The 72,089-nt window shown below is 43.1% G+C and overlaps 2 protein-coding genes across 2 annotated transcripts in view; both read right to left on the minus strand.

The window, feature by feature from the left end:
• Positions 1-11,107: 11,107 nt before the first annotated feature.
• On the minus strand, positions 11,108-38,570 carry LOC125284871 (sodium/potassium-transporting ATPase subunit alpha-3). The gene is made up of 21 exons (XM_048229011.1): positions 38,190-38,570; positions 28,256-28,378; positions 27,629-27,688; positions 27,225-27,428; positions 26,825-26,938; positions 26,114-26,248; positions 25,183-25,300; positions 23,517-23,785; positions 21,258-21,456; positions 19,272-19,516; positions 18,650-18,842; positions 17,163-17,475; positions 16,272-16,422; positions 15,719-15,887; positions 15,051-15,205; positions 14,318-14,441; positions 13,907-14,052; positions 13,612-13,742; positions 13,338-13,439; positions 12,792-12,883; positions 11,108-12,526 (listed from the first exon to the last, which is right to left on the minus strand). Exons 1-21 carry the CDS (start codon positions 38,193-38,195, stop codon positions 12,498-12,500), a joined length of 3,078 nt encoding a protein of 1,025 aa, XP_048084968.1. The 5' UTR covers positions 38,196-38,570; the 3' UTR covers positions 11,108-12,497.
• Positions 38,571-67,898: 29,328 nt separating this feature from the next.
• Positions 67,899-72,089, minus strand: part of LOC125285688 — a 24,576-nt gene continuing 20,385 nt past the window's right edge. The window contains exons 3-7 of the mRNA XM_048230227.1: positions 71,760-71,767; positions 71,393-71,528; positions 70,976-71,033; positions 70,284-70,364; positions 67,899-68,295 (exon numbers count right to left, since the gene is read on the minus strand). Coding sequence (XP_048086184.1) covers positions 68,092-68,295; positions 70,284-70,364; positions 70,976-71,033; positions 71,393-71,528; positions 71,760-71,767 — 487 coding nt within the window. The 3' untranslated portion in view covers positions 67,899-68,091. The remainder of the gene's footprint in view (positions 68,296-70,283; positions 70,365-70,975; positions 71,034-71,392; positions 71,529-71,759; positions 71,768-72,089) is intronic.

Below are 72,089 nucleotides of genomic sequence, written 5' to 3' on the forward strand. Positions count from 1 at the left end.
ACACACTGCGGTCAGCACTTTCACATGAACTGGTCTAGAGGCTATTGGTGGCGGCCATTTTCCCACTGCGCTGTGTACCCCCATCATTAACCTGGGATGAAAACAGACAAAAGCTGACCATTGCTTATACAGTACGTAGACTTGAATCTGTCTGTGTGTGATCGGTTTAACTTTAATTCCTGGGGAAAAATCAATCTAGCAGGTTAATGTGGCACTGACCCAGGTCTTGATAGCTCATTGACAAATCAATGGTGTGTTAGAAATATTTAAATGTATTGATCAGGTCCAAGTTGAAGTCCACAGGGATTGAAGCTATCTGTTAATGCTGCACTTGGATGCTCATTTGCCCACTGGCAGAAGTTGATATCTTTTTTTGCATACAAAGAAGGAGAGAAACAAAACTCTACAGAAATCACTACTAAGTCATAATATAAAACATTAATGACAAAATTCAATATCGATTTGCTTTAGAATTCAGTTGAATATCGAATTCAATGTTCAAAATTCACCCATTTGTTTCAATTAGATCCATTGTTAATTTGTCTAAAGCATAAAACACCATAGGTTAGGCTACCTTTCTTTTATAGATTATATCAATTCTTTCAACCACTTTTGTAGGCATAAATTACTTTTACCCTTTACCATGTTTTCAAATGTAATCTTAAGGTTGAAAATACTCAAAACTCATTTGTAAAGCTTTTATATATTCTGGCGTTTTTTTTTTTTTACGAAATGCTGTGGTTAAAATATTGAACAATAACGAGCACATGCGACACGCAGTCGCGCTCTGTCAGTCACGAGACTGACCACCTGGCCTTTGACCCCCAGGTCACGCGCTAATGGGCTTTGGCCTCTTCTCTTCGCGTGGATGAAAGACGCTTTCTAACGTAGCAGACATGGAAAACACACAGACAAGACACACACTCAGCCACTCCAAAAAATGTGTAAAAGTGAAAAGGTGAAAACATCAGCGCACTTCTGGAATACATGAAGAGGCTTAAACTGTTTTCATCCACTGAATTACAAAGATTATATCATCAGAGACACCTTTCATTTAGCCTATACGAATTCAAATAAAATCATAAGGACTATTAATATGGTGCACGGGAAATAAAATTAACTAGACAGCTAAGCTTCAGTTTCGAATGGGCTTTGAAAATCTTTTCATCTCGTAGCTTGTGTGTGTCGTCTATTTCTATGGATCGGTTAAATGCACACTCCTTTCCATTCCTAAAATCTAAGAGAAAAGATTAACTCTATAACTAAATTATAGACTAACCTATATGACAAAATTCCCCTTGCAAGCAAATCAAACACACTCTAATGGCAATAGCCTGATATTCCTGAAGTTAAACTTTGTTTTTTGCTTTGACTTTGCTTTAGGTCCAACTAAAATTCCTATCACGACCTTCGTCAGCATTACATTAACCCAATAATTGTTTTTGCAATGATAAGGCTACCTGCCCGTCATGCTCGTATAGTTGTTGTAATGTAAGGACCCAGTAACTTTAAATTAGTACAGCTGTTTGAGTTTGAAGTATACACCTAAAATCAAACACTATGATGGTTATAATTATTGCTTTGTCTTGAAACCATATCCTTCCTCGATAAATCTGGCTCAGACTGTTATTTCACACTTAAACCGTATAGTCCAAAAGTTGTGTTTAAAGCATCGTTCCTTGCATTGCCTATGCACCTGTAAAAACCTGTAGCCTATTCAATTTGCACATTAATCTGTTTGTAATAAACTGGTTTGAATTTGGGCGTTTCTATAATGAACGTTAACTTTCAACGAATCTAAATAAAGCCCTTTACAAATAATAGATATGACACACTTATTTGCCGTTGGTAGGCTAAAGATCTGCATTTGCATACAGGCATGCTGCACACGGATTTGATCATTTTAAAGAATGGAACTTTGCCATGAAGAATAAAACTATGTTCATAGCCTACTTCGTATTGTAAATGAATACACCTGGGTACACCTATTTTCTTAGAATATAGCAGTGAAAGTGTAACCTGATTCTGCATAATTATGACTGCATAGTAAATATTTGTCTTAAATAGCATAAATCGAAATATTTCATATCGGATTGAAATGATGTGTGTGTTTCTTAAAACGTTGAAAAAATAACGTGGGCTATGAATATATTCAAATATTCAAATGTATGAATATGCAAAATTATCTATTTGCATTGTTTTAAATTGGCGATTCGATTATTGAAATGGACGACTGGAATGTGAAATAAATTGCTGATTAATTTGGTTTTAGGTTTTAGTAAATAGGAATATGAATAATTTGGAATTTCTTTAACATTTTTTTATAGGGGACAATATTACTAATATGTGTTATATTTGTATGTGTATGTACATTTTTATCATATTTGAATATTCAAAAGGCACAATAATAAGAATATTTGAGATCACTACTTGTTATTAACAATGGCTTTTATAAGTGGTAGAAGTCCAACATGTTGTAGGTTATGTGATGTTATTGATCATTCCTATCTAACAACAAGCAGAGAAAAACGTTGTCAACGTCAAATATAATGTTAAAACATTACTATTGCAAAGTATACGCTCTGTAAAATTATCTTAATGACTGAACTCTCAGTGTTCAGTTTCATTGCTGCAGGCAAATCAATGTCAGGCAAATCAATGCCAGGTGGACAAGATGGCACAGAGAAGGTGTGATCGCTCCTGAAGCACAAACAATCAATTGGAAAGTGAGAATAATTACTATTAGTTTAAGCCTTGAGAGTCGCTATTGCTATATCTTCAGTGAACTTCGCATAACTGCTTCCCTCTGTTCGCTAAGTATAAAGCTGTGACCGCGCATTTGTGGGATAATTGTTCTGGGGAAAACAAATATTGGTTCAACTAAAATAGTCTTTCCCTCTCCACCTCTTTCTCATTCTGTGTGTGTGCGTGCGTGCGTGCGTGCGTGTGTGAAAGAGAGAGAGAGGGGGGAGATACAATCATGCAGCAATGTTTGCATGTGTAAATATATTAAATAAGAACGTGACTGTATCCAAATATATAGGCGTATCGTGAGACATAGCCAAGGCCTTATCGTCCCTGACTTATTCCTTAGCCGTCCCACATAGGGCAAAGGGACGTCAGGAAAAGGAAGAAAGAAAGAGAGGGAGGGAGGGAGGGAGAGAGAAGCTCTCCTCTCTTCCTCTTACTCCTGTCAATTTCTCAGCGGTCGTGAGACTGCTCTTTTAAAACCACAATTCCCTCCTCTTAATTGATTTCTCATAATTAACTCAGTGTGTTCATCGATTTCCCCTCGACAGCGTATCGGCCTTGATATCCGCTAACATACCGGCCACTCGAGTAGAGCCTTATTATTTTCGTGTTAACGGAAGTCAGGCGGGGGCTGCCGAATAAATATTGATCACATTCAATAACAATTACGGTTCGGCTGTACTAAATAATCCTATTTCTGGTGACACCAACTGCGGGCCGCAGCCGCATTTTAAGGTCATCTGAATGTCCGTCGTCCATCGGGGTGGGGGGATTCCCTCCCCTATGAAGCAGTGTTTGCTGCCTAGACTTTTCAATGTAAACATGTATTTGTGTATGAACATTGCTTTTTTTTAATTGATAGTAACAATTAGCTGTTTAAAGAGCCTACATTCAGTTCAAATTGTCTGAGGGAAATTGTTCCTGTTTTGAGAGAACTAAAGGGAGAATAAGAAAAGTAAAGACCATTTATACAAGCTACAATATAAGTAATTGTGTCTTGTAAGTCTGCTAAATACAATAACAATTGTGTGGTTTATTTGAAATATATATCCATATATTTTTCTAGAATTTTCTAGAATGGGAACATTTGTTTTTTTTTGTGGTACCGAACATAAGTCAGCAAGTAATTCATCAAAGATTCTGATTTTACTGTCTGCACCCATGTTCCAAATTCTGTCTGATTAACTTTGTTGCGCCTGAAGTGAAATCACAATCTTACACTTCGTACTAGTCTTAAATCACCTTTGAATCAAAATGACTATATCTCAACCTGGACACAGGAGTTCTCTATACTGCCATTTCTTTCAGGGAAGTACCCTAAAACAGGGAAGGGAAAAAAGAAAGAAAGCAAGAAAGAAAGAGAGAAGAAAGAGGGGGTGGTATTGCTGGGGCCTCCCTGGTAGGAAAAAGTGTCTCATGAATTAAACGCCTCAAGGCTTTCAAAAGCAGGCACGTGTGAGGGGCCCCAGCAAATAAAGGGCCGGGTCCATCTGGCTCTCCCCCCAACAAGAGACAGACACACAGACAGAGGGTGCAGGAGAATAGAGTACTGTGCGGTTGACAGAGAGACGAGGGCCAGGGAGGCTGAGGGCGGTTCAGGAGCAGTTCATCTGCCTGCATGAGCAGATTCATACACAATGCCCAAAGTGTAGAGGGGCTGTGTTAGGTTAAGAGGGTCCAGAGGATGGGCACACACACAGCAGAGAAGAGAAAGAGAGAGATAAAGAGAGAGAGAGAGAGAGAGGCAGAGGAAGAGACCATTTTTTAAAACACACAGAGACACGTATCTTTAATCCATTAGCGACCTTCAACCACTTTTTCCCCATTCCTCATACTCGCCATCACCTTCTCTCTCACCCTCTCTCTCTCTCTCTCTCTCTCTCTCTCTCTCTCTCTCTCTCTCTCTCTCTCTAGCTGCTCAGCATCTTGGCTGTTCCCATGACAACTGAGTTGCTGCCGTGAGAGTGTCTGTGAGGAGGGGGGGGGGATTAAAGCAGGTGATGGACATTGGCTCCTGACCTGACTGTTGTGTGTGTGTCCAAGCATCAGGAGTGGGATTTATTCTCGATAGAATGCAACTGATTGTAAGCCCATCTGAAAAGTTTCTAGAAACATTACAATCACTGAATTTCATCTCAACATTTCACTATCACCTTGTGCTGTGGGCAAGTCTATTGTCTATTATCAATCTTTATTGTGGAGGCCATAGATGATTTCAGCAAAAAGGCTTCAGTGGTAGCCTACAACCAAGTAGATTACATGAATAGTGAAAATATTACTGATTTATTTGATTCACTTAACTGTCAGCTTCACTTGTGACTCTCACTCTTCTCTGTTGCCTGGGAATATGAAAGTACCACCATGTTGTGGTAAACTGGCCTTTTCTCCTTTAACTCTGTGTAACATGAAAGCAGCATGAGGTTGGTTAATGCGGGCCAAAAGTGAGTCAGACTCAACGAGTGAGTCAACATGCAAATAAAATCCTTTGAACTATCGTTTCAATCGTTGCTATGGAAAGCGTTTCCTCTAGGCAGTTTCAAAACCAAAGTAACTGAAAACTTTGTGAGAGACTATATTTTTGACGGACGGACAAGCCTATCTAAACCAGGAAATTACCGTAGCCTTTATAAAGAGGGTTAGACTTTTTATTACAGCTTCATGTTACTGTCGCCAGACCCCTACTTGGGGCATGTGCCCCAGTATTGAACTGCTGCACCCCAGTAAATAAGTTCAGGTTTTCAGCTCATGTAGCCTATTTGGCAGCAAATTATTATTATTACTGATTATGATATTAATAGGAATATAATTGGATCTCTTTCTATCAATGTCAAAGCAACGCAGATTAACTAAGGTGAGACGCTCTAACCTTGCAGTGCATATCTGTGGTTTTATTGATGTGCGCACGCAGCAATCGGCGCTCAAAATAAGGATCAGGATAATGGAATAATGGCCCTCTCATTGTTGAGGGGCGCATTGTACCCTTCTCCACCACTAATGTTTTCCCGAGTATCCCCGTTTTTCAACATTTATTAGATCAACATAACTCCACTAATTAGTAGGCTTTCTTTTTGCCACACTTTAGTAAAACAAAAGAAGAGGTTGTCTCGTTGGCAATGCAGGAATAATTCATACAAATTAGTATTGATATAGTTTCCTATGATGATTTCGAAACAACTAACCCCTATATTACATTAAATTACATTTGGATGACGCTTTTTAACCAAAGCGACTTCCAACAAGGGAAACAATCAAGGTAGAGTCAAGTGAGATAAGGAAAGTTAGTGCAGCAGTAAGTGCTAAGTGCTAGAATTAGCAAGTCTAGTTATAGGTAAGAGGAGATACTCTGGACAGATGGACAGCAGAAAATTATTTGCAGTAAAGACAGGGAAGCGATAGAAATAGATAAGACAAGTGAGAAACAAACTATCTAGCTAATCTGCTTGTGGTTCTGGTAAATGTATGCCTGAATCATTAGGCTAGGCTATATGAATTTGGAGAGGCTTAGGCCTAGCTGATTTATTGTCGACTTGAATTGGGTTTTGTTGGGCTTGGGCATTGTTATTTTAAATATGACTTTGCGCCTACAGACATGATGTGAATATTCTTAATGTGTGTTAAAATAAGTATTGTACTTTGTACCATTAGCAATGTGGTTTCAGATTCATCACCAGCATATGGCATAGTATGTGAAAAGGGGTAGGAAGTTTATACGGAATATTGTAGAGCCTGTTGTATAGCACATTCCATGTAGCAGCCATTCAATAACAAAAGTGTGATTTGAGTAACATCGTGTTTGAAGCCTAGCGAACCTGGTCCTGATTAATATGTTAGGGTATTAGATTAAGATGCTCTCGCTACAGAAAAAGAGATGGCTGCACACCAGGTTAATCTCGAATAGTGGTCTTGTTTCTGTAGTGATTTGATTCATTGTACTGTAATATCCTATGCGTAAAAGGTCATATAGGCATATCTATAGCCCCAAAACAACTATAGAAGGACGTCTGTGTAATGTACAGTATAGGATACACCAATGGTTAACTTACATTAACGACAGGAAAGCAATCGTAATATGTGCTGGTCTAAAACATCCGATTTAGGCCCATAACTACCTGAGGGTCATGCAAAAAACGTCCCGAAAGCCAACATCCAACTGAGCACATTTAACAAAATCTTGTTAGCTGGTTTTTGGCGATGCAATGTTGAGCAATGAAAGATTCCCTTACATTTTCGTGGGGTGTTCCTCGTGGAACATAGAACTAGGTGCATTGTGTTTTTCCTCGATAGCTCGTGGGAGTTATGTAGCCTGTCTGTCCTTCACATTATCATATCAATCAAAATGAAATTGAAGATTATATCAAAACGACATCTTTTTATATAAAACCCATACATAAACAGTGGGGAAATGTTGCATAGTGTTGTTTGATATAATAACCTTACATGGACTTTTCAGTGGCTCCATTTGGCTGATGAAGTTATCCGCCGTACCAAAAGAACATGCTCTCCATCTTGTGGCTAAGAAGTGCAATGACGCGCTCCGTCCACGGATGGCTTCTGCCGAAGCACGGCGTAGGGCAACGTCTCAGTCAACCAGCTCGCCGACCAGTGGTTTGAAACATGGTCTTCAGTTTGTCTTTCTTCTCACCACTATTAATATGCAAGGTCTTGTCTTTAACAAACATGTTTACCTGTTGTAGGTTACTCAGACACGGCATTCCTCAATGAAAGATGCACAGTCTCACGTTCAGCCTTTAATATGACAAGTTGTCTTTTTGCCAGAATCACTAACAGTCATACTTAATTCTCACACGTGGGTGGGTTAGCAGAAATGCAACATTTTTGCATGCCAATGTTGTCTTCTCATGATGGCTTCTTGTTTTGGCCATCTAAATATAGTGGCCAATAAATACCTTATATTTCTTAACCTCAACTGGCTTCCCCCCTCTCATATTATAATCAGCCTTGTTGAGTGCAAGGGAAAGAAAACTAGAATTTTGGCTTGCCATTTGCATTCTTCTCATCACTTTTATTATGTAAGGTTTTGTATTTAACAAACATGTTTACCCACAAAAGTAGGGTTACTCAGAAATGGTATTCATCACTGAAAGATGTACAGTCTCATGTTCAGCCTTTAACATTAACAAGTTGGCTATTTACTGGAATCACAAACAGAGTCATACTTAATTCTCACATGTGGGTGGGTTAGCAGAAATGCAACATATTTGCGTGTGTTGTCTTCTCTTGTTAACAATGTTGGGTTCTTGTTTTGTCCACCTAAGTCAACATATACCTCCTCTCCTCTCAATTTTTCTCTCATATTTGAGTGGCATTTTATTTGAGACAGATGTAAAAAAAATATATAGACAGCCTTGCAAGAGAAAGAAAACAAGAATTGTGGCTTGTCATTTGCTGTCCTTGTAGGAAACATACAGAATGCATTCACTGTATCAGTAATGGTTATGGCTTTTGCACCTCACTGCTCTGGGTTGGAGTTGAGTTGAGATGCAACACAAACGTCCTGTTTTGCAGTTTTGCCTTGTAGTCCTCCATAATTCCAGAATATTCGGCATGCCCCAAAACTTTGTCATGCCTTATCCCTTGCTAGTTTTCTATAAATACTCGGATTTTACTAAACTCTGAATTGTCAACATTTTTGTTGTCAATCAAACCTATTGTGTTGAATGTCACTTAAGGATGTGTCTTGAGTTAGTCTGGCAAAATGGAGTCTCCGGCACCTTGAGGAAAGTGACTGTTCACAGTCTGACATCACATAGGACAATAATATCATGCAGGAGTGAGGATTCATTTCAGTATCTTGATTGATCTTATTTTTTTATTATTATTTTGTTTTTGCATTATCATGTGACAAGAAAACACTTAAACACTTTTCAGAATGAAGGCTTTGAATCGTTTCCCTGAATGTGGAATTAGGCTTTTTGTATTAGGCCTGCTGGTTGCTTAGAGCTTGTTGTTTATGTTTTCTTGTGGTATATCTACATGATGAAATGCTACAAAAAATATATTGTCAATTAATACATTTGATGTCCTTCTACACATTAGCTTCACCGATAATGTGAAATTAATGTTTACCCTGTAATGTAAAAGATGCCGAAAGGGGCACAACAAAGATCAGTTCATATATGTTTTGTTTTTTATTTTAGCTTACTGTAATTTTATCTCTTTGTTTATGAGTTATTGTGAGTCTGTAACAAGAAGTATAATAGACAGAATCCTGAAGACAGTATTTGTAGCCTTGGATACATTTATTTGAAAGAAAAAACAGGGGAAAAAGCCATCTGGTATCTAGAGTCATAGGGTGAGCTATTAAAGCTACTGAAATATTTCTCACTTTCTCTTATAGCGCACATGCTTTTCTACTTTTTTTTCTATGGACATTAACCAAGTGCAATATTTTGAAATTAAATGAAAACCACATAAAGATTTATCAAATTGTGAATTTTTTTTAAATTTCATTTCTCTTTCATACTTTCAAAGAAATGTCCATTCTCCATCAGCGTTGACTATCCACTGACCTCCCATTCCCCAAAAAAACCCTCTATCCAGCACCCAAATATTATCACCAGCCTAGTCACTGACCCCTCCCCCAACACCTGACCCCAGCGACCTAGGTGCCATGGCAACCCTCTGACCCATCCTGCAGTTGCCAAGGAGACGACCTTGGAGCATGTCTGACCAGGCCCCCCTATTCCCCCCTGGTTGCAGAGAGGAGGCAGCCGATCGATATTCTATCACACAGAACAGTGGAGCGCAAGAGGGAGAGGGGGCTGTGAGCCCAGATTGCAGCGGGAGGAGGGGAGGGTGTCTGACAAAAGAGAAGGGGTGTGTGTGTGTGTACATGTGTGTGTGTGTGAGTATATGTGTGTGTGTGTGTGTGTGTATGTGTGTGTGTGTGCATCATAATGAGGGGACATATTTCTGTTGTTATGGAGAGGTGGCTTCAAGGCATGTTTGTAATTCTGTTAAGGAGACGGTGTGTGTGCACGTGCGCACTCACACACACACACTTGCATGTGTGTTTGTGTGTAAGTCATGCACATGTGGGCATGTATGAATGTGTGTGTGTGTGTGTGTGTGTGTGTGTGTGTGTGATGAGAGTGTGTCTGAGAGTGAGTGTGCGTACGTTATGTGCTGTAGTAGTTCTTTGTTGGTTTCAGAGCTCGAATGGAAACCAAACAGGGGAATTCATCAAAGCGATCTCTCTTTTTTCCCCCAGCTCTCCGGGAGCTCAGATTGGCTTCCTGATGACTCCCTGATTCTCCCCTCTCTGCCGCGGCTGGAGAAGGGAACAGATCAACACTCTCAGCAAGCCAGCTAGCCACCCTGCGCTAATCATGTGTAAACGGGTGACCTATATCCCTGGGGTATAGGTGTGCCCCTTTAGTAAATGGACAAGCCTCTCTCAAACACACACACACACCAGCATCGACACACAGAGGCAATGGATCCATTACTATTCATGAATCACAGATGCCCTCACTAATGTTTAAACCATAGACAGTGACCCTTCCTGCATCTGTTATTCATTTTTGTATTATACATATGCTTGCTGGTATGATAGTTTCAGAAACTGATGTCCTTTAGGACAAGCTGCTTTGTCAAAACTGAACTGCACACGTGTCTTGTTTAGTATTCTTTCTTCCCCCAAATCCTGATCATGGAAGCCTCTGTGAGTTGTGTAGATGACTACAGTATTTTTTTTATAATTAAAGGACAAACTCAAGTTCACAAATGAACTAAGACCAATATGCAAATAGTGTGTTAAAAAGTCTAACACACTCAGATAGTGATAAATCATTAAAATTACACACGCAAGAGACAGGAGACACTGTGTGTGTCTTGTTTCAACTAGATATAATTTATCTATCCAATCCTTTATCTATCCAATTATCTATCTATGTAAAGCTACCTTGGGTTTGAGAAAGGCGCTATATAAAATAAACTTATTATTATTATTATTATCTATGGTGATGGTTGAATTGTGGTTTGTTGAGGGTTTATGTCCTAAGAGCCTAAAGTAATGTTGTGGTAATAAGGAGTATCACTCAGCATAAGTGCTTACTCATGGCTGTCATGGGCTGGCCTGTGTGTCTGTTCTTGAGGGAGCACTGCTTTGATGTCTGTGTCAGGGTGCTGTGTGTGAAAAACTAAACACAGCAATAGTGTTTATCCACTGGCACTGAATCAGTGATGTGTTTTTTGTCCTTTAATTGTGAAAACATTTTCCAGCATTTTCTACTTAAATGTCCTTATGAGTTGATTTATGCAGGTACCGTGACAAGCTTGCAACTGTCACTCCATCATTGATCGTCTTTCACACAAATAGAAACAGAGACCAAACTGAAAAAGAGAGATCCTTCTTTTTATTTCATTTTTTTTGCTGTTGCTGCTGTTTCGCATGTAAGGTACAACACCTTATTCCACATCTTCGCTTCGTTAAATAATGAAATTGGAGAGAAATCTCTTTTTCCTAGGACACAGAGAGACTGTAATTTTTTTCTTTTCAACAGGGGTTGGGGAGGGGGAAGTGGGGGGACAGGAGAGGCAGGAGGGAGGGAGGGAGGGAGGGTTTTGCACGTTGTTCACAAACAGACAGACAGACAGGGCCAGATGGACGGAGAGAGAGAAGAAGAAGCAGGCTAGAAGGGGTAGTGCAGGAGAGAGAGCGAGGGAGGGGAGAGGGAGAGAAAGAGTGAGAGAGAAAAAGAGTGAGATGGGGTGCCGGGTGTGCTTTGTCATGGTCGAAGAAGGGGAGAAAAGAACAGGCAGCTCTCATGCTCACTCCTGACGGAAAAATACCAGGGAACATGTAAAAAAAACTGAAGAGAGCACCCAATGGCAGTATTAAAAAAACACTCAGTCGTCTATTAAAATACACCAACACGGCAGCCGACAAAACAGACAAGAGAGAAAGAGCAAGGGATACGAGGAGGAGGTAAGGAGAGGGAAGAGTAGCAGAAGAGGGGGATGCAGAAGGAGAGAAAGAGGGTTGTCATTTTTTCCAACTTGTGAAGAGAGTGTGAGCGTGCGACGGTTTTCATGGTGTCAGCAGTTTGATCTCTCTGTTTCTCGGATGGGTGTACAGTAGCAAGGGAAGGGGGTGGAACGAAGGACTGAGAGGAAAAAGAGAGAAGGGATGAAAAGAGAGAGATAGAGAGAGTGGGATAGGCTGGGAGGGGTGTGGTGAAATGTGTGTGGTGGGCATCGTCACCAAGACAGAAAGGGGCAGGTGGGAGGGGGTGCGGGGGGCAGTGGGTCTAGACAAAGCTGCCGCGGATAAGGGCGTAAGAAGTAACACCGGCTTGACCGGGCACAGAGGCAGTGTACGATAGCCACAGTTGTCAGTAATAAGAATAACAGTATCGGAGACGTAACAACAGTACTGGCAGATTACGCTGTAAGTCTTTGGGTAGAAAAAGAAAATAAAAAAAGACGGGAGGGATGGAGGGAGGGTGGGTACGGGCGGCGACCCGTCCCTCCCACGGCGTTCCTCCACCTCCGTCGTTGGTCCCCTCGTTCTCTTGGCAGGTTTTCTCTGGAGGAAGGGGGGGGGGGGCAAGACAAAGGGGAAGATTTCTATAGTGGGGTTCCCTTACATGAAGGAGTGATGAGAGGGACAGGGGAAGGGAGGACAAGAGAGACAGATCAAGAGAAGGTGGAATGAATGCATAAGAAGGAGGAGGAAAGAAAGGAGGCAGGGGGGATGTGAAGAGTAATAAATGAATGATAATTTAATAGTATGTCTCCCTTTCGACCCAACCTGTAGAGGAGAGAGAGAAAAAGACAAAAGAAAAAACATTTGTTAATATCAATGTTACTTACAAGTATATATACCGTATTTATGTTATGTGAGAAGGAGAACAGTAGTAAAATGGTGGATTTATGTGGACAGCATTCTTTGCATATAGTAAGTTATAGGGTTTAGACAGGAACAATCATTTTTATTGGCAAATTTGTTGGCAAATAGAGCACTGAAGACATCTCTGTGCTTAGGAGTATGTCTACGAGTAAAACCAGTGCCTAACCTCCTGGGTTCCGACGCAAGAGGAGTTTTCGGATCTCGTCGTAAACAAAGATAAGGAAACTGTAAGGGAATGCGCAGAACCACCAGCTAGGTCTGAAAAAGAAATGAAAATAAAGAGAAACATCAGTAAAAATACAGTTCAACGCATACTCACACAACATTTGCAGTCACAGGCACTTCAAATGCAATTCCCATGCTTTGTCACTAGGGGGTACTAATGTGTGATACTGTGAATTGTCTCAAGTAGTATAAAAAAATTGGAATATGGGATTGGGTTCATCTTTTTGTTTCTCCACAATAACTGACACAGTTCATCAATGTTACTCTTTAATTGATGTCACCAATTAAGGTAATTATAATCCCAAACCAACCATATATAGTGGTGCAGGTAACTTCTACATGAATATATACATGAAATATATTGTATTGATGACACCAATCATATAGTGTACTCCAGCATCATCTGTTGTCTGTATAATGTAACTCTGTAGTAATCAATAAAAGTCAAGTCAAGTCAAGTCAAGTCAGTTTTGTTTGGGCGACTCACTTCAGTGGGTACATCCTGAGGGCCACGTCCATGCCGGGGCAGTAGGACAGTAACGCAGCCAGGGCTGTCTCCTCAAACAGGCCAAAGATCAGGATCTTATTCCTGCACAGCAGAGCAGACAGATCCCACAGCAGGGTGAGACACGCGAGCAATGCTACCACAACACAGTGTGTAAAATGCATCAGCCTCAGCAACACTGAGGAGAATGACACTCAAGCAGAGGGGCAAAAGAAAGAAAATGATTGAAAAAGAGGAAGAGGAAGGGGGCACTGACTTCATGCCCTGCTGGAAGACGGAGTTCCGGCGGGTCTTGCAGATGATCAGGTCAGCCCACTGCACCACCACGATGCTGACGAAGAAGGCGGTGTGGCAAGTGAACTCAACAATCTTCCTCTGCTCATACGTCTGAGGAGTGGACAAGAGACCACAGGGAGGGGATGAAGAGGACCACAACACTCTCATTCTACAACAAATTATAGTTCTTGACAGGACTCCTTGAAGTAAAAACAAGTAGTATAAGCAAATAGTCTACTGTACAAGAGAGACAGAGAGCATGGTGCTGCACTTACCCACTGTTGTCCGTAGCTGTCTTCCAGGTCATTGTTATAGCGGTCATCCCAAGGAAGCCTGTAGCCCACCAATAGAGAGGGGAGGAAGCCATTTTCTGCCATAATCACAAAGTAAGCGAAGAAACCTCCCAAGGCCTGAATCATACCTGCAGAAAGAACAAGATAGAGATAGTGCAGCTGTGTAATGAGTACATAACTGCAGTTTACTGAATACTAAATACTAAGATAGTGTAGCTGTGTTTGTGGAGGTAGTGGGTCAGCTCTGGCTGGGTTGGTATGTGTCGAGATGAACATGCTATGTGTTTCAGGGTGGGAATGTGTAGAGCAGCAACCCTGTGCCTTCATCTTTTGTATGACAGTTTGACAGCATGTTGTTCACTCTGTCATTCATGTGCAGGTGTGCAGCCTCACCGATCTGTCCATAGGCGATGCTGATCAGCCTCTCATTCACCAGCTTGTCCCTGAGGGGGTTCCTGGGCTGGCGCTTCATGATGTCGCTCTCTGCTATTTCATAGGCCAAGGAGATGGCTGGCACCTGATAGAAGGGTGGGTTTTAGTTTTCATTTTCACTCACATCTGAAAATTAGCTTTTATTCACACACAATTCTCTCTCCATTTTAAGATGTGAAAAGTGTGGGTTGTCAGAATGTCATGGAATTTATGTGATGTCATTAGGGACTTTCCCCTGAAGAACTGTATAGATATGAGTTCTCACAATGTATAGTAAAGATATGATGAAGATATTCAGCAAAGATATCCTAAAGTTACTGAGCTAAAGCTGATTTACTGAATTACTTAGTCCCGAAGTTCACAGACATGTTAAAGGTCAGAGGTCAGGCCAGGTGGGTGCTACACATTGGTGGTGGTTAGTGAGGTCCCCCCTTCCATGTGAAGCGCTTTGAGTGTTGAGAAAAGCGCTATATAAATGTAACATAGTAGTAGTAGTAGTAGGGATGATGACTGAGGTAGGAAAACATAATTCATAATTCAAGAGTATAATCAAGTTGCTATTCTTTAACTGACAGCAGATGTTTAGCCAATTTAGACCATTGTCCTGTATGTTTGTCTATGTGTGTGTGTGAGTGTGTGTGTGTGTGTGTGTGTGTGTGTGTGTGTGTGTGTGTGGGGTATTCTGTTGCCTTACCATGTCAGTGCCCAGGTCGATGCAGAGGATGGTGATGGTGCCGAGGGGCAGTGGGATGTTGACGATAATGAAGAAGAGGAAGGGCGTGATCTCTGGGATGTTGCTGGTCAGGGTGTAGGCGATGGACTTCTTCAGGTTATCAAAGATCAGACGGCCTGAGACAAGCAAACACACACACACACACACACACACACACACACACACACACACACACACACACACACACACAGGAGTTGTTTTGAGTCATTGGTCTTACTTGAACTGTGTGTGACTAATGTTTTAGCTCTATGTATTCTCTCATCTGCACATCCTCACATCTCTTTTCACAACCCTTTTCTTTCTGTTCTCTTTGCACTTTGTCATGCCTCTCTCTCTCTCTCTCTCTCTCTCTCTCTCTCTCTGTGTCTACCTTTTTTATCTTACTTTCTGTGAGATCTCTGAGATTTCTGACCTAATAACTGGCATTCTGAAAAGTCATTCAGTGACCATTTTCTGTGCAATTTTCTCTTCACCGTTCGTCCTTTCTGTCATTCTCTTTTCTTCTCTAAGTCTTCCATCTTTCCCTCCATTTCGCTCCATTTTTCATTACTCCCTCTCTTCATGCGTGTCACTCTCTCTTTCCCTCCCTCCCTCCCTCTCTCTCAATCTCTCTCCTTCCTCTTTCTCACCCTCCTCCACTCCAGTGACGATGGAGGCGAAGTTGTCATCTAGCAGAATCATGTCGGCAGCCTGTTTGGACACGTCTGAGCCGGAGATCCCCATGGCAACGCCGATGTCAGCCTTCTTCAGTGCGGGGGAGTCATTCACACCATCACCAGTGACAGCTACGATAGCACCCTGAGAGAGATAGGGACAGACAGAAAGAGAGAGAGTGGATACTCAAAGTTAAATATTCACAATGGTAGGGTTTTTGCATTTAGTAAATAAATGGTAGCATGAATTAGCATGCAGTAAATAAAGCTTTTGGGTGCAGTGGCAGTACAAGATACTGACTAGCAACACTGTGACAGCAAAACAGTATCTAATGTATCATGGAAAGACAGCTAATGACACATAGAGAAAGTAACTAAGAGAGAGAAAGTAAACATAGAGCTTTGAAAAACATGAAACAGAGAAAAAGGGAAATGAAGTTATAACACACAGAAATAAAGTCACATAGAGAGAGAGAGAGAGAGAGAGAGAGAGAGAGAGAGAGAGAGAGATGGTGTGGTGTGCCTGTACCTGTCTCTGGCAGCCCTCCACGATGATGAGTTTCTGCTGAGGGGAAGTCCTGGCGAACACGATCTCTGTGTGGTTCTTCAGCACATCGTCCATCTGTTCCTGGGACAGGTCCTTCAGGTCTGAGCCGTGGATCACACATGCTTTGGCATCCCTGACACACACACACACACACACACACACACACACACACACAATAGCCAATTGGTATGGACCCTTTCAAGATAGTTCCATTATCAGCATCATAGTTGGCCCCACAAGACTTCCGTTTTAACATTCCATATGTTATCTTAATGCAGAGGAAGTAGATTGGGGCCCAAATAGAACGTTTTTGTTTTTATTGTTGAAAGGGTCTATAGGCAAAAACATCGGTACCCGTGCATCAAGCCCTGCTAGTGTAAATTCAGCCTAAGTGTATTAACAGGTGTTAAGTGTAGATGAGTGTATGTGAATGTGTATGTGTATGTGTATGTGTATGTGTATGTGTATGTGTATGTGTATGTGTATGTGTATGTGGTTGTGTATGTATATCTATCTGTGCACAGGTGTATGAGTATAAGTAAGTATAAGTATATATACTTATTTATCCCAATCCGTGAATTAGTGAAACACACACAGCACACAGTGTACACACAGTGAGGTGAAGCACACACTAACCCAGAGCAGTGAGCTGCCTGCTACAGCAGCACTCGGGGAGCAGTGAGGGGTTAGGTGCCTTGCTCAAGGGCACTTCAGCCGTGGATGTGGGCATGGGAGAGCAGTGCTCAACCACTTTCCCCACCCACATGGTCGGGGATCGAACCGCAACCCTTCAGTTACAAGCCCGAAGCCCTAACCAGTAGGCCACGGCTGCCCCTGACATGACTGTATGACTGCCTGTGTGAGTGAGCCTACCTGGGGTTGACCTGGCTGACTGGGATGTTGAGGCGGGCGGCGATGTCCTCCACCGTCTCGTTGCCCTCGGAGATGATGCCCACGCCCTTGGCGATGGCCTTGGCTGTGATGGGGTGGTCGCCCGTCACCATGATGACCTTGATGCCTGCGGAGCGGCACTTGCCCACGGCGTCTGGCACGGCAGCGCGGGGCGGGTCGATCATGGACATCAGGCCCAGAAAGCAGAGGTTCTCTGTGGGGAAGTTCACGTCGTCGGTGTCAAAGGCAAAGCCCTTGGGGAACTGGTCCTCAGGAAGCAGCAAGTGGCAGAAGCCTGTGGAGCACAAGGGAGAGAACAGGGGTCAGAGGTTAGGGGTCAGGTCAAATGACTAAGCTGGGTATTGATTATATTGACAAACTTGTTAGCCTGCACTAGGCTTTGAACCATTCCTTTTCCCTGTATCTACTGGGTAGTGCTGCCATCAGCATAAAGTCCCTTTTGCAGCCGACAGTATAAGGACTCCGCTGACAATTTAAAAAAAAAATCATTAACTATAGTTTCACTTGAAGTTCATCAAAGGAAGTTGGATGGACAGTAAATGCAGCACAACACACAGTGAATATGCTCAATGAAAGAGTCAATTCTCAATGAAAGTCTTTTTTACCCAACTGTGACAGATAAAGTGAAGAGACTGGATATCACTTCAGTGGTCTGCTGTCCCTTTGTCTTTTATTACGTCATATCTCTGGCCTTGTCTTATCACAATATTTAAAAATGTTCTACCAGTGAATCTTATTTAAAGACATCTTTATTTTCCTTGTCTTGTTGCTCAGGTTACTATGTTCTCCTGTTTGTGCTGACTGAATTGAATTTGGAATCTTATGTTTTCTCTCTACTGCACAACATTTTGGTCTTCTAAAATGCCACTGATTTAAATACCAGTATGCAACCTTTTCTCTCTCCCTTTCTCTCTCTCTCTCTCTCTCTCTCTATCTTATTCATCCTCCTCTTCATCTTCCTTTCATATCTCCTTTCTTATCTTTCTCTTACCCACTGAGCTGTATAGAGTTTAAATGACAACTTGCCTTTATCGAAAATGGCAAATGGTAAGAGTATTCCCTTTTTTCTGCTATTCTACCACACTCATCCTCAGTCCTTTAATCCTTTTCCACCCAATCCTTCCTTTCATCCCTCGCTTCAAATCCCCCCTTTATCTCTCTTTCACAGTCTCCCTCTCTCTCTTAATCCAAGAGAAGCATGTGGGCATAATTATGCATTTAGCAGAATGGAGACCTCTCTTTCTTAATCCCTTCCTACCCCTACTCTCTCTCTCTCTCGCTATCTCTCGTTCTCTAGTAGATGAGATGAATATATAAGCAAGTATTCCATCCATCTCATAGATAATTGGAAGACTAGACAGCTGACCTATGGCATAATTGACACTCATCACATGCAAACATCTCTCTCTCTCTCTCTCTCTCTCTCTCTCTTTCTCTCTCTCTCTCACCCAGCACTCTCTCTCCCAGTCCTCCGAGCTCCAGGTAGGCGTTCTGGAAGGCCTCCTTCAATTCCTCATCCATGGGCTGCTCCTTGCCCTGCAGCATGATGGTGGAGCTGCGGTCCAGGATCCTCTCAGGGGCGCCCTTCATCACCAGAAGGTAGCGGTTATCGTTCTCATCCTCGGTCTCGTGCACGGACAGCTAGAGAACAGAGAGAGAGAGAGAGAGACAGAGAGAGAGAGGGGGGAGAAAGAGAGACACTTAGATGTTATTGAATGTTATTAATCAAAAACATTATGCAGTTACAGATAATAGTTGGGCTAACATTAGGCATCTGACATGTAAAATTAGATTATTAGATAGATCCCTAGATAGATTATATCAATATTAATCTATTAGATTAGATAGATCCCTATATCCTAACGGAAATGTATATGATATGAATTAGGGTTGTATCCACTAATCAGAGGTCAAAAAGATCTTATTCTCATGATTACTTGAAGTTTTTTACGATTGATTGAAGGATCCCATGATTGCCAAGTTGGCATAGAGAATATTCTGTCCAAGCAAACACCCATGATTTTCCACAATGAGGTTATGAGCCTTGGCCTCCCAGTCTCTCCTGCTCACCTGATATTTGTTGGTGGAGTTGAATGGGATCTCGGCCACCTTCTTGTTCTTCTCCCTCATGGCCTTGACGGAGCCACAGGACAGCTCGATGCACTTGAGCAGGGCAGACTCGGATGCGTCGCCGGCCACATCGCGCTTCAAGATGGGCTGAGTATCCTGGCCGGCCTTGAACGAGGCGCGATTGCAGAGGGCAGCCACGCGTGCCAAGGCCACCCATGTCCCAGAGCTCTTGTCGAACGAGGCGCCTGGACATGGACGGAGAGATAGAAGAGAGGGAGGAGTGAGAAGGTGCCCTAATGGGTTTCCCACTGAGTCTGGCTCTGCTGCGTTTCAGCCACAGCACTGTTTTCTGTCTTAGAAGGACTTAATTTGATATTGAAGTAGAAAACAATGCCATGTTGGAATTTAAACCAGTGACAGAGATTTCTAACTTTATTAAATCACTTGAATGAGAAGAGGAAATGAGCTGTTTCCTCTTCTCATGGTTACCTATTAATGAAGGAAGGAAGGAAGGAATGGAGCTCCATATGAGCTCTGGGTCTTTATACTTACGGTAGTCAGTTTATCACTGACTGAATATCAGCTTATGACTTTTCTTCAACATTCAACTTCAACTTCTGTCACCTTTGCCTTCAAGTTTGTGTCAGATGTGATTATAGTCAAGTCAAGTCAGGTCATAATTTAATGAAAGCTAATGGTAACCAGGCTGCCAAAAAAGTTTATAGACAGGGATGTGAAATTCAGTCAACTGTTTCAGGGACTTGAATAACAACGTATCAGCACCAGAATCACAACTGAACTTATTGTATATTTTAATGAGCTTCTCCCTTTCCAAAGATGAATATAAGTATAAGTATAAATACTCTTTTGATCCCGTGAGGGAAATTCGGTCTCTGCATTTATCCCAATCCATGAATTAGTGAACACACACAGCACACAGTGAACAGTGCGCACACAGTGAGGTGAAGCACACACTAACCCGGAGCAGTGAGCTGCCTGCTACAGCGGCGCTTGGGGAGCAGTGAGGGGTTAGGTGCCTTGCTCAAGGGCACTTCAGCCATGGATGTGGGCATGGGAGGGCTTCCCCCGCCCACATTTTTCCTACTGATCGGGGATCATACCGGCAACCCTTCGGTTTCAAGCCCAAAGCCCTAACCAGTAGGCCACTACTGATGAAGCGCTTGTGATTGCATTTCAGCTGAAAATGGGGCATAGAGAAGAGCATAACTGTGATTCCAGTCTGAATGGGCTAGAGCAGGGGTGTCAATGGGCCGGATTTCTTGGAATGGGACCTCTTGGGGGCATGAGATTGTGGTTTAGTGATTTACTCCTTTATTATGTCCCACTTCTGAACACACAAATCATATAGGTTCATCATATACTGCTGTCATATACTGCTCTTGAAATACCCTACCTCCTTAAACCTACCTCCTTGAAATACCCTACCTCCTTAAACCTACCTCCTTGAAATACCCTACCGTCTTTCTCTTTTTCACCTGCATAGAGAGTATATGACTGCACCAACATAATGTAATTGTCGATGCAGCAAACTGCATTTATCAAACTGCATTTATCATATCATAGAGATATTGCTTATTTCACATAGTCGATGACAACAGGATGTGAATATCTATTTTATTCAACTTATCATTTTCTCTTCCCACCCAAACCATTTCAGAGGGGGGGGGGGATATGAAACCTGCAGATGGGCCATATCTTTGACATCCCTGGGTTAAAGTCACAATCTATAACATTTTGCTAATACAATAATCCAGATGAGAATTTATAGTAATTTCCTGTGTATTCCTGTGCCGCATTGTGTATAAACCGCAGTACAGTGTTTTATGCAGGTTAAAAAAACGAAACCATATTAATGTCATATAAACTGTCCCCGTGTATTAACCTCATGGCCTAAGAAAATTTGCAAAATCAATGCATAAACCTTGGCTAATAGTTGGGAAATTACAGTATGGACCCAAACCGTACCAGATTGGTCCTCGGTGGTGTCGGCCTCGTGGATCTGGTTGTCGAACCACATGTGGGCCACCGTCATGCGGTTCTGAGTCAGGGTGCCGGTCTTGTCGGAGCAGATGGTGGAGGTGGAGCCCAGTGTCTCTACGGCCTCCAGGTTCTTCACCAGGCAGTTCTTACGGGCCATACGCTTGGCAGTCAGGGTCAGACACACCTGATAGAAGAAGGGAGGGGGAGGAGAGAGAGAGAGAGAGAGAGAGAGAAAGAAACGATAGAGGAAAAAGAGGAACAGAGTAGAAACAGAGGAAGATGAAAGCCAGCGAGATAAGAAGAAAAAGGAGAGGAAGAAGGGATAGAGAGGGGAAAAAAGAAGAAAAGAGAAGAAGAACAAGAGGAAGCGAATAGGAAACACCAGTGAAGAGAGAAAGAGAAAAACAGAAAGCATGTCAGTGTCCAACCCCATCGGAGAGCAGTCAGAAGGTTGCGGTGCAATGCAATGCAAAGAGTCAGAGTATAGTCAAGCAAGTCTAGTCAAACCTATGAAGGTTTCAGTAAAAAAATACAGTATAGTGTGGAGTATGGACAGTACAGTTCAGTTCAGCCAACAGAAGCAAAGCAGAGTGCAGAACAGTAAAGCAATGTAGGCTACAGTGCACAAAAACAGCCAGCAGGACAAAAGAAGAGCAGCCTAGCCAAGCAGAAGCCAAGCAACATCTCAAAGACTCTCGCATACTGTCAGCTAAAGGGAAAAAATGCTAACAGGCAACTAGCATTGGTACCACATTATAAAGGTAGGTCAATTTACACGTTTGTTTTTGTCAGTGTTCAGACTGGTTTACGATTTCAATAGTGAGAGTCTGAAAAAGAGCACACAGAGAGGGAGGAAAGAAAAGGAGACACAAACACAGAAGAGAATGACGAGAGGGAGGGAGGAGAGAAAAAAAGGGAGAGAAGAAAAGAGAAGAGAGAGCGACAGTCACGAACACAGAGTCACACAGCTACAAGGTACACAAGAGTCAGAAAAACAAAGGATTCACAGCTGTAGAGTTTCAAATAACAGAGAACACAAAACAGTCTCACGGATCAAGACATCAGAGATGCAAGCCTACCACATCAACAACAAACAACAACAACAACAACAACAACAACAACAACAACAACAACAACAACAACAATGATAACAACAGAGATCAGGAGAGACAAACAAACGGTGTTCATAGAGGTGAGAGAGAGTCATAGTCGTGAGAAGTCATGAATGGGACTCCAAATGACAAAGTGGTCTCTGAAGTGTCCTTAATTTGCAATGTACATAGAATTGCACATAAAACGGATAGATTATAGATAAATTAATCAAGAAGTAATTTTGAGAACACACACACACACACACACACACACACACACACACACACATATACACAGTCAAAGGTATGTAAAAGGTATGTAATTGGTATGTAATTGGTTTGGGATGTATTGTGGTTTCAGGTTTTTGATCAACCAAGCACCAAACCAAACATAACTAGTCATCTTTTTCAAGATTATGATCAGTATGGAGATTAAGGGCTCCAGTTATAATTCCAGATTTCCAGAAAATGTGTACAGTACATTATCTTAGATTGAGGTTGCATGTCTTACTTCAAGTGCAGTAGTCACTGCACATAGATAATTTCATCCTCTCTTCAGAAATGCACTGGCGAGTAACAAGCAAGAAAAGCATTGTTACATTGTATTGTCGCCATTGTTAAAAAAATACTTTTTTTTATCAAGAATTGCAGTAGGTTGACTGGGGTCTGTAGGATGTCAATTATCATGACTAGAAACCTCAACACTGCACAAACATCTTTGAATGGCTGACTACCTCCAATGGGTTGACACAGGTATACCTGGTTGTGATGAAACCTACAAGCCATACCAACCCTTAAGCAGATAGGAATGTCCACTCCTGGCCTAGTGGAGTTATTGAGATATACAGACACATGGATTCAGGAGAAAAGGCTCTTCTAATAACTACTGATTACATTCTGGTCTCTTTTTCTTTTGAGATCAGTGGTAGATCAACAAACATGGGGGATGGCACAGCCTACAGAAAGTTCTAGTAAGAAAGATTGGGGACAGACACAGGAAAAAGGCACACTTACAACACTCTCTCTTATCCAACCACACACACACACACACACACACACACACACACACACACACACACACACACACACACACACACACACACACACACACACACACACACAACCACTGTTTTGACCAAGGAAAGGTGCTCACGGTGACAGTGGCCAGCAGGCCCTCGGGCACATTGGCCACAATGATGCCAATGAGGAAGATGACGGCCTCCAACCAGGAGTAGCCCAGGAAGACGGCCAGGATGAAGAAGGAGAGGCCCAGGAAGACGGCCACGCCCGTGATGATGTGGATGAAGTGCTCAATCTCCTTGGCGATGGGCGTCTTGCCCGTGTCCAGGCCTGAGGCCAGCGTGGCAATACGGCCCATGACGGTGCGGTCGCCGGTGCAGATCACAATACCACGAGCAGTACCTAGGAGAGGGAAAAAGAGAAAATAATTAGTTATTATTAATTATTCATTGTTAATAATAAACCTTTGTATCCATCATCTCATGTTTAAAGTAAATTATAAAATATACTACTACTACTACTGCTACTACTACTAATAATAATAATAATAGTAATGGTCACTATTATTATCATCATAACTTAATATTTGATCAATTTTTTATCCTCTGGAATGATAAGATTTTGTAATAGGTGTAAGTAGATTGTCAGGCAAATTATTATTGTTTACAGTAAATTTAAATGCAGTGCCCTTGACTTCTTGCAGATAGTTAACTCATGTCTAGCAAAAAGGGTATGTGGTTACTTTTAAAACAACGTTGGCTCCATGATTATCTGATTGTATTAAAACATGGGCTATATTAATGCTCAAAATGATTAATATCACATTTAACATTTTCAGCTGCATGAATGTTGTAACAAAGAAATGGCTGCATAACATGTGCATTGTGCACTAGCCAGCACTGACCAGCAGATGGCAGTAGAGGCACAGCTGTAGAGGCCTGACAGCTCAGGGGCAACACAGCTCACTTACTGGCCACAGTGAGACAAGCATATGCTGCCCACTGACCATGCAGACCACAACTTAACATCGCTGACATGCACAAGACCTCACACAGCAACTCTATGACATTCAACAGAGTGAGTTCAACAGACTGGTCAGGAGAGAAACATGGAGACAGTGAGGGAGGGAGAGATGAGAAATCTAGGGGGTGAGACATAACAGACAACAGGAAGACAGAAAAGCAAAAAAAGACAGGATTTAAGACTTATAATCTTTGCTCTCTCTAGAAATAATGTTGGAATAGGGAGAAGAGGTGATTATCTCTTTAATTTTGTTGTAACAGGCTACTTAGAAAATACAGGCCAGTGGTGGGGGATGAGAGACCAAACAGACTTCATATTAGGAAATTAGAAAAGAAATTCTATTAATCCAATGTGTTTCAGTACTCAGGGCTTCATCATCAAGGTATAGAAGTTAACCCTTTACGACACTGACAGGGAGGAAGACAACCAATTTCATGGAAGAAACTGGCCAGTATTCTAATTAAAAGGAGTGAGAGACAAGATAAAGAAAAAAGGGGGAGAGGCATAACAGAGAGGAGAATGGGTGCGTAGGTGATGGATAAGGACTCGCTAAACGAAAGAGTCAGAGCTAAGCTGTTACCATGGCAGCACTTTTGGTTCAGTTGGCTTTGTGAGAGAGAGAGAGAACAGCAGAGGCAGAAAAACAGGACGGACGAGAGCAGAGATGGAGGGATGACATGGCAACAGGAGCCAAACGAAAGAAGACTGAACAAGAAAAAAAAAAACAGGGAGAAAGAATGACTGTGTCATCATTGCAGTGGCTATGGCAACCATACCTTCAACACAGTTTGTGGAGAAGAAGGCAATGTTACGGGTTTCCAGAGGGTTGTCATGGGTACCTTCAGGTGACCTGGTCTGGGGCTCTGATTCACCAGTCAGAGAAGAGTTGTCAACCTACAACAACAACAAGAATGCGAAAACAATCATGCTGTACATGACAGATGTATATCAACAGATCAGTAACACTTTACTTGACAGTATCGACAAAAGAGTGACATGATACTCTCATGAACACACAACACTGTCATTACACATGAACCCTAACCCTTCACCTAACCTCTAACCCTAATCCTCTAACCCTAATCCTAATCCTAATCCTAGCCCTAATCCTAACCCTAACTCTAACCTAACCTTAACCCTAACCCTAACCCTAACCCTAACCCTAACTTGTTATGACAAAAACCGAATGTCACTTAATAACAGAAGCGTTATGTCATAAATGTTTATGACTTGTTTATGACACGTTCATGACAGTGTCATGTCAGTCTTATGTCGATACTGTCAAGTAAAGTGTAACCAACAGATCTATTAGACAACATTACCAGCACTCTATACTTTCGTAAAATGTTTTTAAGAGTAGACTTATTCATTTGTATTTGGTTACAGCTTATCTGGATGTGTATGTATGTAAATTATATGTGAGTGCATATAAAATATTCATCATATTCAGCTTATCAGTTATGCTTTTTTTCATCTAGCAGGTATTATTTAAACAGTAAAGTTAAATGTCTATGTCAGAGTGTGCCACTATAAGCAGATATTAATTGTGAATTTGTGTACAATATAACATATTACATATATTCTGGGTCACAAGTTGTGTAATGGCTCTAGTCTGTACTGCCATTTGTTGTAGCCTACTATGCACTAGTATGCACGTGTGTGTGTGTGTGTGTGTGTGTGTGTGTGTGTGTGTGTGTGTGTGTGTACCTTGCAGCCGTGAGCAGAGACGATGCGCAGGTCAGCGGGGATCCTGTCTCCGCCCTTGACCTCCACTAGGTCTCCAGCCACCACCTCCTCAGCGTTGATCTGCAGTTTCTCCCCCTCACGGATCACCAGGGCTTGCTGTGAGCCACAGGGCACGGTTGTTACAACACAAACACGCACAAACAAACACTGTCTCACAGGCACATAGTGTGTGCATGAATGTCTGCACAAATACCCATCATCAAACCACACACACACATACACACACCCTGTCCATACACACATCCTGTCCACACACACACCAATATGAACACACACACCTATCCCATCAGCACACACATCACAGTGTTTGTGGCTAATTAAGTGTGTCTGGTCTGGTGCTGTCTGTTATTGTTTTACACCCTGACCACAGACGCTCTCCCAGCTCCCCAACCGTGCATCATCTGACCTCAGATCAGCCACACACACTTTATTTCCTTTCTCTCAGAAATTAAATATCACATTACACTCCTTATAGATCTTAGAAGCAAGAGAGAAAGAGAAAAGCTGATGGAAACCTGTGTGTGGCTAATGGACATCATTGGGTTACTTACAAAAGGTTGAGATACCATTTATCTACCATTATTTAGTTTACATGAAAATGGCCTTATAAGTTTCGGTTCTGACCAGAGAGCAGAACTAAAGGGTTTTCGGGTCATGGACAGGGTGTGTTACCTGGGGCACCATGTTCTTGAAGGATTCCATGATCTTAGAGCTCTTGGCCTCCTGGAAGTAGGAGAAGCAGCCAGTGATGATCACCACAGCGGAGAGCACGATACCCAAATACAACTGTGGAGAGAGAGAGAGAGAGCGACACAATTACAAGGTTGTGTGTGTGTGTATGTGTGTGTGTGCATTGTGAATCTAACAACTACAATATGTCGCTGTGTTTATGACCAGCGCCGCAAATCAATATTGTAACATTCCCATTACTTTTCTACAACATAGAAGCATTGTGTGTGTGTGTGTATGTGTGTGTGTGTGTGTGTGTGTGTGTGTGTGTGTGTGTGTGTGTGTGTGTGTGTGTGTGTGTGTGCGTGTGTATGTGTGTGTGTGTGTGTGTGTGTTCCCTTACATTGTCCCCTGCGGGCTCATCCTCGGTGGCGGCCTGGATGGCGTAGGCCAGGAAGCAGAGGATGGCTCCGATCCACAGCAGGACGGAGAAGCCGCCGAACAGCTGCCGGCAGAACTTCACCCATTCTGGGGTGGTGGGCGGAGGGGTCAGGGCATTGGGCCCGTCGCGGGCCAGGTACTCTGCAGCCTTGGCGTTGGTCAGACCCTGTTTGCATCCGAGAGAGAGAAAGTGGGTGGGGAGAGAAACAGTGAGAGTTTGACAGAGAGGTGCAATGACAGAAGATATGACAGAGGGGCAGGTGTGAAAGAGTGCCATGAAGCATGTTCAAGTGTTGTGTGCAATTGCAGACAGGCCATGTCAGTAATTTATGAGGTGATTCTGGTGACAGTAGTCCAAGGTCTTACCTGCACAATGTCAGTGCTGAATTTCTGGCAAACTTCCTCTATAGACATCTTATGTTCCGTCTGAGGGAGAGAGAGAGAGAGAGAGGGAGAGAGAGAGAGAGAGGGAGAGAGAAAGAGAGGAGGATAAGGGACAGTGAGTCAGTGAGTGTGTTTTTAGTTTGATGGAACTGTTTTGTTCCACCCAACCATGACTAAGAGCCTAATAATCAGCAGAGATCAGGGAAATATTTGGTTACACATGTGGTGGAAAGACGAGTATAAGTATGAGTATGTGTGTGTGTGTGTGTGTGTGTGTGTGTGTGTGTGTGTGTGTGTGTGTGTGTGTGTGATGGAGTGAGTGAGTGTGTGTGTGTGTGTGTGTGTGTGTGTGGTGTGTGTGTGTGTGTGTGTGTGTGTGTGTGTGTGTGTGTGTGTGTGTGTGTGTGTGTGTGTGTGAGTGAGTGTGTGGGAGTGTGTGTGTGTGTGTGTGGGAGTGTGTGTGTGTGTGTGTGTGTGTGTGTGTGTGTGTGTGTGTGTGTGTGTGTGTGTGGGAGAGTGTGTGTGTGTGTGTGTGTGTGTGTGTGTGTGTGTGTGTGTGTGTGTGTGTGTGTGTGTGTGTGTGTGTGTGTGTGTGTTTGAGTGTCTCACCAGTGGTACTTCCTTCTTCAGTTCATCTAAGTCTTTCCCTCCCTTGGCCCCTTTCTTGGGCGACTCCTTGACATCCTTGTTGTCCTGCGTGGTAGCCACGCGGTAGCTGTCCGACCGTCCGTACTGCAACACACACAAAACGTACACAATGTAAGTATGGCTCACTGTGATCATGCAGAATTATGTTACAACACACATTGCGCTGACAACAGACATTCATCTTCTCTACACAGAAACCAAACCATTGGCAACAGTTGGAAAAGACAATGATTTGTTGGTGATCAAGGGAAACATTTTTTTCACTATACCGAGGTGTGGCCTTAGCCAGGCTAAGATGTATTATTGCAGAGCCAATACGTTCAAGAAGAGGATGACAACAGTTACTCAACAGCTCTTCTGCCAAATAAACAATCACTGTTGGAGCATCTCAGAGAGAACCTGGGGGTTTTATTAACTTAAAATCGTAGTAGAATAGCAGCATATAGTAGTAAATCAGGAAAAAACACGTATAAGAATGTTACGTCATGTAGGCCCAGTATGAAAGATGCATCAAATAAAATATTCTTAAATGAAATGACTAAATTACCAGTTAAGAGGCAGTTAGTGACACTGACTCAACAAAAGCACAATGACAGACCAAAGAGACAGCATGCACAACCTAAAATGGCCTCTTTGGGACAGATACTCCATCTTCCTAAATAGGGTTTGTAGTATTCAGGACAGAAAGATGAGGTGATGGTCTTTAAGAGTTAACACACAGGCCTGCACAATCTGAAGAATTTATGAAAAGGGCAAAAGGACATGAAACTAGCTTACTTGTTTTCACCTACACTATTACTCTTGTTGCTAGCTGATATCAATACTAAAGCTTTCAGCACAAACAACTAGACCAGGGATGTCAAAGTCAAATACATTAGAGGGCCAAAAAAACAAATTTGCTACAAGCCGAGGGCCGGACTGGTTCAATGTTTAGTAAAACATATTAAAATGACTGCACGTAACCTATTGAACCAAGCGTGTACTGTATTTTATTTAATGACTAAATTAATAATGACTGTGACTGAAGTGCATGCAAAGTTTGCACAAATGTACGATTTTTCCTATCCCAGGATCCTCACCGACCTTGTCATAAAACTTGTTTAAATGATCATATGATGCCTCCTTGCTGCTTTGTCGTCTACATCAGCCAAACTGTGTGCTGTTTGTGTTTCACTAATTCACCGATTGGGTTAAATGCAGAGACCAAATTTCCCTCACGGGATCAAAAAAGTATATATACTTATACTTCCAATAGGTTGAAGCTTAGCTTAGCTTTGCTACCAACGTGCACACGCAGGCATTGAATAAACGCTCATACCACGACTTAATTCTATGCCTCTATGTTTGATGACACCAAATTAATTTCCTACTAATAGCAGAAATGTTTGTTTTCTTTTTCTGTCCGCGGCTCCTTGACCAATTGCGCCCGGGCGGCTCCTTGACGATGGCCCGGGAATAATTTCACTCTGCAGACCATTGTCCACATTGCGGACCACGGCCCATAGTTTGACAAAGTGACCTGCATGCTGCCATATTAAGGCCTTTTTACGGTGTGTTGTAGCCGGGTTTTCGCGTGGAAGGCTCTGTAGAAATCTGGCACCCTATTCAACGAAGTTAAACTGAAAGAGCGTGCCGTTCACAGACACCAGAATGAACGCACAGTAACGTTCATCAGGCAGTAGTAGCCTGATACACGTTCAGTTCACGTTCGCTCAAAATACATATGGTTCAATGAACGTGTTCAGGCACAACACTGGGGAGGGTGGTAGCTGAAAGTTGACATCTGCCCTGACTGAATACTGATGAATAATGAAGCCAAGGCCCACTTGCGGCGCCGCAGTGAGTTCGTGGGCTACCGTTGCATTGTGGGGAATGGAGTATTGGTGCGCAAAACAGCAGCCGACGGCTGTGGCCTGCGGACCGTTTCTAATACTAATCAAATATCATCCCGGGGGCCGTAGATAATTAATTCGTGGGCCGGGCCTTTACTTCGACATGTCTGAACTAGACATACATTGTTTTATGATTGCAATGGTTGACTCTAGTTGATGCTATATAACACTGACAGCGCAAAATTAAACACCTAATCTTCATAATTATGTTGATGAACAGTATAAGGTAGCAAAACCACATAGTATTTTGGCAGCTGACCCAATTTAATTTGTACCACAGCAGGTAAAATTACATACTGGCAGTTGAAAATTAACAGATTTTAAATAGTTTTCAGATCAAGGGTGGCAAGTGTATTTTAGCATAAAACACTGCTTGTGCAAAGATCCGAAAACCTTTTCTGAGATTCACCCATTTAGGTGAATGATTCAACAGTCATTCAATGTCTTGTCCATAAGATTCCCTGTCACACAGGCATACTGGTTGGCAAGGTACCAATAACAGATATTCAAATATATATACAGATATACAGAGATACAAAATTAAATAATATTACATAATCATAAATATACATTGCTTAAGGACCTACAGTATATGATCAATATAATAAAATCCTGGACAGAACCCCTGCTATAAAAAGCATGACAGTTCAATATCGCTTACAATATTTGTGTTAAACAACACACACATATTGTATCATTGTGAAGATAAGACCAGATAAGACATGATTTATAAATCTAATCTCTACATGCAAACACGTCGAAAGAGAGGGACGGACCTCAGCATGTCAATGTCCTCTTATCTTTGTCAAACAAATGAACAAATGTGTCCATCTGCTTACACAGCCATAGTGATGTCTGCTTTAGGACAGGAACAGTTGACCCTTATAATGGGGGCCGCCAAGCAGCAAAAAGCCATGGGCCCTTATGATGTGTCTGCTACACATGGGCCCTTATGATGTGTCTGCTACACATGGGCCCTTATGATGTGTCTGCTACACACTTCAGCCCACTGCCAAAGAAAGGACACACACATATGAACCCACTCACTTACTCAACCTCTCTCTCGCTCTCTTGCATTTCTCTAGTGTACGTGCCCACACACACACACACACACACACACACACACACACACTCACCAGAATTTAATAGAGAGTGACACATCCCATGGCCAAAACACATTTGCACTGAAGCAGAAGCCTATCTAAAAACAACCATGGGCCATGGGCATGAGTGTTTAAACCGTTTAGGATGCAAAACACAGGCTAAATATGGTCCTGAATTTCAGTTTATACGTCCAGGAAGACGTTGATTTCTTCTAAAGTTATATTAAGCTGCATGGTTCAAAAGAGGCAATGGTTTAAGTCATCTCTTCTCAGACTCATATTCCCTCAACATCAATGCTGACTAAGAATAAGAATGAGACATCTGACCTGCAGGTTTTCTGCGCTCTTTGACAGAAAGTCCGAAGCTCTTTGACTGAAAATATTACATTTGCATCTAGTCATTTAGCTGATGCTTTTTATCCCAAAATGACTTAGAAAAAGGGAACAATCAAAGTACAGTGCAACAAGGACATATTAGGGCAACAAATATGTTAGTGCAGTAACCAACTCTATCTGGAATGCCTTTTGATTGACCTGAAAAAATGAAATCAATCAACTAATGTGTTATATAGGAACCATTTCAGTTAAGAGAAGCCAAGAGTGTGAAAAGTTGGCTGCCTTAAAGAGTCACTCAACATGTCTAGGATCCACCTCTCTTTAAGTCTATAAGAGAGGACCTATCTTACACACTAAATTGGTTGGAGGCATTATCTTGCCTTCCTCAAAACAGACTCTCCTAGCGCCAGTGAAACAAGGAAATGACCCTTGTGGTAACTGCCCAGAACACTTCTTGAAGTCTGTCCTATGTTGACTTACATACATTCCCTATCCCCACAGATAAACATTGATGGTTTAAACACAGTGTTTCCCCTAGAAAAAAAAAAAGCATAAGCTGCTGGGAGGGCTAAGACAATGAAAGGGCTTGGGGAAAAATAATTAACACACGGCGGGCCTTAACAGAAGAGATAGCAGGAGCTGGGGATTTGGAGGGGTCCCACCGAGCATCCCTCTCTGTGTCCCCAGTGCCTGGGCACCATCCACAGCCCCAACATCCATCCTCAAAGGGCTTATGGCTACAGGGAAATGTCACAGCGGAAATACCATACACACTTAATACATTCACTCGGAAACACACACACACACACACACTTTCTCTCTCTTTATCACACACACAGCATCACAGTCAAAGTGTTCCCATTTGCACTGTCTGACATGCCCTCAAGCCCTCTTCACCTAGTATGTGTGTGTGTGTGTGTGTGCATACACATGTGTCGATGACTCGTGTGCACGCGCATGTTCATGTGCCTGTGAGTAGTTGAAGGGGTGTAATGCAGGGGACTGCACTAGTTCAGTGTGGGGGAGGGTCGTCTTATTTGGTTTAACCTACATTAGATGTTGCCATGCCGTCATGAATGGCCTGTGGTATCTAATGGCTTAGGCTGCTGACATCCTTTATTGTTCCTACTGACTGACTAGTATTGCCATTATAGTAACGTCATATTTATATTAAATAAGCACACAATATCTTATTATGTGACCATAATTGAAATCTGAAAAGAGACCTTTATATTTTGGCAAATATCACTTGCTCATCTGATGTAACTAAATTCTTTTCATTGTTTTTATTACGTATCTATTTATAATGTCTTGCTAGAACTGGTCATAACGAAATGACAGCCGGGCACACTGCCCTTTTTTTGGCCAAAAAAAAAGACAAAAACAAAATATGTTCACTACATCCACGTGCATGTCTGAGTGACCGAGTGCGTGTTTGAGTGTCTGTGTGACCGAGTGTGTGTTTGTGTGTGTGTGTGACTGAGTGTGTGTTTGTGTGTGTGTGTATGACTGAGTGTGTGTTTGTGTGTGTGTGTGACTGAGTGTGTGTTTGTGTGTGTGTGTGTATGACTGTGTGTTAGATCAGTAGGCCATCTGTCCTGACTTCCCCGATTTCCTCTGGGCGAGATATCAGAGGAGGATTAGGACTGTTTACTACAGCCCAGGATTAACCCAGTGAACAATAGTAAATCTCACTCACTCTCTCCTTCTCTCTTTTTTTTTGTCTCCATCTATTTTAATTCACTTGCTCATACATTGCTCCTTCATTCAGCCAACTGCAAATTCCAAAAACATCCTACAACAAAATCAGAGATCAACATAAAGCATGGTTTCTGGTTTCAGGTGCCATGGAAGCTTGACTGGCACTGCTTAAGATGCCACTGACACTTGTGCTGAGCTCACTGTCACCAACTTCAGTTTCTGCTCAACATCTTAGCCGCACTTCTCTTACTTCCCATTTGGAGCCATGATTGTAACGTTTTGATCCATTATGTTTGCTTGCTTTGCCTGCCATCACAGCTTAGCTTGTTAACCATTTGCTAATGCTCCATACAGTTGAACTAGCCCAGTAAGCCTATCGGCTCCTATTGGCTGATATAAAATCAGGAATAAAACCACAGATATCTACAAGTAGATTCTGGGCATGAGTTGGTAGAGCATGGTGCAGGCATGATGCATTTCAACCCAATTATTTGGGGCTCAATCTTTGGTCCAACATTGCTGGCCTGCATTGGTGTTTATACTTCCTTTACCTGCAGTGCAAATGCTACAAGGCTAAATGAAATTTGTAGAAATGGGGGCACCATGTCATCCCCTTTCTCTTCCTATAGACTGAAGAGAAAAAAAATGCATCACCAAACTCAAACTTGCCCACCCCCCCGCATCTCCGCATGGCACCAGACATCCGTGGAGTGGGCACTGCCTCGCACGTGGGTATTACAGGGCAGAGGCACACAGTGGCCTTTTTTATCCACAGCAGTGTCCACTCATGTCCATCTGCTTTTCGCCCCCTTTCTTTTCTTTATCCATCACTCCCCAGTGAGCTGCCTAGAAGTGTGTATCTGTGCATGTGTGTCTGTGTGTGTGTGTGTGTGTGTGTGTGTGTGTGTGTGTTTGGATCATGTGTATCAAGACACTGACTGCCTTTTGTGTTAGACTGGGCTTGACAGTGAATGTATACAGCAGCCAAAACTTGAAAATGAAAGACTGAACCATGTACATAATTTGGCGTCAATTTTTATTGATCAAATAGTCCTACAAAACACATGAGGGCATGGCCATACCACTGCACAATTGCACACATTGACAAAGCTCCTGACAAAAACAGTCTTGTAATATGATGCCCAGATACATGGCCTAGCAACTCCACAGGAGATCATTAATGCCAAACAACAGGACGACTACTGACAACCTGCTCCGACTGATTGATAACCTTAGCCCCAGAAGGTGCGTTAATCAGGCTGAGGGGAGAGTTTCAAGAGTAAACATTGACTCAGCCTCGGCTCCTTCTCACAGAGCCGGTGAATAACGGCTCTGTAGGTCATGAAAGCTGTGATGGTGGGCCAGGGGAAATCTGTGAGTGTGGCTTTGGCTCTGGTCCTGGCAAACTGGGTTGTGATTTGCTTCACAGCAGCCATTTTGGAGATGCAGGGGTAGCCTTTTTTTTTTTAAATGGCCGTCTAGCTGGATTCAGAATTAAAATAACAAATTTGGGGGAGCCCTCTGCAATGGCTATACTCTCATGTCTACTTTAAGAGGTGAGGGATGTATGTGTCCTAGATGTGACATCCAAGGTTTGATATCTTGGTGTTTAGTGGATAATCAATCTGTATCCTCCTCTATAGTAAAATATGTATGTATGTTGTTTGTTTTCTGCTTAACATCATTAGGTAGCATCTCTGAAGGTCAGTATTAACATAGCAAAGATCACTGATTTGCTCATTCAGATATCCCAGATTTCTGTCTTGATAATTGAAAATGATATTCACATATTCTCATCTTCCATTTCTTGTGTTGCTGAACAGGCTGTGGGATGTGCTAAATATGGCAAGGTCATGGTGTTGATTCCCAGGATCCAGGCATCCAGATTAAACTCATACCTCACCTGTGGTTTAAGTCACTTAGTATTAAAAGCCACACGACTACACTGAAAGTAAATGCATTCATGTAGGCCTACTATTATTCTTCAACATCTCAAATAGTGAATAATTCACAGGTGACTTTAATATTTTAGATTAAACCTTTCAATGTCACACGCTGAAAATACTGCTGTACTGTTTAAGCATAACATTTTAAGATTATTCAGACATGTGAATCTGAGGGCCATATAGCCTATTGATTCTAGGCTGTCTGACATCACCATGACATCATTATAGTTGATATACACTGGATTGACCTTCTGACCAGATTCAAAATCATTATGGATTGATTGTGTTGGTGAAAACTACTCTCTCTCACACACACTGTTTTACGCATGTGTGTTATTTGTCAATCAACCTCTGTGTATTATATAACCACATCTAGATAGATAGATAGATAGATAGATAGATAGATAGATAGATAGATAGATGGATAGATAGATAGATAGTTTATTGATCCCCAGGGGGAAATTCAAGACATCTGCTTCTCTGTTTCATGAAATTCAATTACCGATCAAGCCTTGTGTTATACAATCACATTTTGACTCTCTCCTTCATTTCCTCTCTCCTGCATTCTCTCTCTTTCCCTCTCTATCCTTCATTCTCTCTCTCTGTCTTCAGCAGTGGTGCCCAAACACCACCTCCTCCAGGTTACATAATGCCCATGTTCCCATGCAGTGTTCTCAGGGAAACCCAGAGCATGGAGCAGGGGAATCTGCCTCTGTGTGTGTGTGTGTGTGTGTGTGGCAACTGCCTGAGGACTGAAAGGTCGGAAAACCCCACCCCCACCACTTCAAAATGGCAGCGCAGGGACCAGAAGCAGGAAGTGATGCTGGTCAGAGAAAGACAGTGAGCACGGAGGAAGAGAAGAACAAAATAATCCTTGAGATACCCAAAAAGGAAGAGAGAGGGATGACTGAGGTGGGTCAACTGTATCAACCCCCTCATCTCAAATCATCCTCCGCCATTGAGACACTCAGTCTCCAGTGCCCTGACCCAGCTGCCCAAGGCCATTCCAGCTCAGAGAGACCCCACTGAGGACCTCCCTCCACCTGGCTGTGACACAGGAAAAAACAAGCCCCCACTGGACGTCATCGCACCTGAGAGTCTGCCAGCATCCCGTAGCATTGGGCCTTCTCAAGGTGACACCGAGCGGAGGCTCCCTCAAACCCCACCCACCATCGCTCGCTTGACTGCTCGCTCACTCCCTTCTCCATGCCGCTCTCTCTCCCTCCTCACTACTGCCTTCTGCCTTCTCTCCTCCTCTTCCTCCTCCCTCCTACACGCCATACAATCTCTCGCTCTAGCAATTTCTCTCCCTCCCCCCTCTCTTGGTCCATGCCAGGTTCCAATGTCTGGCCTTCATTTCAGCTATGCTGGTGCTGCAACCCAGTCGTTCACGCTATGGGTTGCCTCCTTGTATTGATGGAATAGTTGGCCTTTGGTCCCTGTCAACTACCCCTCACCCCCACCCAAATTAACCATAGCCGAATGTCAACGAATCACAGCCCTTGTTAGGGAGTTTCCACTGGGCAATCTCCTTTTTTCACGCAGTAGCCCGAGTCATGCGTTTGGCTTCCCCTCAGGGTTTGTATGGGACATCTCCATGGTAGAGAGGGGGATCCGTGACGTGCATGCAAGCTCCCTTGACTCAATATTTGATGGAGCCGAGATTGTTGAAAGACACTGGCCGTTCTCTTGCCAGCAGCATGAGTCATCGCATCGCTGGAGTTGGAGATCTTTTGTGGAGGATTGGAACGTTCTGGTAAAGGGGTTTTGTGTCAGTGCCCTATGACGACAAAACGTGGAGCATTCTGGCAGGCCGAACAATCCCCAAACCCATCGATTATTTCGAGTTCTACTGCGCACAAAGTCCTGTGCCGAAGAAGGCGATCGAAAAGGTCGTCACGAATGTTCTGAATACATTTAGCTTATGCACGCATCATCTCATCGCCTAGTATATCAGCTCTATAGTAAAACCACGGATGCCATTTATTTCCTCCTGGGAAATGTCCACATTCTGTTTGAAGGACAAACACCGCGCGCAGTAACACTGGGATATTCGAAAATGACACGCGCGAGTGATTAATAAAGAAAGACACTGTTTTAAAACACAGCTTATAGACTAATGCACAAGCATGACCTTAAAATCATGCAAGGTATAGATCATTTAGGTTTGGATGTGTGCTGGTTTGGATGTGGGATGCTAGGAATGCAAATCATGTCGCGAAAATTCTGTCTCTCAGTGCCGGATAACGTAGCCTATAATATGACTGGTGTCGACTTGATTTCTAAAATTTAACAACAGGTCCGTCTAGCCTCATAACCGCATTATGACGCACCGGCTGGGGTGTACGGCTGAGAATGGGCCACCGGTTTAAACACGCGCGCGCGCACACACACATACACACACGAGCCCTTGCACTCTCTCTATGTATCTATGTATCTATCTATCTCACACACACACACACACGATGCATTTTGAGAGACATCGCACACACACACACGATGCATTTTGAGAGACATCGCAACATATACAGTTTTACAGCTGTTGAACGTTGTCATGGCGTTGATGAAAAGCATTAAAGCACATCAGATTCATTGCATTGAAACACTATATTGGCAAATACAATGACCGACAAGACTGGTAAACTGCCTCATGCAGAACTAACATCAAACATGCTAATTTGGTTGCAGAGATTCCTATATCAATTAGCCTAGTTTCGCTGACCCACCCCAAGTCATTTCCACAATTTTGTTGATCAAATTCCATTGTGTCGAAGCGTTCAAATCATTTCTGGTTCGCATAATTGAAAATGGATTCGGAATACACATTAAGAGCACCATAACATAACGAATATTAATCAATCAATCGTACATGATTTTTATCAACATGCACATTCAATTTAAAAGATGATCCGCTTACCCCCATAGCGACGCAGTCAGTCGTCTCTTCAACTGATCAAACGGGTTGTGGCTGACTTCAACCAGAGCAGTTGTGGTGATGAGAGGGGAAGTGCTTAAGCTCGCGTCCGATTGGAGAAAAAGGACCGCTGCAATCACGAGCGGCAGTCAACTGGCTCAATTGTAGAAAATAATAAATTAAATGTAAAAACGTCTACGATATCATGAAGAGCGTGTGTGGACAAGGGGCTTCATGTAGAAACAATAATTTATCGATTGCCACTTTTGGGGAGCTGCATGCGCTTTAAAAGCACATGAGCTGTTTTGTGATAAGGTGTTGAAATTGCACACCGCGTAGTGATGTGGCCGTCTCGGGCGGTGCTCGGATCCAGGCGCAAATGATGCCGGTGAATGACAGAGCGGAGGCGCTTCTCGCCGTCTTCTTCCGCCAATGATGCCAGCTGCCGTGGCACCCCCTTCTTTGCCATATACGACTCCGCGTGGAGTCGTATATGGCAAAGCACTGTTTCAGTGATTAGCTTACTGTAATGTAGTGTATCAGGACTTTATCCTTTTTTTATATTTATCTCAATCTGACAAGTCTTGGGCGAAGAGTTTATAAAAGTATCTATCTCCAGTCCTGTACAGTGAGGCGGATTTAATCAATTTCTCTGGATATAGATATTTAAAGTGTCTTTAAACTCCTCACATCATTTAAATGCTGATGTTGCATGGACAGTGCATGGTCAATATGTCCAACTATGACATGAAACAGTTACAAACAGCATAGAATACATACAGACAGACAGACACAGACAGACACAGACACACACACACACACACACACACACACACACACACACACACAGTTAGCATCATGGAAAGAGGCCTTTCTGACATAAACCCAAAGCTTTGCATGCTTATTTTGAAAGCCGGCACCTGTTGCGTGGAGATTAGGTAATTAGAGTGTGTTTTCAGAACCTTGGATTTGGGGAAATGTCAGGGTGGCATGGTGCCACAAATAGGAACACAGACTGATTTGTAATCTATGTGTGTGAGAGTGTTTTAGTAAGATAGATAGAGAGAGAGAGAGAGAGTGTGTGTGTGTGTGCCTGAGTGAGAGAAAAAGTGTGTGTGTGTGTGTGTGTGTGAGAGAGAAAGAGAGAGAGAGAGAGAGCAAGAGAGCAGCAGCACAAACGGTCCCTTTTGACCCTCGATGGACAGAAAAAAAGGATGCAGGGAAGGATGGAGGGGAAACAGAAGATAAAAGCCCCTAAGAAAAGAAGTGGATGCAGGAAACGAGGGAGGACACACAAATGCAGAATTCTAAAACATTCAACGCATACAAGGACCATTATAGAGGCTTGTCTGAGTTTACCACACAGCTCTCACTGTATGTCAGACAAGGAAGTGCACAAGGTGTATACACCAACAGAATGAGAACTACTAACGTTCTGAGAATGTGTACATACATTCTGAGTGAGATGTTCTGTTACTGCAGACTCTGCCGCTGTCAATACATGACTCAGTCTGAGTTCAATTTGGAGGCACACAGAATGACAAATGGACCTCTAACATGCCAGAGGAGGGATGAAACAGGAGGAAGAGAAAGAGAGCTTTGTGGGGAAACTGGAACACAGGAAATCAGGAGAGATGAGTGGGTAGAGAGAGAGAGAGTAATCGAAAAAAGAGAAACATCTCTGGAGAGAAATGCACAAAGCATGCATTGAGTGGATTAAAATGTACTTGCCAGTCTGTTTTGAAACTTCATGCTGTATAAATGTGTGTTACTGACCGATCTACCTTTGATACCTGCATTGGTACAAGGAATTTAGGAAGTAGCCTACCTTCCTAAAATGATTAGTAGAGGCCTAATGGAGGATGCGGATAGTATGTTTGGGGGGAGGGAAAGACACATGTGAGTAAAAGCTTTAGTTGAATACTATCACGGTAATGAATACTTGAGGTGTATTAAATTCAGACATCACTGGCCTGTGTTTGTCCTGCTGGAGTGCGGGAACACCAGAGATAACCCAATTACACTCAAACAACATTTTATGCAATCTTTTTAAACAGAGCAATTCATCTGTCAGTTGTATCAATGCATTATCTGCATTCATGCTTTCAAAAGGGGTTGACACCAACGATCTCCAATAACCATATCAGTAATATCTGCTAAGACTATAACATTACTCTGTGATGTATGTACCAAATTCCCCATTACTGACACTGAGATAATTAAACAGCCATTTTTATCAGCCTGACTAGATTATAGTTAGAGTCTTTTATCACATTAGCAAATCCCTTAATTTGTTGGAATTGATTTCAGGGCTCTTCTATCAGTTTTAGACACCTCCATGTTCTTGTCTTCTCTCTCTCTCTCTCTCTAAATAAGGTAAAATATTTGCACAGTTCAACTACATCCCTTCAAGGCAATTTAGTAGTCACACAGCAGTCTTTCAAAACAAATAAAAATGGCCGACATCAGATCCACTTTGAACCACCACTCACTGTTTCACTGTTTCCCTTATGCCAGGTGACCTTGTCCAGGAAGACATTGCAGACAAGTTGAGTGAGGCAATATGAGAGATGGAGGGTGTGGGAATCAACACAATGAATTTGGAAATTAAAACCTGAGACGTGCTCACTGAAAATGTGGCTTGTGCTTGCTTCGCTTGGGAGAGGGAACATGGGCGATTATCAAATCATGAGTAAATATACCACTTTATGTAATAGCAATAACGCTGAGTGATTGACGTTTTTGATGTGCCCTCAGAGCATGTCATAGCCAATCTGATGCAGGGGCTTCAGTAAGGTGTATATAATGGAAAAAGCTGAAACAAAATCATGACATTTCACTAGTGTGGGAGAGAAGCCAAGAGACGGTTTGTGCAGGGGCGGACTGGCAATCTGGACGTTCTGGAAAAGCAATATATTCACCTGAAAAGAAAAAAAAATCAGCTGTTTAAAACGTCTCCGTTGCAAGTGCATTCTTAATTCAATTAAAATGTGTTAAAATGGCCCCAGCTGTGGTGGCGCAACTGGCTGGGGCACCTGCACCGTATGCCAGCGAACCCGGGTTCGATTCCCGCCCTGTGGTCCTTTTCGGATCCCACCCCTGCTCTCTCTCCCATTCGCTTCCTGTCACTCTCCACTGTCCTATCATTAAAGGCATAAAGCCCCAAAAAATATATACTTAAAAAAAAAAAAATGTGTTAAAATGTGCCCGCTTTCAGACATGGATTGGACTCCTAACATGATTCGGGAATTAAACGGGCGGGCTGTAGGTTGTAGGCCTTTAGTTTATCTGTCTGTCTCAAACTACGTTAAGGTGTTGTGTTTAGCAACCATAATTTAAGTTTTGTTCTCAGGAGAGAAACCCCCAAATCCCCGTTTATATCAAAGTCCAACCTGATGATTTTAAGGGTCAAGGCCTAAGTGCGCCCATGTGCACTATAGGTGCCATGCACACATCATCCATTTCAAAGCACCCCCAAACAGAAATGGGTTTCAGCGTCCCTGCCTTTCACAGGCTACACATTTGCATGTTTGGTGGCAATGGCGCTTTAGATGTTTTTTGTCCTTGTGCAAAACAGACAGGTTGTTGCCTCATAATTGAATGACGAAGTTGCATTGTCTACTTGTCTAGACGTTTGCTTCCACAACTACCACGTATTTGCATGGAATAGCTCTGTTGGTTTCCTTGTCAAAGTCAAAGTCTGCTTTATTGTCAATTTCTTCACATGCCCAGACATACAAAGAGATCGAAATTACGTTTCTCACTATCCCACACTGAAGACAAGACATATTTTACCAATTAAGTCCACAGACAAACATAACATTCAAGTAAACAATTAAAAGTAAATAAGAAGGCATATACAATGAAGAAATAAGAGCAGTAAAATTGGGTTGAAATTGTGCAATTGTGCATAGACAGTCAATATAATAGTGCAAAGTCAGGCCAATAAATGGCTGAGGTAGTTCTGTTTGACCTAAGTAATGTCCAGGATGTTATATAGCTGAGGGTGGAGGGGGAGAGGGGGGAGAGAGTTCAGCATCCTAACAGCCTGGTGTATGAAGCTGTTGGTGAGTCTGGTGGTGCAGGAGCACAGGCTTCTGTACCTCTTCCCAGAGGGTAGATCAAACAAATTGTGAGCAGGATGACTTGCATCACTCACAATTGTGGTCGCCTTGCGGGTGAGGTGGGTGGTCGCCTTGCGGGTGAGGTGGGTGGTGTAAATGTCCTTCAGGGAAGGGAGAGAAGCACCAATAATCCTTCCAGCTGTGTTCACTATGCACTGCAGGGCTTTCCTGTTGTATTTAGTGCAGCTTCCGCCCCACACAGCGATACAGCTGGAGAGGATGCTCTCAATGGTGCCTCGGCAGAATGTGGTCATAATGGCTGGTGGAGCACTTGCTCGCCTGAGTTTCCGCAGGAAGTAGAGGCGGCGCTGAGCTTTCTTCGCCAGTGATGCAGTGTTGGTGGTCCAGGAGAGGTCTTCACTGATGTGCACCCCCAGGAATTTGGTGCTGCTCACTCTCTCCACCACAGTGCCGTAGATGGTCAGTGGCAGGTGTTGGGTGTGACCTCTCCGGAAGTCAACAACAATCTCCTTGGTCTTGCTGACGTTCAGCAGGAGGTTGTTGCCCCTCTGCACCACGTGGTCAGAAGGTCAACCTCCAACCTGTATTGAGTCTCGTCGCCTTTGGTGATGAGACCCACCAGAGTTGTGTCGTCAGCAAATTTCACACAAATTTCAGCAAATTTGTGGTAGGTTTGTTGATTGTTTTGGTTGGTTGACCCACAACAGTGGCCTGGTCCTACCAGACTCTCGTACATTTCATAATGTACAGAGAGTCTGGCCACTTTCTATTAGCGTTAACTTCCATGAAGGCGACTCTGTTGAAGTTTAAAACGATTGGATTTGCCCAGAGCCACTCTGGATCTGCCATAACCAATCGCTAACGTTTGGTCGTGACGTATGTCATGCTCAAACCGTCAGATGAGGGCCCAACATAGGCATAGGCTTTTATCAAAGAATACAAACTGATGGACTTGTTATTATTTATAAAACAAAAAAGACAGGACAAACAGTTTATCCTGAACACAGATTTGGAGAGGAGAGCCCAGGGGTCTCTGAAAGAAGGCAGGAAAGGAAAAGAGGGGGAAAGAGGATGCTTCTCTCTCTGCTCTCTCTCTCTCTCTCTCTCTCTCTCTCACACACACACATCTCTGTTATGCAATCTCCATATCTCACACACACACACACACACACATGCTATGTGCAATGCTATGTAAGAGAAACAGAAGGAGGAGAAATGAAGCTATCTTTTGGTGAGTGTGTCTGAAAGCACGTATACAGTACATGATTTTAGGCCCGATTTTCCACTGAATACAGTTTTGGAGAGGAGAGCCGAGGGGTCTCTGAATGAAGACAGGAAAGGAAAAGAGGGTGAAAGAGTGAGCCAGATAACGGGGTCCTGATAAATGCTCTACAGGGTTTACTATAATCTGGGGGCGACCTAAAGGGACCTCTCCTCCTGTATCTCTGAGTTTAAACCACTTGAGTTGCCAAATCTGTAGTAGTCAATTTGATTTGGTAAAATGTACGCCCTAAAACCAGTGTGCAGGTAAGTCATGCCTTGAAATTGTACAGTAATGATATAATGTAGCCTATTTAGGTGTGTTGAAACAGTAATAAGATAATGTAGCCTATTTAGTTGTGTTGAAACAGTAATAATATAATGTAGCCTATTTAGATGTGTTGAAACATTTTTGGCACATGCTCCACATGCACATTCTCAGTTATCAAATCTCACTCTAAGCTGATTTTTGTTGGCAGCCTTGAGGTTCATACATATCATGAGATGTACTTTGTACCAACCTGACCAAGTTGTAGGCTTTGTATATACTGTATGTGCAATGTTATTGATAGACCCTCATTTATCATCAGTGTGTGTGTGTGCGTGCGTGTGTGTGTGTGTGTGTGTGTGGTGTATGTTTGTGCATGGATCATGGAAGGGTTGAAGCTCCAGATTCTCCAGGATTTATGGGAGGCCTGCAGTGATCTGTTGTTGAGAGCGTAATGAAAGAAAGACAGAAAAAATCACCAAATCTGGAAGTCAACATGGAATGGAGCAAGAGAAATGACATGGCACATACCAGTAATAAAAACAAGAAAGATTCCTTTTTTTTCAGATATACATAGGAGAGGTGTTAACTTCATTGTGCTATAGTTAGGGGATTTCATATGGTAAAGCCTATTTACCATCAAAAACAACATCACCAACAAAACAACTTCTGTGGGCAAAAAAGCATAACCAACAAAACAGCCTTCAAGAGCATTTCATTATTGGGGTTAAATAGCAGACACCTTCTTTCATCTGTGTTTCATTGAATTAAGCCCAAAACGCCTCCAGAAGCCTCAACAGTGGTGTCTGGCGCCCTAGACCCAGCCACCTCCACACTCAGGATGGGTTCTCTACCGACAAATACCAACAGTCTTCAGCCAATATTCTTCATCGCTGTGCCCGTTAATGATCCGATCAGCAACATAACCAGACAATATGCAAGCCCCTGATATACTGTATATGTATACCAACAAATTCTTTGGTAACATCTACCAACAAATACTACAAATTCTTTGGTGATTTCTCTTTGTGGCCGTTTATGATCCGATTAGCAACGTAGCAACAAGACTAAAATAAAAATGATGTTTTTCTAAACAAAGTTCGGGAGGAGCCTTCGGGATGATTGACAGCAATTTACTCACCCACTGCCGCCGCAGGGTAGGCCTATTTAAGCCGACCTCCTTTTCCATACGTCACACACTCCGACGTTCGCGAAATCATCCCCCCTCCTCCCCCTACTCCTCCATTTCACCAACTGCCCTGTTACTCATCCTCCTTACACAGGGGGTGCAAGCGGTCATCGCTCTATCGCGATGTCCGCTCCAGGCACTCCAGGACCACGGACAGCTACCTTGCCAAACACGCACTTCTCCCATACATTCTAGTCTAGCTGAAGCAATCATATAGAAGGGCGAACTAGTGAACTAGAATAAAATGAGCATGGGAAGGGAGGGATCAACCTTTACATCTGTGTGTTTCTATGTGTGTGATATATATGTATGTTTGTGGCCAGAATTACGGTTTCAGAGAGAACAGATCCATCGTAGAGGGTTTGAATGGGAATGGAAATACATGCACGATCAAAACACACACACACACACACACACACACACACACACACACACACACACACACACACACTGATGCAGACTCAGACTCAAGCCTTCTAGATATGTAGTTGTCTGCAACATGTTACTAAGCCTCTCGGATTGCATTTTCACACAAAGCTATTCGCCAATAGAACACTGACTTGCCTCCACAGGAGCTGTTGTCTGGAAAATCGGGCCTAAAATCATGTACTGTATACGTTCTTTCAGACACACTCTCCAAAAGATAGCTTCATCTCTCCTCCTTCTGTTTCTCTTACATAGACACATAGACTATGCCATAACAGCAATGCATGTGTGTGTGTGTATGTGTGTGTGTGTGTGTGAGAGAGAGAGAGAGAGAGACAATGAGAGAGCGTCCTTCTGGCATACTTCAGCTTGAAGTGGATGTGGATGAGAGAGCTCAGCACTGTGACATGAAGGATGAGGGAAGAGAGAGAGAGACTGGCAGACAGAGAGAGAGAGAGAAAGAGAGGCACAGGGAAAGAGAATGCCTTTGGCTTTCTTATTCACCAGAATACAGGACATTTATTGTTTTGTGCATTGAAGCCATTATTGATAGTGGCTGAATGAACGGATGAAATTGGAAGAAGGTCATATAACCTAAAAACAATGCATTTCATTGATTGTCTGCAGACGATGCTATTTCTGTTCAAATAGTCACAGTATGACACGGATTGAGCCATGACTGCCACAATTGTTCCATTTTGACGTCTGGGAAGCCCCTCTAACTTGCTCTCTTTCTCTAGCTCCCTCTCTTTCTCTCGCTCACTCTCTATGTCACCCCATTTTACAAGAATCAGCAATGTTTTTCTATTCTTTCTCCATTTCCCTCCCTCCCTCCATCTTTCTCCCTCCATCTCTCTCGGTTGCCGTCACTGAAGTACCATTGCACAGCAAGAAAAATGGAGGGAACAGGAAGAGGAAGAAAAGAAACGTCGGAGAGAAGCAGACGGAGAGAGAAAATCGAGAGTGGCGAGAAAAATGTGTTCAATTATACACACCTGCAAAGTGTGAACTCTGTGGACAAATGTGCCAGTCACCTAGGTGACAGACCAATACAATCTAACCAAAGCTCAAACGGCTGCAAACAGCATCTCCTGCCGACACATCTCGGTGGAGACATCACACTCTGTCGTCTGTACACCTTTATAAAGCTGTGCAAGATGCAGAGACACAAAGACATGCATTAAGCCAGTGCAAGTGGCTGTGATGGTAAAACATGCTTTTGAAGTGCTTTATGTAAGGCCTCTCAGAGACTGTGTCAAGAATACTACACTGGAGCACTTTTCCCACACAGTACTGCTTCTCCTTCTCTCTCCCACCACTCTTTCTCTCTCTCACTCGTTCCTGTCGTTTTCTTTATTTCTCTCCTCCACTCCTCCTCTGCACTCTTTCAGGTTGGAGGAAGGAGTAGTGGCCTGAGGCTGTGCTCACTGGAGCGAGCCCAATGCCGAACCTCTCACAAAGCAAACAGGGACATTTTTGGGAAAGTGCACCTCTGAATAATTTAGGCTGTATGGAGTGTCAGCGTGTGCGCTTGTGTGTTTATGGTGGTAGTGGTGGTGGTGTGTGTGTGTGTGTGTGGTGGTGTGTGTGTGTGTGTGTGTGTGTGTGTGTGTGTGTGTGTGTGTGTGTGTGTGTGTGTGTTTGTGATGGAGTGGCAGCGATGAGTTGGTATTCTCTCTCTGTACGCTTCAGTCACCCTCTCCTCTGGGGAGACTTCCCCCATGGCTCAGGTCAGATTTGTATGTGCAACTCAACCTGCTGCAGTGCAATTTATACACAAACATACACACACACACACACACACACACATGCACAGAGAAAGAGAGAATTCCATTGATCGATCCATGAGGATTGTCCCCCAGAATTCTATCAATATTATCTTTCCCTCTCCTACTCTCTCTATCCCTCTTTCCCCATCCTTCCATGTCCACCATTTCCCAGTGGACTGACTTCCCCTCCCCCACCCTCATCCACTCTCTCTGCCCATATCATATCCCTGCTATAGCATGGGCTATAGTAAATCTTTACATTGGGGTCTGTGTGGATGGGTCATGGTTGGGCACTGTGACGGGCCTATTCCAAGCTGATCGACACCACTGGCTCATCCTCGGTTTAACCCCCTGCGTGACCTTGTCTGGGCCTGCCCTGCCTCACTGATTCCGAGGGCCCAGAGCAAATTATCCCTCCACGAGCATTTGCATGTGTGTGACATTTGTGTGTGTGTGTATGTGTGTGTTTGTGTGTAGAAAAAGGAAGCAGCTTTGTGATTGGTAAACGACCTGCCTGAAGGAGAAATATGGACGTGCTGCTGACATGAGCTGCCTCGGCTGGGTGAGGTGCTGGTGGACAGGAAAGGCCTTTTCCAGAGGAACGCTACTGTCTCTTTAAGAGGCATTGAGGCAGCCGGCACCAGCCAATCATGTGGTGAGCTGCGATGATGAGGGCGTCCTTGCAAACGACCTTGGTGGGAAAGAGGGGGGCGGGCAGAATGTGTGAGAATGAGAGGTGATTGATAGGTGGAAATGAGAGAGTTAAAGAGAGAGAACGAAAGAGAGAGCTAAAGGGAGAGATTAATGGAGGTGTGTAAAATACCTCTGAGTGCACTTGGATGCCATGATGAGAGGAGCCACTGAGCCGTGGTCCAACCCGCATACACATCCTTCTCTCCTCCCTCAGCCTTCGCATCCCTCCTTTTTTTCCTTTTTTTTCCCTTGCTTCTCTCCACCTCCTGTCTGGTAGGTTCTGAGTGAGTGAGTGAGTTGCATAATCACTCTGCCTGCATGGGTGTTGCATGAACCCAGACCCCCACCCCCTCTCTCTCTCATACACACAAACACACATGAACACACACACTTACACAGAGAGCACCCATCCCCCAGCTCATACATTCATATATCAGGAATCATGTCCTGCTAGCTCTTCACTGAAGGATGGACTACACTTCACTATACAGGAGCAATGCAGGTATGCAAGGGTTGGTCTAGTGGTAGAAGATGCACATTAACAACATCCTGTTTCATTGTGTGGTTGACAGCCACACAGGCACACACACAATACCCCCCAGCATTCTACCATGTGTGAAACAGTTGTGTATTTCATGCACTGTACATTAATTAATATGCTTTTTACCAAATAAAAATGCACGGGCAATACCAGGGTCACAACTGACTTGGCCTTCCAGATGACTGTGTTCAATAGAGCTGAATGTGACCCCTTTCTTGTATGCTGCTTTCCTTTCTCTCTGTGGTTTTGCTGCAAGAGTAGGGGGCACAGAAAACCTGCTTCCATCACCAGAGAAAGAAACTAAAGAGACTAGAGAATCTATTTTACAGTCAGATGTGTGTATTTGATGAAAGGAAAACCTGATAAAAGGACAAGGATTTGAAAGGACTTGTTTCATTGGTGCCTAAATTAGCACACCTTCATGTTGCACCTCACATCACGCACAACTCTAGCATCCTCTTCGGTTCCAGCGCTAGACAGCCTGACTCCTGATGAAAATCATTTCCTTTGTAGTGAGTAAGGGAGAAACATACCAGCGTTCCAAATATTTGTAACACTCAGACACTTTTGGGGTAGTCTGGTATGCCTTGACATTTTTTATTTATCTAACCTGAATACCATCTAAAAAACATCTATACAAACACTGATTCAAACATGCCACAATCTCAGCACTAATTCTGAGAACATTGACAGTGTTGTGAATCTATTTTTGGCTTAAATATCAACTGTAAAGATACACTTTTCAAAATCCTCTTTTCAGAATTGCCTCTGTGCACCATTACTACAGTGAGCTGGCATGCTTACATGTAAATGTAGATTACTCTTCATACAGAAGTAGTGTAAAGATTTGATGGGATGCCTATGGCAGGAGGATACAAATGGAGGAGATTGTATTTGGCAGGAGAAGATTATTAGGCTTGTGTGTTTTGTTTGTATAGTGCCTGTTTATCAAGCCATAAAGGTGTCAGTATTTTAATTAGCCCACAGGAAGGAGGAAGCACCCAGTGAGTAAATAGATAATAGATAGCCCGAGGTAAGCAGCAGGTGATGGCCATGCACTGCCACAGTGTTTCTTGAAGTCCTTGACTTGATGCAATAACATGAACGTGTGTGTGTGTGTGTGTGTGTGTGTGTGTGTTCACCTCTGTACTTCTCACTCTTCATTAAAAGAACAAAGTGAAATGAGGAGACCAATCAATCATTCCAGAACAACTCGCCAATCAATGGCATCCATCTCCTGCACACACTCTCCACACCTATACACTAATTGAAATCCACACATGCGTGCAGCACGCACACACACACACACACACACACACACACACAAACACACACACTTGTTTCCTCCCCGAACACTCCATCTTGAAATTCCATCTAAAAAAGTTCCAGTTCAGTGGCTGAACTGTCAGGGCCAAGGCGATGCAGATGATTTAATGGGGACAAATGCCACCTTGTGTGTTTCAGAGCCCAATTTCAGCCATGATTAACACAATAGCACAACATGCTGTGTTACAAACATGGGAATCAAACAATCCCAGTATTTTCTGTGAACCCTGCCCATTGGTTCTTAGTTCTTATAATGAGCACTGATATCTATGTAAAGAATCATTCTATTTTGTATCGATTTTTGATCATTTTCTCTTTCGTCAGCCATTGAAGCCATTTCTCTTGGTTGATAAACCATTACTTACATAACTCTACTCTTTCCTTGTCTTACCCATTACCATCTCATGATCCTTCTCAACCATCGAAAGAGATATAGAGAAAAGGAAAGAAACCTATAAAGAGAGAGAGAGAAAAAGAGAGAGAGAGAGGGGGGGGGCTGGAGAGGCTTATGGGTGGAAGAGAGCACGGAGTGTTTAATTTTAGCCAACATGGATCTCTCCCTCTTCTCGCCCTCAGTGCTATAAATACCCCTCACGTTTGCCACTCTCCATCCCCAGCATCCCCACTCACTCGAAAGAGAGAAGAGGGGAATCACAGGAAGAGTGAAGAGAGAGGGAGGGAACAAGACGAAGAAGGGGTGGTTGCTAAGAGACCACGGTCGGTCACGTGACTTTGGTGGGGAAGACTGGCATTGATACAGAAAGCAGTCTCACTCAGTCACGACACACATACATACACTTAGACACAAATACAGGCATATAGACACAAGATCTGCATACACACACATGCATATACTTTATTACCAGATACACATGTCGACACAGCAAATAGAGGAAGAGGCAGAAACTGACAAATATATGCACATATGTGAACACATTCACACGCAAGCGTGTGCACACACACACACACACAGACACGCACACACACATACACACTCTTACTTCCTTTTCCACTCACTCACACTCACCCACACATGCACGACACACACATCACCTTCACAAAAAAGGCCCGGGGCAGAAAGCCTAATCAATCTCAGTGACATCACAGCGCACCGTAGCGTTACATAATCAGCCCTGTAGGAGGCGGCCAGCGTAGGCCCATGACATCATCAGCCCTCGCTGCTCCCTCTACGAGCCTTCACATCATGAATGAACTGGGAACAGCTCCATGCTCCACTGAGCAGGCCGTCAAAGGGCTGAAGCCATTTATAACTGTACCAAGAACATCTTTGGCCATGGAGCTGTGGAACTTGACGAGCTGGAGTATTGTGCAAAAGGCACAGGGTAGAAGGAAGTAATGAGGGGTTCCTGTTTTTTTGGCTCTCATGGTATTTGAAAGCAAGGTGTTATTACAATCTTATGAATACATTTTAAGAAAACTAATACATTGCCTTGTCCCTACAGGAGAACCAATCAAAATGTTATACAAAAGTCATGGTTCAGATTAATCACTGCAGTTTTTTTCTTTGGGGTAGGAAAATCCATCTAAAACCTCAGCACCTCTTTCTGAAATTCCTGAAATAAGAAACTGAAGAACCACTTTACTAGGAGCACAGTATATGTCTGAACAGGATTACAAGCAAAGGAATGAAACAGCAGACTGGTACTGAAGAATGTTAATGAAGAAACAGCTAACACAATTGAACAAAATCACTGCATATCCCTTCCACTGACTGCTATCTCTCTCACCTCTGCTGCAGGTTTTCAGAACAGAGCAATGTGATGAAATGACCATACACCAAACCTCCATCGGCACGCAGAACAGGACACATATGCAGACTGCCTGGCCGCCACATTTGTCTCTCTATTGTTTCCCCTCCAGGCGGGAATGCAGTCTTATGTAAGGAGCTGCGTAATAATAGCATGGTTATAATCCCCAGCACAAGTCTACACAATTAGATTGGGCTTTTAGTGGAGACAGCAGGGCTGAGTATGAGGAGGAGGAGAGGGATGGTCATACGGGAGAGATGGAGAGAGAGAGAGAGAGAGAGAGGATGGATGGATGAGAGAGAGTGGGTGAGAGAGAGAGAGAAGATGGAAGAGAAAGAGAGAGAGAAATGGAGAGAGAGAGATGATGGAAAAGAAAGAGAGAGAGCATTGAAATGAGATAGGAAGGGATGGGAAGGGAGAGGTGGGGTCGGCATGCAAAATCTACAGACCAGGAAGTGAGCAATCACCGCCAGTAAGCCCCCTGTCAGCTCACCTTGGCGGCTCAGGCAGCCGGCGTACTAGCTGCCGCTATTGGAGGAGAGCCCAAGGCACCGAGTGCTCTGATTGGGCATAGTGGGCCAGCCTGTTGCCGGGCTGTTTCCATGGAGATCGCTTATTGCACAGGTTCCCGCCGCGATGATCGGCAGGGAAATGGAGTGTGGGGAGGAAATGGTGGGTGACAGAGAGAGAGAGAGAGAGAGAGAGAGAAACCCACACCCACAGTAGAGGAGGGGAAAGAGAATGGAAGGCGGTGTGTGTGTGTGTGTGTGTGCGCGTGTCTGTGCATTTATTTATGAGTGTGTATGTGAAATTTGTATGCATGCATATGTGTAAGTGTGGTTATATGGGAGAGAGAGAGAGAGAGAGAGAGAGAGAGAGAGAGAGAGAGAGAGTCTGTACCCATGTAATAAAGAAAGAAGAAATGCTGTGAATTAGCATGTATGTGCATTGTGTATGCGTTTGTGTGCCTGTGTAACAGAGAGAGAGTACAGTGTGTTTGCAAGTGTGTGTCTATATGCTTGTGTATGTGACAGAGACAGTGTATACTGTGCTTGCATGTGTGTGTCTGTGTGTTTGTGTATGTGACAGGGAGAGAGAGGGTACAGTGTGATTGCATGTGTGTGTGTGTGTGTGTATTTCTGTGTGACAGTGAGAAAGTGTACAGCAGGGGGCATCCATATGGATCTTTACATTAGAGAGGGTGAAAGAGAAATGGAATAAGTTCTTGTTTGAGCCTGGATGCAAAACAGGACTGAGAGATGTGTGTGTACAGTATGTGTGACAAAACACATCTGTTTGTATTCATTTCCAAATCCTGTTTGTGGCGGTTTGCATATAGGTGTTTGTGCACTCAATCATGCAAGACAGGAGAGAGAGAGAGAGAGAGAGAGAGAGAGAGAGAGAAAAGGAAAGAAAGAGAGAAGTTGGTGATGCTGAACGAGAGGAGACAGAGAGACAGATCCCTCTGATGAGACGGGGATCCAGAGGGACTACCGCTACAGAGAGGGATTGTGGGATAGCTAGCTGCAGTTAAGATGGTGGATGAGATACAGTGCTGGGATTGAGAGCTCAGCAGCTGCAAACAGTCCCCAATGAATCATAGTCACCTGACAATCTGATGGTATATTTCTACCGCAAGTTAGACGATAGAAAGGGAAGCTTGGCATGACCCAGGCCCAGTGACAGTTCTTCATTTCAGCAAGGTTACAATTTCATGAAGCATATTTTCCTGCACAGAAAAAGAATGTAATTTGTACTGGAACAAAAAGCACTGAATCAAAGGATCAGATTGACAGCGTGCTCCTGATGCAATTGTTGTCTTGGAAACAATTGTTATCAGTGAGAGGGTCTGCAGTTTTTTGTATTCACTACCACCGGGAGCAGTATCTGACATCTCTACATGGTCCCCGATATTCATTATGGTAATAGCAGTGCATTTGTGAACCAGAGCTGTTTAAATGTGTCACAGGCCCCTGTGGTAGACACAGCACAAAAGCCAGCGGTATTAGCAATACAGTGATCATTATGAGTCACCAAATTACATGTGTTTGCTCAAGACAAAGAGAAAGCTGGAGCGAGAGATATAGAGAGAGAGGGGAATGAGATGGGGCTCCCCTCCCATACTCTCTCTCTCTCTTTACTCTTCCAGAAATTTGAAAGGAGTTGGGCTCAAAAGGTCATTTTAATTTAATAATTAATCCCTGAAGGCAATGAGGCTGTATCCCACCGGATACTTACAGCAGAGAGAGGACACTCCTCTCTTCAGTGCTGACTGGAGAGCTGATGTTATGTTAAAGCTAACTAGCCCATGGGGGCTAGTTGCTGACAGGAGGCTTACGAGGCTTACTACATCCCTGTCGCGAAAACAAGTCATTAGAATAATTACAGATGCCCTAGAGATTTGATAAATGCATTTCTTCATATTCTGGTATAACAAACAGGCCTATTTCCCCTTATCCTTAATGGAGTCTATTGTTTGGAGGAACTGATTAAGCAAACTGCTATTGAAAGATTCAAAACAGAAAACCAGCAGATGGTTCCACACGTAACCTAATGGACTGACACACACACTCACACATGCACACTGTCCTCTCCATCAATAGTATGAATGACCTTGAGAGACGCCTTCCACCATTGCACACACACAGAAAGCCTGTGGTGATAGGCCGCATTTGCTCACCTACTATATATATCAAGCATTCATTGGTATCAAATAATAGACATCGCCCTCTGGCGGTTAAATAGGTAGACCTATTGGTTGTTTCGTTTACGTTAGTTTCCTCATCTCGGTAAATATTAGCAGTTAGCACACTGGATGAATATTGGTTCAGTTCTTTGATTCATCGTATTTAAAATAAACAAATGTAAACAGTAATTTGTCGAATTTAATGCGAGTTTTTGATGGTGGGTTTCAAGATCATGGCAGTCCGGTCCTGTATTCAGAAAAAGAGCAGCACCCAGTGGTTAAAGTGTGAATTGTACACCTATTGATTAAGCCAAGCAAATTATGTGTGATCTAAAACTTTTATTTTATTCAACCACAAATGTTACTGTAATTAGTATAAACTAAATATGCCATCCTAAATTAAATCACTATGACGAAAATTATGTATATTGCTTAAATCTCTTATATTGACTATGTTTCACATCTTCCCTCTTGTCTTAGCCTACCAATAAAAATGTGTTTATTCAGACCTCACTATGTCTTGACTCATTTGGTATCCAAAACATAATGTCCAGACTTATATGGCAATTAGTTGAGACAACATAGCCATCCTTCTTCCAGTTTATAGAATAAATAGGATGTTGCCATGAGTGTGGGCTACTATGAAGATGTCCTTATAGCATAGGTTTTGGTTTGAGTTTATATTGACATTGCAGCTCTACTAGCCCACTATGCCACATTCTCTAGTCGTAATGCTTTATATTATTGCATGATGCTATTATTATTGGATGCTATTTCATGTTTTTTTTTGTTTTTTTTTAAAGAACATCTGGAGTGCATTGTATTCAGTCAGCTCTGTGCACGTCAGTTACTCCATATGGAGTTACTCCATTACTCCATATATATGAATCTGATTATTTAAATTCAGAACTTTTTTAGTCGACCAAAATGCACACGACTGGATTTTCTCCCACGGTCTGAAGATCACACATTCAGCACAAAATCTGCATGCGGTGATGAAAAAAAGTCACTTGGTCACTGCCTTGGACATAGATAAGAGTGGGGGCTAAATGTGCTACACTGATTAATACAATGCCATGAAAGGATTATGGAGCCTAAGTGATGCTTTAATAAGGCCATAATCCAGACATTAAAAAAACATAGAAAGAGAAGAGATGAGTCAGAGTGTGCACAATCAACTCAGTGTGATTACATCTCACTAAAATGAAGATAAAGTTACAGTAGCTGACAATAAAAGCACTACAGAGATGAAAGAGAAACCTGACCGGATGTTGCATAGCCGCCGGACCTTTCATGACAGACACAGACGATCCCTGAGCCACTGCAACAGATTAGGATACAAGAATATTATAATTATGTACATTAAAATCCCTTTAACCACTGACAGATGTGGTGCCAAATGGTTCTTCCCTGAGGGAGTGCAACACACACCCGCCTCAGCTGAACACAAAGCCATATGGCGAACAACATTATGTATACACACATTTATATATTTTGCATATGACATATTGACTTAAAAATAAGTGGTTAAAGTAAGTTATAGGTTAACTCACTCTCTCTCTCTCTCACACACACACACACACACACACACACACACACACACACACACACAGATATACAATATTTCACAATATACAATATTTTTCTGTCATCCTACAGTTGCTAACTGACATTCGAATGTCATATTCCAAGTTGTAGTGGTCTCTTAATTATAATTTTGACTCAACTCAACTCAACGTCAACTCATTCGAATGTCCCTCAGCAACCGTAGGATGACGGACAATTATTTCAGAACTAAGCCATTTTTATTCAGACCTCAGGATATGTAATTACTTTTGGCTCTTACAAGAAAAACTTGAATGTGAAAGACCAATTTGAAAAGGTTAGCAAATCACTTTGGCAGACCATGTTACTTTCTTTTGGTTAATGGTTTCCTGGTGACGGTGCATTCTCAGTGGTATGGAATCTTCCAAGAGGCTGTTGTAGCGTTGACACAGCGTGGTTGTATAGGTTTTGTCAGAGGGATATTTCCCAGCATTTTTTGGTTGTTCTGGGAACACCTGAACCTGAAACTTGGTGGGCATAAGGAATAGAAGCTTTTATTTACCTGTGGACCACTCCTACACTCAGCCCCCTGAATCTTGCCAACCATTACACCCAAGATTGCAACATTTTTGAGGGATTTATGACGAACCAGACGACGAGCCAGACCCACATCGAGATGTAGGGTCAGGGAACTCACCATTCGCAATGCTCAATCTGGGGGGCGGGATAAACAGTTGTCTTTCAAATTCCCTCTGCATGCAATAGGATAGCTCATGAGTCCCATGCGTTTTCCCACCAGTGGAGCTAGTTGGCTGGTTGATCAAACTTTTGCCAACTTAAAAAAGCTTAACTCGTGTCGCGCTGTTCGCCAGCAGCAGCATCCATCTTCTTTGTTTTCAAGTAGCAGGGAATTCATGTTATTGTAAACAAAAAAATTAAATGCAGTTGTTTACTCAATTCAAAAGAAAATACAGGTTCCTGGGTTTTTGGTGATTCAAAAACGGACATCAATCATGGGCACCTTTCCAGACTGACCTGCAGAGCAAATTCAGATGTGCTAACATGTTTGTCTGGATTCACCCAGACTAATCATTTCAGGCCAATGGGAGATGGCGTTCCTATCTCACATGGACCACACTGAATCAGACTCTGATTAGTGCCAACCTGCCAATCCGGAGCATATAGCTACTGACACAGGGGATGTACCCATGCAGAATCGCAAAACATTGCAAAAGCATACTTTTCAAACGTATCTCCAAACAGAATGGAATAAAAACCGTCATCTCGTGTGGAAGAACACATCACGCCAAACACAAAAAAATTGGCCATTTCAATTGCCAATATATTGCAGTGAGAAGGTGTGCAACAAAAAAATGTAACATGTAGGAATCACTTCAACAGCCTCTGAAGGCACACAAAGTTTTGTGAAATTCCATCTGGTGCAGAAATGTAGGATGTGGGTCATCTTTTCGTTTTAGAGAGGCTAGTGAAATTTATGTAAAACTGTACTGTTGTTATTTTTCATCACCAGTTAAAATGACCCCCTGTACATCCAATACTTTGTGTTGTTTCCGGTATGATACATTGCAAATGGGGGCATGATTGTTTTCTGCTACAGAACAGTCCTGTATGTAAGCACACAGGGTAGTTGGAGTCACTCACTGCTGTTAGTGTGGGATGGGTGGGAGGTGCTTGATTTCACAATAAATCTGCATATACACACACATACACACACACAAACCGAGAGAGAGACAGAGAGAGAGACAGAGAGAGAGAGACAGAAACACACACACACACACACACACACACACACACACACACACACTTGAAGTTGATATTCAAGCAAAAGTGAAAGACCAAAATCACCGCTCACTGATCACTATGAACTAGTTTTGTTTTATTTGGAGCACTGTTGTGTGTTATTTCAAGCCATATTCTCAAGCCTCTCAACTCTCACAATTACCCGACTCATCATGAGCTCCTGACACTATTCACATAATTAATTTCAACTCTATTTAAAGCACTTTCAGCGGAGTGTTCTCTCAAGGCACTTTACAGAGCATTGAAACTAATCACTCAAGGCTGGAGAGATGTTTAATGGGTAATTGGAGTGTTTTTCTCTGGAAAAAGTCTCTCTGCTTTAGATGACAGGACCTGGTGTTAGTTAGTCAGGTCACATTGAATTTGTAAAGTTTCTAAACAACAGGAGATGTATCAAAGTGCTTTACAGTTGAGGTTAATCAATTTATAATAAAAACAAACAATAAGGTCATGAGTTCAACATATTAAAGAAACTATATAAACAGATATATTCATATTTCATAGGAGATACAGTATGAAAAGCTAGTTAAACCAACATGTTGAGCCACCCACCAGTCAGTGAATTGTGGTAATTAACTGAGGTGCTGACAAACAGGGCATTTGAAATATTTTCATGACAGCCTTTTGGATCCATTTTATTAGCAATTAGCAATCTGGATGTGGCTAGCCAGCTGATGCAAGCTCTTTTTTACATGATTTGTTTTGACACTCGAGCTACGCCCCCAGCTCAATAGGAATCCAGTGGAATAGATCCAGACCTCAGTGAATGCAGTGAATGTGGGTTTGGCAGAGGCATTCTGCACATCACTCCCCCTGCCTCGCAGACCAAAAAAGCTTTGAATCAGCAGCAGCCAGTGGCTTGGCCACCATGTTCTTCTTCCCTCATAGTCATAGTCATACTCAGAGGGAATCCATAATATGTTCCAATGGAACACTAGCCACAGTGATCAACTGTCTCGGGTTCAATATTTCTTTTCTTTTTTCAGGTAAGCCAACTGAGTTGGATCAGTGTCTTGGGACATTAACTTAAGGAATGTTCAGACCCAGTCCAAGCCAGAATATCCAGCTCTCTCCAACTCAATTCATGTATTATTTACAGGAATTTAAATGGCACCATTATCTCAAACTGAGCATTGTCTCAAGGCACTGATGGAACAGCAGCTAGACCACTAGCTACTGAGTGTCTCAGATCCATTATTTCTGCCGCAGAAGGACCAGTGTGAGAGTGGCTGGTTACCTCGGAAGAATTCAGTCCCAGAATCCCAGTATTGGCTCTCATTCCCCATTGCCTTGCCTAGTCCTTGGTAGGGCTTTGGTCCTGTTGTTCTTCTACCAGATGGTACATTGGTCCATAATACTGCATGCTACCGCTACAGCTACTTGCTACTGCATCTAGTCCCACTCAGGTGCTGCCCTAACTTCAGGTCATGGTGTACCCTTTACATTTCATCCTACAGCGGCTGCCTCTCCTTCTCCTGGTGAGCCTGGAGTCCCTGCTCTGTTCTCTTCTTCTCTTCAACCTTTGTTTTATTATTCTTTTCATCCTCAACAAGGTTGTAGCAGCACAGCTGTTACATGTACTGAAGACAATGATGCCTTGACTGGAGCTAAGAATGCTTTGTATATCAAATCTATCATGACCAGATTTACCCCATCCAGCAGGTCTCAGGTCAGCTCTTTGCCTCTGATGAAAATTTAGGCAAATTGGCAAAGTTTTGTAAAAGCACTCAGTATTACAATGTAACAACTATATGTAGGTACCCACAAATACATAATGCAAGTACAATGATAGTACCTGATAGTACATGTTGTTACACAGGTTGTACCACTGTACCTAATTAGGTAAGTACACTGTAACAGCGACACATTAAAATAAAGTGTTACCCTCGTTTATTTCATTTTCCCACCCATACATGCATAATTGAATAAAACAAATGGTTGATGTGATGTGCTATCAGTGCACACCAAGATAACATATTTCTTTTGATGTTTAAATGTATCTTTATGTAAGGCTGTATTCTTGTATAACCATAATATGGGATAGAGATTTCAAAAGGGTCACCACATTCCCTTAGGGTCCTATTTAAAGTGGCAACATTTCTAAATTGGATTAAACCCCCATTCCTGGCTTTTCAATATTAAGAGCTATTCTCCCCATTTATCATACAATGCAACCTATGTCTAAATTGCTATCACTAATATAAACATTTTAAAAGCAAACCCTTACAGGAATGTTCAAAATCTTTCATGTAAAGTATTAGGAAAGAATGCTTTTTATTCAGAGAGGCAAGAACCCCTGTTCTCGGCCTCAGCCTTGGATTCTGGATTAAGAGGCCTTGGGCAGGCATTTGCACTGAGTGCTTAAGTCTTCTGCACTTTTGTTTTGACAAACTCAACATTCTCCCCTTGTATTCCACCTCCTCCTTGTGTCTCTTATCAGATTGTCATTTTCACATTGCAGCGGGCAGGATCCTACTCGCTACATGGCATGGCCTTGTGAACACTGGACACAGAGGGCAGTCTCTTCACAAGAGCAGATGCAATATTTCAGTGGATGACTAATCTTACACACTCACCACTCTCTCCCTCACTGTGCTGTGCTATCTTTAGACCCCACCTTCTCTCTCTCTCTCTCTATCTATCTATCTATCTCTCTCCCTCTCTCTCCCTCCACTTTTCTCCCTGCCTTACTCATCCCTTGGGAGGGTTCCATATGTCTTGCCTCTAGATCTGAATGACATAAACAGCTAAAATGTCTCCATGATGACAAACCCCGTACTGTCATTTCAAGAGAGAAAAATCCTATCCATATTTCTACTCTTTAATACTTAAGATTCACCTCTTATATTTAATGACCTTCGTGTTGTTGACTGACAGGCCTTAGCTAGAGGGAGCTCTCGCCATGTCCATTCATGTGGGTAATCGTATTTACATCAAGGCCACCCATTTGTGTAATGAATGTATTTTGCGGGTTGCAATCCAATCTTCCGTGTGCCTCTGCAAGCAAGGTAATGAGCACAGCACCCTTTCACGCCACATATTTATTTTCACCAAGGATTTACGGCCAAGTCAAGTAGATTGGCTCTAATTAAGCAGACGGTGACGGAGACAAATGCAGTCTATCTGCTTAGTGCATTCCGGCTCCAGTAGGTGGATGTTCATTACTCTGTTATGACAAAAAACAAGTGTTCTAACAAGTGAAGACAGGTAATGAAAACAGGCTGATTTAGATGGAATCCATTTATTTCTACACTTTCAAGCTGTGCACTTTGTTGTGAGCTCTCCCTTACTGGCTGGAGTAATCAGAGAGAGAGCGGTTGCCAGAGTCAAGTCACATTCCCCCAGTAATTGAGTAATTTATTACCCCAGAGTGTGATGAATGGAAAACAAGCAGGGTCAGGCAACACTACCAACACTACCTTGTGTCCATCTCCTTTAGAGGCGCATAGGGAGATTCATTTGCCTAATAGGTGTCTTGTATAATATGCAGTTGTGTTTCACAGAGTGGAAATATCTTTATGCATCTAACAAATGCTTGTCATGTTCTCTTATTTGCTTTGCTGGTTGTGTAGCTATATCGTTAACAAGGTTCACCAACACAGATGTCCGCTGGGACAGTAAACACTCCATTTAGAGCTGATAATGTTGCAGGCCTGGTCTTTGCACAGACTCTGGAGTGCCTGCAGATAAGAAGAAAATGCAGCATTATGCAGCATTAGGCACCACCACCCACACGCACATGACTTATTTTACATATTGGTTTGTGATTTTATTTATTTGCTTGTTAGTTTGCTTAACATGAGGGCCAAGATCATGTCGACCACAAGCAACCAGTTTTTTCATTAGCTCCATAGGTTCACGCGCTGACCCTGGAACAGTACTGGTATGGTTCTGTTTCAGAATCCTTTGTAGTATGGCACTCGACACATCCTTCTGAAGACTTAAAGTATTGTGCTAATGATCACACTTCACCAGCAGATGCTCTGATTATCAACAACTGTGAACTACAGTTCATGGTTAAAGTTGAAATTAGGGGTTGGATTTGGTTAAGGTGATATTCAGTAATTGTTCAACAACAATTTTACATTCTGAACTTGAATCTTATGATCAAGTCTCTATGGGCAGATTATCCAAGTAAAGTCATACCATTTAGACGAAATCCCAATAGTGTTCATTGTTTGAAATAAGAACATAGGAACATTGTGCATCATTTCTTTTAGTCTAGTTGTATGCGTATTTCTCCCATTGTCACACAGTCACTGTATAATTGGTATTTGAAATAATTTCTTACCTGACGAAATATACTTAAAAGATATTTTTGAAAGAAATAAAAAATAAATCAATCAACCAATATGCACTTTCATAGACTAAAAATGGACACAGTACTAGGTGTGTCATCATCTATGGATCCTCTGACGGTGTACTTGAGACTGTGGAAATGAAAGCACACAGAGAGAGAGAGAGATATGGAAGAGCACAGTAGCTTTTACTTATGTTTAACTTAATCAATTCATGAGTTTAACCTATTCCATTAGGACATACTTCAGACAGGGATGGAGTCTTGCGCTCACTGTCTCCCCTCCTCCTCATCCCATTTTTATTGAAAATCCCATCTCTTTGTAAAGACCGGCTGTAATATTCATACTTTCATCTGGGACTGATGCAAGTCCCCTGCTCCTTTGATGTCAAGCCTTTGCGGGCATTACCGAAGGAGAAAAAAAAAAACAGTGCGATGTTCTTATTCAAGGCCTGAAAGAGAGCGTGATGCAAGCAGGCTCACACCACTTACCCTGTAACACGAGAACATCATACAAACAGCAGCACACAGACACCAGATGAAAGACACCGCAATAGACACACACACACACACACACACACACACACACACACACACAAACACACACACACACACACACACACACACACCTCCGGTACATGTTGCTGTGGATTCATGTGGCAGAGATCAAAGTGGTCACATAAGGAAGGCCTTCCTCCTCTGTGACAGATATCTCATCTGATAAGGACCAAAAGCTCTCCTTTGATGAGTTGAAACATTTACATTTGCGTCGTCTGTAGTCATTTTCAATCCCAACAACTCCCAGCACAACAACAGGTACATGCGCCACTGTGTTTGATGATCAGGTGGCATTCACGCACAGGGAATTGAGCAAGGCGGCGCTCGCTTCGCCAGTGGAGCCAGCCACGGTTGACGCTGATGTGCTGAAAGAAATCTTGGATGAGATCTTGTCAGCCCTGTGAGCCGGAGAGTGCAGGTGAAATGGACGTTCAGGGTCAGCTCAGTTCAATGTGCCTTCATCCAGGAACCACAACAGGAACAAAGGAGTCTTTTTCCACAGCTGTTACAGTCCATTTGCCCTCATCCCCTACATCTAGTGTGCAAATAATAACATTATTAAATGGTGAGACTGGGTTACAAACTGCTGTGAAGAGACTTAGCCAGAGTTCTTTAGACTTCTCCCCTGCTATTCTAATAACCATAAGAATGGATGCTCATGATTTTATGTATTGGGACTTGCTTGGATTTGTTGTTGTATCCATTTAGACAGCTTGTGTGTGTGTGTGTGCGTGTGTGCGCGTGTGTGTGTGTACCACCAGCAGAGGGCACTCTTCTCTATCTTTCATGTTCTCTCTCTCTATATATACATAATTTTATATATATATTTTTTTTACTGTTTTCCCATGGGCATTTCATCCTCTTTCCTCCTCACTTAAGACACTCTCTCCATCATTTACCCTCCATCCCCATGAGGTCTTTCCTCTATCCTTCATCCACCCATCAATCCATCCCTCCCCCCCCTCTTCCTCCTCCTCCTCCTCCTCCTTCTCCATCGCCTGATCAGATTGAGCAGTCAAAGGTTAAACTGTGAGCGTAAGGATTCCTCCCTCCTCCGTCTCTGATCGCACATTATGATGATAAACATTTAATCACCCTTCCATACCCATCTTCAGCCCACCCCCATTCTGCCTTCCGTCACTTCCTTGTGCATCGGCATGCTGATGTGACCGCTCGTGACACCCAGCAATCTTCCCGCTCACAAAGCATCTCATCAAGGGAGGGCCCTGGGATCCGAATCATTAATTAAGCAAGGGGCTAACAAATGAGTGGTGACAGGTCTCCAAAGAGGCTTTGTCACAAATGGCCAGGGATTCCTCAGGAGAAGAAGCACTAGGGCCACTGTGGTTATAGCCATGCAGGCTAAACTCCTGCTGGCTAAACACACACACACACACACACACACACATTCAAAGGTTAAACAAAAATACACCAAATGGCTGCACTCCAAGTTCCTCTGGACTGATATATTAAACACCCCCCTCCCCTTTCTTCCATTTGAGACTCCCAGATGTGCTGCTTATCGAGGTTCATCCAGGTATTTGAAGATCTTAAGCTGTGACCATCAATCAGAATCAGCCTCAGATCTCTTATGGCTTGTGGGAGTTTCTTAGCGTGCTAATTAGGAGATGATATCCAGCCATTGCCGCATGCCTACATCAAACAGCAGGCGAAGGAGAGAGAGAGGCCATGGAGGTCTTTTTTTTGGCAGCCATGCCAATTTGACTCTGAAGTACGTCAGCGTGCGATGACTCTGACAGGCCGTCTTCCTGTCTTCCCTGAGCTGGCTGAGTCCCTTAGGGTTAGTGGCGAAGGATGAGAAACAATACGATGGATCTAAAGAATTGATCCGTGTGTTGTGACAGGCATAAGGCCGCTTTTACAGTGAGGAAATAGGGGGGGAAGTGCACGATACAAATACTTGCAGTTACATCAGAGCCGTTCTACATGACCTCAATACTAACTCTGACCTTAGAAGAAACGTAGGCCTAAACTCCCCAAACACTGTGTCCAAACAAAGGCACTGGGAATGTCAACAGGAACTGTGGGGTGGCTAAAAGGTTGTGGAAACAGCACTGTCTTATCAAGACTTATGTTGTCAAAACATAACCTCTCAAAATTTCAGACCAGGAACTTCATGCATGAACAGACATGCATACAAGGATGTTGGCAAGATGCCGATATAAAATATGTCCCATTATTTTATATCGGCATCTTGCCAACATCCTTGTATGCATGTCTGTTCATGCCTGCCCCTTGAAGAAACACCATAGTTTATTTTCCCTCCCAATTACAGCTTTAAACTCTTTTTGATGGTACACAGATTCATAATAGGGAGAATGGCATCTGTTATTGCCATGAACACCCGGTATTGCACAGTGCAACTTTGGTGTACAGTGTAGGAACATGATAAGTTTTAATAATAATGATAATAATAATAATAATAATAAAAGTTCAAAGTTTTTTGATCAAAGTATCAAAGTATTTAGTTGCTTTTCAACACACTGGCTACCCTTTCAGCATATTTTTTAAAGTGCAGGGTTCCACATAAGTCCATTGGACTGCCCTGCACATTGGAAAAAGACAGTATGTAAATACAAATACTTTTGAAGTGACCAAAAGGGAGATCAGATTTGGCTTACACATTTTTATTGGACAACACCATGATCAGTCAATAAAACAGAACACGTTTGTTTTCAAAATGCGTACAAAACAAATGATCAATCAGAAATAAACATAGCAAAATCAAACATAAAAAAACGTTAAAAAAATACAATCACAATGATCTCCAGTGTCTGGCATTTGCCACGCAGTCTAAGCATAACCTCAACCTTTGTAAAATTGAAGAGAATATGCAATGCGTTATTTCAAGAGCTAAAAATAAAGGTGACCAAGGCACGTTTGGTTGTTGACACTGAAGCAGCGAAGCACAATCTGACGAGGTGAGAGAGAACCAATATCGGCCGGTGTTATCTAATAATCACAGTTTGTGTATTTGGCATCAGAACATAAAACCTCATGGAATCATAAACCAGGGACGCGCAATGCCTTATTAAACTGCTATTAAATTAATTTTGTTCAAGACTTATAACATGGTTTCAGCAACTCAATATAAGCAATGCAAGGTACGGATCAAGCAGGTAGCCGACAATACCCTTAATCATTATTTTCTTTGTCACAAATGATTGTCGTTGAAACTTGGTACAGTAATACATTATATCCACTTTTGGATCACAAACGTATACTCATAACAGCATGGAACAATATATATAGCCTATAGTACATCTCAACAAAAAAAAAATACATCTTTAAAATAGAATATCACAGTTCAAAATAAGGGAAAGGATAGAAATATAACTTATTCCCTTTGACCATTTTTAGGGTGTGTGTGCAATGCGGTGATTGTCTGATACTGCCGTCTGATGGGAGCAGACCCATCCAACGTGTTTTTTATGCAAGCGCTGGGATCACTGTGCACTGTGCAGCATGCAGACTTTTGACAGCCCCATAAAAGGAGAATATACTAGTGATTAAAAATAATGTTATAGCATGTGCGTGCATCGTGTGTGGTACAGAGAGAGAGAGAGAGAGAGAGAGAGAGAGAGAGAGAGAGAGAGGGAGAGGGAAGGAGAGAGAGAATGTCAAGCCATGCGTGTGATGAGTATATCAATTGTGCTATAGGTCAGCTGTCTAGTCCTACAGTTATCTGTGAGATGTTTTGGTGGAATTACTTGCTGATATATTCATCTCATCTACTGGTCTCCATTCATCCATTCATCCTTCTCTCCATCTATCTGTCCAGCCAGTCTATTTATCCATCTACCTATCTATCTATATCTCACACTACCAATGTGTAAACGTGTGATCCCATCAGTCTATCTATTATCTTACATATTCACTCTTGTAGCCCACCACACTTCCATTCACTCATGCATCCTATCACCTATATATCTGTACATCAGTATGTGCCACAACAGACCTGACATCAGTACATCAGTATGTGCCATATTAGATGGCCTCCTCTATGACCCACTTGTTCATTCAGAGAAGCCAGACCCTACAGTTCAACAGGATCAATACTTCAGTGGGTCCCCCCAACCCGCTCATCGTCTGACCTGTCGCTGGACACATGGGAGACTCTCCTGTCTAAATTTATCTTGACTCCAACTTGTACTCGAGCACAATTGAGCGAAAGAGCATGAAAGCGTGGCATGGGGAAGAGAAGCGCGTGCTAACTGATCTACGGGTCTATATGAGAGGACATGTTCCATTCGATGTAAACAAGATTCAACACTGCCAATTCTGTTGCTCCCTCAAAAGAAAGAAAGAAAATTAGAAAAAAATTGATCACCTCTTGAATGACTGACATTTTTTTTTTTTTGTTCCCGACAACTTTTTTTTTTTGTTGTTGTTGTTGTTGTTGTTGTTCCCTCGTTTGTGCTTTGACTGCAATAGAGAGAGGCGGAGATAAAGAGAACAAAACAAAGAAAGAGACACCACAGAGCCCATGGACAATGGCAGATGCATCCACATTTTAGTTCTTTTCTTTAAAAAGCCATCAATCATGCCATGCATATTATATAGAATTGAAGTCCAAGTCATTTTCATACTGAAAACATCAGCATACAACCAGAATATACCCGTTGAAATAAAAAGCACACTTTTTTTCCATTTCATACAACAATGGCATTGTTATTTTTGTTTAATTTTGTTGGTGTGTTTTTCTACACTCTGTGCACATATGTACCTGACAATATATATTACTTCTTATTAGTATTTACAAAACGTGTCATTTAATACCCTCCCATGTTTAGCTGGATAACTCAAAAGAATAAAACAATTTGGTTATGCTGCCCCGTCACCCAAAAGACAAAAACGAACAATTCTAATATTCCCAAATAAGAACGCTTAATAAAATGCGGAAAACCTCAGCATACACTGCTTTGATATCGCTTTGATGTCAGTCAAGAGGGTTCTTATGCACTGTAGCTCTTGTTGTTGAGTGCATAGGTTTTCACAACGACCTCTTATCATCGTTACGCCTCTCTGTATATGCTGTGCGCTCTCACCATCTAGTATACACTTATACCGCAGAACACTTTACATTAAAACTCGCAGCCGTTATGGTCTCTTATGATTGGGCAGGAATAATTGACCGTGTGCTTTGCCATATGTGATGTGTGTGTGTAAACCCTTATTAGAAGTTGTACAGTTTGTCGACAATAAATCCACACTCAGTATTGTCAACTCTTGGCATTCAGCGTATGCCACAAGCCAGAGAGACAGGCCTTGCTCGCAGGCACCATCAGGGATTGATACTTAACTTCGGGGGGGAAATTGCAATGAACCATTCAAGCTGTCCCATGTTTTGCATTGGTTTCACGTTTAGCTGAGTGGAGATGGTGGGAGAGTTGGCAATACTGAATGGAAGGGTTGGACAGCATCAGAGAGGGGGGGAAGGGGGGGCGGATAATGGCAGTAGGGTGGGGTGGGGGTGGGGGTTGGGTAGGAGGAGGGTCTGAGTCCACAGTTGTAACTGGCCCCTGCACAGTCGTGGTAGGCACAGGGCAATCACAGGGCAATGTGGGCACATCTCGGAGCTTGAGTTGGGGGGGTGGGGGGGCAGGGGGCAGGGGGTGGCAGTGTGTTGGGGGTGCCCCCCGTGGACCGCTCTACACCAGCATGGGCTCGGACATGAAGCTCTCGCCACGCGCCACTGTAGCTCCGCTGTTGGGCAGTGGCGGCTCCGGGGCCTCGGGGTAGGAGTCGTCGGCCGTGGCATGGTTTTCAGCGGGCATGTGGGTTGCCGAGCTGTCCCACAATGCTGGCCCGCTGCCATTGGCTGGGGCTCCATCTTGGCCCTCATCATCCAGATCCTGCAAAAGAGACAGAGAAAGCACAAACTTAAGCCTGCTGTGTTCTCAGATCAGCTCTGACATACACCTAGAACTTAGGTCAGAACACAATCGGTGGCTACCATCAGGGCAGTTCAGAGATCAAATTCCAACAACTGTCTGAAAATGGCGATACAGAAACAATGCATCGAATTGTTGCTCTCTGTTCACTTCTAACACAACAGATCACTATTCATCACTATTATGTGAGGAGGAGCAGGTCTCAGATCAGTTATAGCTCAGCAGAGACGAGCAATGTCTCTTGGTGATACAGGATGAGGAGGTGCATATTTCAGTTCAGCTCTAACATAACAAAGACAAACAGCCTTTCACGACAGCAAGATGAAGAACAGTAGGTCTCAGTTCGGTTGTAACACGACAGGGCCTGACAGTCTCTCCAGACTGTAAGATGAGCAGGGGCAGGTCTGCAATCAGCCACCGCCCGCCTCCTGCCTGTCTGCTGGTGACAGACTCGGGCTGCGCTCCGCAGCGGGGGAGGCCTGGTAATTGGCTGTACGGTTATCAGCGGAGATGAAATAACTGGCTCATCACGTTAATCTCCCTCGAACACCGCCCCCACCCCATCCCCCCACATCCCGCCCCCCCAAACACCCCAACCCAATCAGTGGAGCTAGCGGTGGAGACGGCACAGTCCACCGCACCCATTCGAAGGCAATATCATTCCCATGGTTCACATGATTCACAGTTCATGTGATCCCTGTGAGTCACGCACCACTGCCCTTTTCTCACGCCGGAGATCCTCATTGAATGCCCCCTGTCCCTCTCAAGTACACATCTCCACATCACTGTATGCCATATGCACACAGTGTACATACACGCACGCACGTCCCCCACTCAGTTTTCTTTTAAAACGCACCTTGTTGCTTGGGGCAACGCAATTCATAACAGGAACACGCAGGCGGGGGAATTATGCATCTCCACCGAGGCTATGTCCACCTCCACCTCCTTCGCACGCCTGACGCAAACACGTGGGCATGTGTGTATGATAATCAGCACCCTTCCTTTAAGTGGCGCTTGGCGAGGCCCGCTGCAGTCGAAAATGGCATAATTGTCGACAGCGCGCATAAATGCAATGCAATTAGAGGAACGTGGACAGACAAGGCGGTCTTGAGAACTCAATCCGCCGCACGACGCAGCCGGCGAGAAGAGAAGCAACAGCTACACTGCCACTAGACTTTGACTGGCGTGCCATTGTTGTGGAGGGGGTGGCCTTGCGAAAGTGGCTAGAGCGGCAGCATAGCGAACATGAGCTTGTTTGCAGATTGAATAATGAGCATGAAGTGTCTTGACTTGTACTCTCAAAAGCAAACAGAGGGCGATCCACACAGCCGGCGTAAAATCAATTAATGGCCATTTTAGCGAAGAGGTTACCGTAACACCGAGCTCTCTCTCTCTCTCTCTCTCTCTCTCGCAGAGCACTTCAGAGCACGTTGAAACTTTCCAAACAACTGGGGCAAAGACAAAAACACCCACGTGGTGTAGTGGACTGTAGAGATGCTGGTGACAGCATTGATGAAAAATGTCACAGAAAGCGAGAACCTCCATCTCAGGTGTTAATTAATAACTGAGATGTAAAGTCCCTTGGATCACAGTTAGTCTGTGTATAGATTTAGACTGAACTCCACCTTCACACACACACACACACACACACTTACAGTAAATACAGACCATGAAGTATTTTCTAGACCAAGAAAGAAGGTTTTTACATCCTAATAATATACATTTCATGTAGGAGATGTGCACAATTACAAATTATGCTAATAAGCACACAATTACAGCTTGCTGCATGAACACCACTTTCTTTTCTGCATGCTACTGAATGGTGTACTATACTTACTAAGATTATTGTTATTTTAGGTCATTATTGTACAGAGGGAGAGACTGGGCACACAGATTGCATTACAAAAGGTGAAATGTCAGAGTTCAGATGTCGAAGCAGGGGTGCTTACAGTGACGGGCTCGCCGCCGGTCTCGTAGTAGATGTGACTGAGTGGCTGTGTCTCTGTCGATGGGTTGTGGGGCTTATTCAGCTGAAAGCACAGAGAGGGGACAGTGTTACACACAAACAAAGTGACACACACTCATTCACACACACACACACACACACACACACACACACACACACGAGTGCATCTGCAAACACACACCCACACACCACACCAACACGCTTACATGAGTACACATTAACCCCATTTTAACCCCAAAGCCTGAGGCTCCTTGCCATTAAAAAATGAGAGCAGAATACATTTCCTTCTTTATCTCTCTCTCTCTCTCTCTCCCCCACTCACTTTCTCCTATTTTTCCCCTACTCCCCCATTTCATGCAAAAACCCCTCACGCTCTGCTTCATGATTCCGAGTGAATCCGGCAAACTGCTGCTGCTTGAGCAAGCCTTACAGTATTCATTCTTTTTCTTTTAATGTCTCTTGGGAACACAAGCTAAATACATTTATATGCAGAGTTGTTGTTTTAAATGTGACAGCTTCACGATCCATGCACACACCACAAAAAACGATCTGAAAACCCATGACAAGCAAGCAGTCAGTCAGACAAACAGTCAGACAGACAGACAGACAGACAGACAGACAGACAAGCAAGCAACACAGACAGACAGATGGATAGACAGACAGACAGACACTCACCATCTCCGTAGAACTGCCCATCTTGACAGGAGGAGGGGGCTTGTGCTTTGGGGGAGCACTAATTGGATGAGAGAAGAAGAAAAAGTCATTACCTGTTTTCATAAGCATCTCCTCTAACTGGCACTATACATATTAATAAAAACCTTTCGAAGAGATGGAGAAAAAACAGAGATGAATATTAATATCATCAAAGTAAAAAGTGCCTGCTTCAGTGGAGTGGGTGTGTTGAGTGTATTATTAAGCACAGTATAGGTTCATGTACAATGCGTACGGTGTACTGTATGTGTTTGTGCGTGTATGTGTGTGTGTGTGTGTGTGTGTGTGTGTGTGTGTGTGCACGCACTGTGACACACACACACACACACACACACACACACACACACACACACACACTTAAAACACTTGAGCTAGTCTTACTCGTCATTCTCAGCGTTGAGCTGGCGCTTGCGGAGCAGGAAGATGAGAGCTCCAATTAGGCACAGAAAGATGACCACTCCAATGATGCCGCCTATGATGGCCCCTGTAGCATTACCTCTAGGTGGCTTACGCTTCTCTGTGAAAGAGACAGAAAGAGACAGAGAGGAAGGGAGGGAGGGAGGGAGGGGGGGTGGTGGAGGAGAGGAGAAAATGAGATAATTAAATGAAATGAACTTCATTAAAAAAAGATCAATCAGTCGTGCAGTCATAAAAGCAAAAAGCCTGCACTTCCTCATCAGTGCCCTTGAGTGTGTGTCAGTGGCATCTTTGTGTTTGGGAGTCTGGGCGTGATGTTGGCACGCGTTACTGCGGGGACTACAGACAATAAACGCAAGAAAAGAGAGAGAGAATTTCCTCTCCCCTCATCTGACACATGGGGGTGAGTGAGTGAGGTGGGGGGAGGTGAGGTGATTGGGGGGTGTGGGGGATATAGGTGGGGTTCTCTCTAGCAGGTTAGCACAGCGCTGGCGCCAGACAGCACTCGCTAAAATTAGCCTCCCCGCTGCCTTGGTGAGAGGCGGATCATGTGCTGATTATAGAGCGTGAGGCTCGACGCCTTATTTTTAATCTGCTGCTGCTGCTGCTGTTCTATGTGTTGCTACTGATGCTGCTGCTGCCGCTGCTGCCGCTACTGTCA

The sequence above is a fragment of the Alosa alosa genome, chromosome 20 (genome assembly GCF_017589495.1).
Source record: "Alosa alosa isolate M-15738 ecotype Scorff River chromosome 20, AALO_Geno_1.1, whole genome shotgun sequence".
NCBI lineage: Eukaryota > Metazoa > Chordata > Actinopteri > Clupeiformes > Clupeidae > Alosa > Alosa alosa.

Bases quoted from the DNA above. Each gene is read 5' to 3' on its own strand.
- LOC125284871 (XM_048229011.1), bottom strand. The intron at 15,206-15,718 runs GTGAGAAAGAGG...TGCTTGTCTCAG, and splicing joins CGTCACTGGAGTGGAGGAGG to GCCGTCTGATCTTTGATAAC. The intron at 13,743-13,906 runs GTAAGTGCAGCA...TCCACTCCTCAG, and splicing joins ACAGCTACGGACAACAGTGG to ACGTATGAGCAGAGGAAGAT.